General features: G+C 58.8%; 2 protein-coding genes across 9 annotated transcripts; both read left to right on the top strand.

The window, feature by feature from the left end:
• GBGT1 (globoside alpha-1,3-N-acetylgalactosaminyltransferase 1) lies at positions 2,915-11,403 on the top strand. 5 transcript variants are annotated; one of them, XM_018056058.1, is made up of 7 exons: positions 2,915-3,066; positions 4,236-4,335; positions 4,917-4,982; positions 8,208-8,255; positions 8,339-8,374; positions 9,088-9,222; positions 10,122-11,403. In XM_018056058.1, exons 2-7 carry the CDS (start codon positions 4,250-4,252, stop codon positions 10,807-10,809), a joined length of 1,059 nt encoding a protein of 352 aa, XP_017911547.1. In that variant the 5' UTR covers positions 2,915-3,066; positions 4,236-4,249; the 3' UTR covers positions 10,810-11,403. The 5 variants fall into 5 exon arrangements, with proteins under 5 accessions (XP_017911547.1, XP_017911549.1, XP_017911545.1 ...); XM_018056060.1 differs by having other exon boundaries at positions 4,147-4,335; positions 10,125-11,403; XM_018056056.1 differs by having other exon boundaries at positions 4,147-4,335.
• RALGDS (ral guanine nucleotide dissociation stimulator) lies at positions 24,447-66,159 on the top strand. Of its 4 annotated transcripts, none has more exons than XM_018056055.1 (18): positions 24,447-24,529; positions 51,988-52,098; positions 53,318-53,511; positions 54,291-54,389; positions 55,220-55,413; positions 55,686-55,984; positions 56,983-57,198; positions 57,418-57,521; positions 57,966-58,050; positions 59,262-59,330; positions 59,741-59,827; positions 60,254-60,286; positions 60,624-60,745; positions 60,934-61,029; positions 61,297-61,498; positions 61,643-61,885; positions 63,052-63,166; positions 65,138-66,159. In XM_018056055.1, the coding sequence occupies exons 1-18, from the start codon at positions 24,491-24,493 to the stop codon at positions 65,311-65,313; spliced, it is 2,484 nt and encodes an 827-aa protein (XP_017911544.1). In that variant the 5' UTR covers positions 24,447-24,490; the 3' UTR covers positions 65,314-66,159. The 4 variants fall into 4 exon arrangements, with proteins under 4 accessions (XP_017911544.1, XP_017911540.1, XP_017911543.1 ...); XM_018056051.1 differs by lacking the exon at positions 24,447-24,529 and adding an exon at positions 42,024-42,246; XM_018056054.1 differs by lacking the exon at positions 24,447-24,529 and adding an exon at positions 42,025-42,246 and having other exon boundaries at positions 54,330-54,389.

Genomic DNA, 68,086 nt, shown 5'->3' with positions numbered 1-68,086 from the left:
CTCATCCTCTGTCGTCCCCTTCTCCTGCCTTCAATCTTTCCCAAGATCAGGGTCATATTCAAGCCACTTGAGATATTATAATGAGCTGTATACTGAGACTTAAGATCAAGTGTGAGTTGAGTCTGCCATCATAGACCTAATTGATTCTAATCAATTTAGGTCGTGTCCTCAAACTATGTCATCCTTTCAAAGGTTGTGCCCTGTCCACTTCCTGTCTCACTATAACCTCTCTGAGCCACAGCTGTTATTTTGTCTCTGATGCTGTTTCTCGGCATAGATATCCCTTAACTTATGTTAGTCGCTCAGTCGTGTCTGACTCTTTGCAACCCCATGGACTGCAGCACGCCAGGCTTCCCTGTCCATCACCAACTCCCAAAGCTTGTTCAAATTCATCTCCATTGAGTCAGTGATGCCATCCAACCACCTCATCCTCTGTCGTCCCCTTTTCCTTCCACCTTCAATCTTTCCCAGCATCAGGGTCTTTTCCAATGAGTCAGTTCTTAGAATCAGGTGGACAAAGTTTTGGAGCTTCAGCTTCAGCATCAGTCCTTCCAATGAATATTCAAGACTGATTTCCTTTACGATTGACTGATCTCCTTGCAGTCCAAGGGACTCTCAAGAGTCTTCTCCAACACCACAGTTCAAAGGCAACAATTCTTCAGTGCTCAGCCTTCTTTATGGTCCAACTCTTTTGGCAAACTGACGTCTCTGCTTTTTAATACACTGTCGAGATTTGTCACCGCTTTTGTTCCAAGGTCTTTTAATTTCATGGCTGCAGTCACCATCTGCAGTCATTTTGGAGCCCAAGAAAATAAAATCTGTCACTGTTTCCATTTTTTCCCATCTATTTGCCATGAAGTGATAGCACTGGACGCCATGATCTTCCCTTTTTGAATATTGCATTTTAAGCCAGCCTTTCCACTCTCCTCTTTCATCCTGCTCAAGAGGCTCTTTAGTTCCTCTTCACTGTTTGCCACTAGAGTAGTATCATCTGCATATCTTGAGGCTGTTATTTTTCCCTAAAATCTTGATTCCAGCTCATGCTTCATCCAGCCCAGTATTTCTCATGATGTACTCTGCATATAAGTTAAATAAGCAGGGTGAATACACAGCCTTGACGTACTCCCTTCTCAGTTTTGAACCAGTCTGTTGTTCCATGTTCTAACTGTTGCTTCTTGACTTGCATACAGGTTTCTCAGGAGATAGGTAAGGTAGTCTGGTATTCCCATCTCTTCAAGAATTTTCCAGTCTGTTGTGATCCACACAGTCAAAGGCTTTAGCATAGTCAATGAAGCAGAAGTAGATGTTTTTCTGGAATTCCCTTGCTTTCTCTCTGATCCAGTGGATATTGGCAATTTGATCTCTGGTTCCTCTGCCTTTTCTAAATCCAGCTTGTACGTCTGGAAATTCTCAGTTCACTTACTGCTAAAGCCTTCCTTGCAGGATTTTGAACACTACCTTGTTAGCTTGTGAAATGTGCGCAATTGTATGGTAGTTTGAACATTTTTGGGGATTGGAATCAAAACTGTCCTTTTCTAGTCCGGTGGCCACTGCCGAGTTTTCCACATTTGCTGGCATACTGAATGCAGCAGTTTAACAGCAGCATCTAAAAGATGCATCTAAAAGATCCTAAAAGGATCTGAAATAGCTCAGTTGGAATTCCATCACCTCCACTAGCTTTGTCTGTCATAATGTTTCCAAAGGCGAACTTGACTTCACACTCCAGGATGTCTGGCTCTAAGTGAGTGACCACCATAGTGGTTATCCAGGTCATTAAAACTTTTTTTGTATAGTTCTTCTGTGTATTCTTGCCACGCCTTTTTAATCTCTTCCGCTTCTGCTAGGTCCTTACAGTTTCTGCCATTCATCATGCCTATCCTTGCCTGAAATGTTCCTTTGGTATCTCCAATTTTCTTGAAGAGAGCTCTAGTCTTTCCCATTCTATTGTTTTCCTCTATTTCTTTGCATTGTTTACTTAAGAAGGCTTTCGTATCTCTCTTTGCTATTCTCTTGAACTCTACATTCAGTTGGGTATATCTTTCCCTTTCTCCCTTGCCTTTCGCTAGAAAAGACATACCCAGCTGAATATAGAGGGGTACATTCCCTCCTTTTCTTCTTTTCTCAGTTATTTGTACAGCCACCTCAGACAAACCACATTGTCTTCTTGCATTTCTTTTTCTTTGCGATGGTTTTGGTCACCACCTGCTGCAGTGTTAGAACCTCTGTCCACAGTTGTTCAGGCACTCTGTCTACCAGATCTAATCCCTTGAATCTGTTCATCACTGGCCCTTGTTACGGCTCCCTTCTTTACAAACAGGGTGCCTTCCTTTCTGTCCCTCTGAATGCCCCCTCCCTCACCACCCCTCTGCCTTTGAGGTCCACTATCTCTGCCCTTGGCCTACCCTTGGAGATATCTAAGACAGTCCTCCTGGGGCTCCTGGACTCCCTAGGATGAACTAGGGTCAGTACAACCTCTGGAGGAAAGCATGGCTAATTCCGCTCAGAGAGGAGGTAGCGGCTCCGAGAGATTCCGAGAGCTGCTCACGGTCTCCAGGCCAGCATGCCAAGCTCAGGGCTCCTAAGCAAGAGTGATGATCCCAAGCCAGAAAGTAAGGACGACGTCCTTCTGGATTTCCCTTCCAGTGACTGTTTCAACGCTCTTCTAAAAACAATAAAGTTTTCTCCCCAAATCGGATCCCTGACTTCTCAAGCGCGCACCGGCCCCCCCATCTCGGAGTTCCCTGACCCACGCTCCTCTCACCTAAGATGGGTCTTCCGCCTTGGAGGCGTGGCCCACGTGGCACAGAGTGTAGAGCCCCCGGGGGACCTCTAGGGGACGGGGGCTGCAGCTGGTGGGCGGGTCGAGGCCGGGTGGGAGGAGCATCGGCCGGTGGGCGGGGCCCGAGGCTCCTTTCCCCGCCCCACTCGAGCAGGCCGGGGCCCGCCCGCCGGCTGCGTCCGGCTCCGCCAACCGCGCTACCTGAGGCGCCCCGGCCAGCCGCGTCCCTGATTTCCGGGCCCAGCTGCGCCCCTCCGTTCGTCCCCACCTCGGTCCGGCCTCAAGGGGTGAGTCTGCAGGCGGCAAGGACAGTCGCGCTCCGTCCGCCGCGCCACGGGTCTGGCTGGGGCCCGCAGTGGCCGGCGGAAGTGGAGGCGCTCGCGTGCGGGCCCCGGACTCCGGGGTGCAAGTCACCGGCTGGGGCGGCCGGAGTGCGGGCCGGGCTCTGCGTCGGCGGCGCGGCCCACGATCTAGCGGAGCCGACGCGTCAGGTGGAGCCTTTGGAGGAACCAGCGCCCCAAGCCCGGGTGGGGAAGCCGAGGTCCGCAGAGGGAGCGAGAGCGCCAGCGAGCTTGCCAGAGGCCACGGCGTGAGCGGGACCAAAGCCCCGAAGCTCCTGCCTGGGGATCTCGCTCTGACCTCGGGAGGACGCAGGGGGGTCCCGCGCTCCCTATGGCCCGGGCTGGGCCTAGCGCTTTCACAGCCCTCCCCTCGTGTCCCGAGCGGCGCGTACTGCGTCTTGTTCCCCGCACCAATCCCCGCCCCGCCTATAGCTGAGGAGGACCACCACCCCCGCCCCCACCACCAGGCTGTGAAGGACTCGGGAGGAGAGTGCCTTGCCCAAGGTTGGCGCCGAGCAGGTGAGAGGTGAAACGTGCTCCCAGGAGAGCTCTGCCTCCCGGAGGAACGCTCGCCTGCCTCCCCTGGCCCCCACCCCCGGCCAGGGAGATCGCCGCCCCCCATCTCTGCCCAGCAACCCTCTTCCGCAGGCCGTGTATGCCCCCGCAGTGCCGGCTTCGGGCTGGATTTCCCCCAGAATCCTTCTCCATGTGCTCTGGCCCTAGTCGCTAGGAAGCCCGGCTCATGGTGGAAGGTTTCAGGAGGGAGACCTGCGAGGCAAGGCAGAGGGGGCGGCCAGTCGCCTTTCCGGCCCAGTGCCTGTCCTAAGGCACAGCAGCAGGCTTTGGCTGAATCCTGAGCCTCTGTCCCCTGGAACTGCCAGATCTGGGCCTGGGGTCCAGCTGGACAGGGCAACGCCTGGACTCCACGTTCCCCTTGATGGTGGTGCCCAGGGGAGGGCAGAGCAGCAAAACAAAAAAAAAGAAGGGGAGGTCAGTGTCCTGTGGATAAGGAGCATCCCTTTGCAGGTGTTCCCCCACCCCGGAGACCCAGACTCTGAGCCTGACACCGCTGAGAGAGGTGGGCCGATTCACCAAGACCCACTTGGTCTCTGCAGGTGCCCAGGCTCAGATGCCACCCCCAGCGATGCACTGCCCGAGACTGGCCCTGGGCCTGGGATTCTGCCTGCTGCTGGGCATTGCCCTCTGCTCTCTGTGGTGAGCATGCCCCTTGCAGCCCTCTGTCCCTACCCCAGACTCCTTCCTCTCTCAGCATCTCAACCCCCAAACCTGGACCCCTTCCCAGGATTTCCAGGTCCCACCCTCCTCTCTAGGCACACCTGTCCCTCCCCCTAGCCTCAGTACGACTGAACCAGCCTGGCTTATGGGTTTTCCTTTGCCCTCACCTCCCGGCCTCTACACTTAACTCTCGCCTCTGCCTGGGCTATTTTCTAGCCGTGTTAATGAGGAACTCCTGTTCATGCTCCAGAATTCACCTCGTGTGTCCTTTCCGCAAAGCTCTGGGGGTTCCCCCACCCCACCAGTTCCTTGTGGGACTGGTGTCAAGAATATTCCTGCCCCAGGAATGAATGGCTGCATAGCTGTGTAATGACTCACTGCAGAAGGCCAGGAGGCTTTGTCCTCTGAGGTCAGCCAGACCCAAGGACTGATAGATGGAGGGCGGGGGGGGCGGGGGGGGGGGTGCACCACTAAGGACCTGCATTTCCACTAACATGCACCAACGTGACTTCTCAGCCTCAGCTTAAAAATCCAAGTCAACACATGTATTTCCTTCCCAGGGTGTATGTCGAGAACTGGCTGCTGGTCTCCTACATCCCTTATTATCTCCCCTGCCCAGAGATCTTGTAAGTATGGGGCAGGCAGAATTAGAGGCCCCTGGAATAGGGAAGATGGGAAGGCTTTTCAGGTCACTTTGTAGGTTCTTAGGTCCTAAACTCATGATTCTGAGCCATGAATGGGGAAGTTCCCTGTTTCTGTCTTCAGGTATCTTTGCAGTGCCCTCTCCACGGTGTGACTTTGAGCGTGTTGCATAGCTCAGAGCCTCACTTGGCGTATCTGTAAAACGGGATGATAGAGCTTGGGGTGTGATGATGCCTGTAAATATCCTGGTGCTGCACCTGGTAGGAGGTGCTCAGGAAAGAATGGTTTTAGGACTTGACCTTTTTGCTCAGTGTTGTGCTCTCTGTGAATTCGAAGGACAAATGCACACGTGGCCAGTCTCCCTCAGATAACAGATCTGACATTTGGACAGTTCAGAGTGACAGTTCAGTTCAGATGATTTGGGACAGTCTCAAGGTGGTGTTTGGTCCCGTGGTCTTCTGGTTTTCCTGACACCGAAAGGAAAGTTTAAAATCTGGATCATAGACTGCTAATGAACAGTAAGGTGTGTTTCACTATTATAAACAGAATGTGGTAAATTAGGCAGGACAACAGAAAAGGCAAAAGAAAACAAAACCCCTCCTGTGTCCAGTGGCCTGAATCACACTCTGACTCCATTGTCAGCTTGCTGATTGCTGCACTCTCTATTCAGATGGTTATGGAAGCAGAAAGTACGCTTGCTGTTGAAAGTAGTTGTGACCAGAATGTTTTTGCAGTTCTTATCTTATTTCCCCAGAATTGGCTTCAATTTTCAGCATCTGGTCACCGTCATTTTACTCCACCCAAGGGCTGGGCCCTAATTCTTAAACCGTCTCCTTTTTCCACCAGCAACTGTGGGGCGTTTAGGTTGTTTGTGGTTTACCAGCTTCTAAGTTAGTTCGTAATGAGCAACTCTGGATATAAAGTTTTCTTCGTCTTTTTTTTTAAATTAATTTATTTGCCTGTGCTGGTTCTTAGTGGCAGCACACAGGATCTCCCATCTTTGGCTCAGCGTGCACGATCTTTGGTTGTGGGTGGCACATAGGATCTAGCTCCCTGACCAGGGACTGAATCCCAGGTCCCTGCTTTGGGAGCATGGAGTATAAGCCGCTGGGCCACTCGGGAAGTCCCAGCTTTTTACATCTTAGAAATCCTTTTATTTGGTACGTTCCTGGGCCAAAGGATATGGCCAGGGTCTTCATCCATCTCATCAGGCTGCTCTCCAGGCTGCCTGTTTAGTCGCTTCAGCTGCGTCTGACTCTTCGTGCCCCCGTGGACTGCAGCCTGCCAGGCTCCTCTGCCTATGGGATTTCCCAGGCAAGAATACTAGAGTGGGTTGCCATTTCCTTCTCCAGGGGATCTTCCTGACCCTGAGTCAGAGTGATTCAGGCCAATAGGACACGAGGGTTTTTGTTTGGACCCAGGGATCCAACCTGCATCTCTTGCGTCTCCTGCGTTGGCAGGCGGGTTCTTTACCACTAACACGACCTGACACCACCTGGAAGCTCTCCAGGGGGACCATGGCAAACACACAGATACACCTCCCCACCCTCCCCCACCCCCAGCAGCTGCAGTGCACCTGGGGCTGCAAGTATTAGGTGTCATGAAGAACAAAAACCAAACCACCTTGCTGATTTGAGAGATGGGAAATGTGCTGTGGTTTGAATTTCACTTCTTTGAGAGTTTTTAAACAATTATTTGCAGTCTATCTTCAGGTTCTGAGTTTTTTAAACAGGTTACAGGTGGAGGTTTTTTGTTAGTTTTAAATGGTCACACCTTCCTCTCTGTTCATTTGGATTTCTTCTTTCAATGTTATTACCTTCAGAGGTCTGGAAACGTGAAGTTCCTTTTTTTATTTTGGCTCTGGCTCATCTGTGCTTTGGTGTTCTTATGTCTAACTCTTTAATGTGGCCAGAGCGGAGCGTGTCGGGGCTGGTGAGGCGAAGGGAGACACCATTGGCCAGGGAAGTGTGGGACGAGGGCCCCTTTCCTCTTCTCATTTCTGACCAACTTCTCAGAGTCCCGTCACTTTCTGAGCAGGACCTGAAATGTGCTTGTTTGTGTGAAACTAAGGCAGAGGACCAAATTGATGGGTCAACTTTAAAAAATATATCTTCCAGAGTATAGGCTAATCACTATAGGACAAATACTGTAGGGTTTCATTTATAAGAGGTCTCTAGTATAGAGAAATGGAACTTCGTGATGGTTCAGTGGTTGAGACTTCATACTCCCAATGCAGGGGGCACAGGTTCGATTCCAAGTCGGGGAACTAAGATCCTGCATGCCACATGGTGTGGCCAAAATGAATAGAGATCTTATTGAAAAAAAAAAAAAGATTTTTTTTACAGAGACGGAAGTAAGCATAATAGTTACCAAGGGTTGGGAGAAGGGATGGAGAGGCAGTATCTCAGGGAGACAGTTTCAGTTTGGGGACAATGAACAAGTTCTAGAGATGGGTGGAGGTGATGTTTGCACAGCAACAAGAGTCTACCTAATACCCTGGAACTCTATGCTTTCAAATGGTTAAGGTGTTAAATCTTAGTCTTGTATATCTTACCACACACACAAAGCGTTGACGGAAAGCACCAGGACAGCTCCAGGAAGCTTAAGCCAGCCCACCATGGGTGATAGAATGAACGGCAGGCACCCTCCTCAGGTGGTCTGAGCCTCACAGGCAACCTCAGGCCTCTGCTGGAACCGGCTCTGACTGGCTCCCTGGGTCAGAGCAGCAGGCCTTTCCCGTCTCCAGGCCTCACTTCCGCCCTGCAGAGTGACCCTGTTATTGTCCCCACTTTAAGGGAGAGGGGACAAAACCCCAAGGAGTGGGATGTCCAGCCCTGGGTCTCTCCATCTGGAGGGGCCTCACCTGCAGCCTCGTCTGTCTGAGCTCCCGGGCTAGAAAGAGGCAGAACCGGGCTCACTTTGCAGCTTCTCAAATCTTCTCCACTGTGCCCAGGCTCTTCCAGAGCCAAAAAAGACGGTGGGGACAAATGGCACCGGGTTGAATCACCGCCCTGCCACACGGGGACCCTGGGTGGATGGCCTCTGTAGGAGCCCAGCCCCCGGAGAGCGGGCAGAGCCATGGAGGAGGGGCCAGGGAGCCTGGGGGAGGGGGTGCCCGGCCCATGGGGGTGTTTTGTCCCCGCTTCATCCATCCCTGCTGAGCATCTCTACTAATGACACCGATGGCCCTGTCTCACCTCTCCCACCAGCAACATGAAGCTTCAGTACAAGGAGGAGCCGTCCCAGCCTGTGGCACAGTAAGCAGCCTGTCCTTTCGCCCTCTGTGGCCCCAGGGCAGGGGGCTGCCATCCCTTTAACCACTCGCCCTTCTTGGTTGCAGGTCACAGTACCCTCAGCCCAAGCTGCTGGAGCAAAAGTAGGTGTTGATTAGGGCCTGGGTGCAGGATAGAGAGATTCGAGGGGGTGGGGGTCGGGGGCAAAGCCCTGATTTAGAAGCTGGGGTGCTGGAGGGGTCAGCGACCTCGGGGTCCGGGCACTCGGGGGCCTGGGCTCCAGTCCAGCTCTGTCACCAGCTCTGTAATCTTGGGTGGGTAACCCAACACTTCTGAGCTGCTTCTGTACAGGTGGATGGTTAGTGATACCCACTCGACAGGGCAGAGGACCAGATGAAATGAGGTTGGCAAAATGCAGAGCCGCGATTCCTGGGCAGCCCCAGTGGCTAGGACTCTGTGCTTTCACTGCCAAGGACCCTGACTCGCTCCCTGGTCAGGGAACTAAGATCCTGCAAGCCAGGCGACGCAGCCAAAATCAAACAAACCAAAACCAGTGCAGAGCACCGTGCCCTCAGTGCTCGGTCCGTTATTAATGACGAGAATGATAACCCCCATCTCCGAGGCCCGTAGCAGACCCCAGAAATGCCAGGCTCCTCTAGACACTGGACGTGCGGTAACTCCTGGTCCTCTTGCTCTCGCTGGGAAGGAGCTATTGTCATCCCCACTTGAGGATACGGTGGCCCAGAGACAGGGATGAAGCTGCCCAGGGTCACACAGCGTGGGAGGCAGGACCAAGATGAGACGGAGGCTTTCCCCAGGGGAGGGTCTCAGCCCCCTCGGCCTCCTCTTCTGCCAGGCCCACAGAGCTACTGACACTCACACCCTGGCTGGCACCCATCGTCTCCGAGGGAACCTTTAACGCCGAGCTTCTGCATCACATCTACCAGCCACTGAACCTGACCATCGGGCTTACGGCGTTTGCCGTGGGAAAGTGAGTAGGTGGCTGGGCTGGGGGTAGGGGTGGGAGTGGGGTCTGGGGAGAGACAGGACCCTGCCCAGGCACCAGGGAGGCTGTGCCAGGTGGGAAGCGACAGAGCAGAGTGTGATGGTGGGAGAGGGCTTCCTGGAGGAAGGAGGTGGTCTGGGCCTGGCATGCAAGCAGGGAGGGGAGGCAGCCCAGTGAGGGAGCACCAGGAGCCTTTGTCAGGAGACGCCTTGCTGCCTCACCCCGTCTGTTTCCCCTGAACCGTCCAGGCAGGTGTAAAGGAATGGCAAGCCCCCAGAAATGGAGGGTCCACGGTCAGGCCACAGGCAGGTCAAGAGAGAGCTGGCCCTGCCCTGGGGACCCTCTCTCCTCCGCCCCTAGGCCTGCCTGCTCTCTGGACGCCCCCTGTTTTCCCCCCTCCTCCCTTACCCACCTGGCCTTTCCTTTCTGGGACTCCTGAGAGAGGGACCCCTGAGAGAGGGACCCCAATGCAGGGGTGGCCAATGACTAAAGCTGATAGATGGCCCACCTGGAGTCACGGGGCTCCCTCTCCCCCAGACCAGTCAGCACCCAGCACCACTCACTTCCCCTTGATGGGCAGCCACTTTCTCGGCTACTTTTTTCTCTCTGAGCCTCAGTGTCCTTGTCTGTAAAGCGGGGAGTTTGTGAGGCCAGGAGGTAATCCCTTAGAACATTACCTGGCACTTGTAAGTGCTCAGAAAAAGTCAGGGCGTGCAGCCTGTGAATATCATCAAGATATCATTAGGACGGTCCCTAGAGGTTGGTACTGTGATCAAGGGAAGTTGACACATGAGGGGCAGACCAGGTATGACTTCTTGAGACGGGAAGCTGGGTGGGCGGGGTGCGCCCTGCGGAGGCCGTGGTACATGACGGGTCCTCTCCAGCAGGTACACCCACTTCGTCCAGCACTTCCTGGAGTCGGCCGAGCGGTTCTTCATGCAGGGCTACCGCGTGCACTACTACATTTTCACTCACGACCCCCAGGCCATTCCTCGGGTCCCACTGGGCCCCGGCCGCCACCTCAGCGTCATCCCAGTCCCTGGGCCCTCCCAGTGGGAGGAGGCCTCCATGCGCCGGATGGAGGCCATCAGCGTGCACATTGCCACGAGGGCGCACCGGGAGGTGGACTACCTCTTCTGCCTGGATGTGGACATGGCATTCCGGAACCCGTGGGGCCCCGAGACCTTGGGGGACCTTGTGGCTGCCATCCACCCGGGCTACTTCACCGTCCCCCGCCACCAGTTCCCCTACGAACGCCGGCCTGTCTCCACCGCCTTCGTGGCAGACGGCGAGGGGGACTTCTACTATGGCGGGGCAGTCTTCGGAGGGCGGGTGGCCAGGGTGTACGAGTTCACCAGGGGCTGCCACATGGGCATCCTGGCAGACAAGGCCAACGGCATCATGGCAGCCTGGCAGGAGGAGAGCCACCTGAACCGCCGCTTCCTCTCGCACAAGCCCTCCAAGGTGCTGTCCCCTGAGTACCTCTGGGATGACAGGAAGCCCCAGCCCCCCAGCCTGAAGCTGATCCGCTTCTCCACCCTGAACAAGGACACTGCCTGGCTGCGGAGCTGACAGCAGAGGCGGGGCTGCCGTGGACGGGGGAACCCCAGCGAGCACCCAGCTCACCAGAGCCTCCGGGCACCAGGGCCTCACTCCTCAAGCCTTAGGTGGGACCAGCCCTGTGCCTTCTAACCTCCGCCTCTGCTGGTGGAATCCAGCGGGAAGACGGGCCTGGAAAGGCCTCTGTCCACTGTGAAGAGTGGTGTCCACGTGGAGGAGAATGCAAAGATCACACTGTCCGAGGCCCAAGAAGGGGAGGCCAGAGGTGGAAGAAGATGGGGCCTCTGCCAGCCTACGAGCCTTCAGGGCAGCCCCACCGAGCGCCCCAAATCCCCTCTCTGCCACCGGCCCATTCGTTGCCTGCTGCCCTTGAAGCTGCGCTTTCTAACACTCATAGGAAAGGCATCCCCACCCCCCTTTTCTCTGGCTGCAGGGGCCCCTGCTGTGTCCCCGCCAGTTCTTCACTCAGGACCCAGAGGAAGCCTTCTAGGCCCTCTGGTTTCCTGTCCTTGCCTCACTCAAGATGGACGGTCCCCGGCACCAAGCACCTCTTCTGTAAGAGGGTTTGGGCAGCGTTTAATAAAAGTAGCGTGTGCTAGGCCCTAACCGGGCTTTCTTCACCTGCATCTCTGAGCATCCGGGCTGCCAGGCCCCTAGGGATATAGGCAGCCTGGATTGCAAGTACAGTCAGCGTGGGTGGGAGGGTAGGGTACAGGTTTCTAGAAAGCCTGGGCTGCTGCTGGCCACTGCAACAGGCAGGGTTTCATCCCAGTTCTCCTGGGAGATGGGTGAAGTGAAAACATCACCGGCTATGCAGCTCTCCTGAGTCAGGGGGAGCAGAGCCCCTGCCCCCCAGCTGGATGTCCTTTGGGCTCTTGGTCCCTAAGTGCAGAGCACGTGTGTCTGATGCTTCTGCTATCAACCTCAGCCTGGGGGACTCCTGGTGGACGCGGGGCACTAGGCCACAAGGCAGGCCTAGGAATAGAGGGGCTTCAGAGCCCTGTGGTGGTTGCATCTGCCTGGTGAGACAGAAGCGGTGGGCAGGGGGGCGGGGGGCCCAATATGCACTCCCCTGGGGGCAGCAGCATCCTTGCCACATAAGGTAGGGGGCAGGGGGTATGGTCTGTGGCCAAGTCATGAGGAGCAGGAACCCACCCACCTGGGTGCCTTGGGCAAAGCTGGGGCCAGCCCGAAGCTACTCTTCTGCAGCCGGCGCTTGGCTGGCAAGCCGGGACAGACCGCAGGCGCACGGACAGGCTGAGCGACCACGTGGGGAGATAGCCTGAGCCGGAGATGACGAGTCAGAAAGGCCCCGGGGTGCTCCCCGGGCAGAGGGCCCGTGTGTCCTCACCTTCCCAGGGTGCCCAGCCCTGCCCTGGGGAGTGTATGAAGCTGGCATTGTTGAAGGGGCAGGCCCTGCCTTCACCAAGCTTCTGTGCTGGAGCAGGGAGAAGGCCCTTGATGTGGAGATCAGAGGAGGAGGAGGTGGCCCTGAGCCTGGGCAGCATCGCAGGAGAGAAATGAACCCTTGCTCACTCCAGCCCAGCTCTGGGTCCAGCTGATGGGCCCTTCTCAGCCTCGGCCCAAGCCCCCAGGCACTATGGCTAGCCCAGACCACATCCCAGGCATGGCCCTCAGACACAGTTGAGTGAATGACTACCCAACTCCTAGACCTAAAACAGGGTCCAGGCTCCTTTCCCAGAGAGCTGAGGGCTTGGGGCCAGAGCTGCTCTGTGGGTGGGAAGAAGTACAGGGCCTGGCAGGAGTGGGAGGGGTGGCGGGAGACAGGCCTGACCCAGCAGAGAGAGGGGGAGTACAGAAATAGAAATCAACAGAATCACAAATGCAAAATGTCTGCGGTGTCCCCTGCAATGGAGCCCCTGAAACGTAAGCTTCCTGTCCCCTCATGACCAACTACCTCCTCCCCACGCCTTACAGTCCAACATCACTGCTCTGCCACAGGGCCAGGACCAGCATACCTTCGCTCATGCTGCCTACTGGTCAGGCCTCCCTGCCCAATCACCTGGCCCAATTCCAGGAATATATTCATGACATCACCTCCTCCAGGAAGCCTGCCTTGATTTGCTCCCCCTTCCAGAGTGAGTGCCTTTTGGTGTTCCCATAAATCCTCATCCCTATGTCATCAGTTACAATGTTCTGTCCACCTCCAACACTTTCCCAGTTCGTAAACCCCAAGAGGATACAGGTGGTGGTCAACCAGGTTTACCCCAGTACCTGAAACCCAGGAGGCATTTTTGAATGTTTGTTGAATGACTGCAAGAACGTGAGGCAGCTGAGAGAAATCGGGTTTTAGTCTGTCCTGGCACACATCGGGGGAGAAGGCGATGGCACCCCACTCCAGTACTCTTGCCTGGAAAATCCCATGGACGGAGGAGCCTGGTGGGCTGCAGTCCATGGGGTCTCGAAGAGTCGGACACGACTGAGTGACTTCCCTTTCACTTTTTACTTTCATGCATTGGAGAAGGAAATGGCAACCCACTCCAGTATTCTTGCCTGGAGAATCCCAGGGACGGAGGAGCCTGGTGGGCTGCCGTCTATGGGGTCACACAGAGTCGGACATGACTGAAGTGACTTAGCAGTAGCAGCAGCACACGTGGAATGCTCAGCAGGCCACTCCACCACCCTGAGGCCTGAGGTGATGATCAAATGGGACTATGGCTGGGAGCCCTCTGGGCACTACCTTCTGGGCAGGCACTTGGAGAAGAAGCCGGGCAATATGCCCAGCCCTGGGAAGAGGCAGACAACCACCACAGCCCCCTCTGTGCACAGGAGGAGCAGGCCCCATCCCTGGTGGCATTGCAGCGGTGCATGCTTGAGTGGTGGGGTGAATAACACTCTTGCTAAGCTCCTCCCGGCTGAGTGCTGCGGCTCTGACAAAATCACCGAGACCGTGTGAACTGCGGCTGCAGCCTGCGATGACCCCCACCAACCTGCGGTGACCCGCGACTTCTTACCCTGCACTCAGAGCCCTGTGCAGGCTGGTCCAGACACCCTCCCCACGGAGCACCCCTCACCTCCCCCACCCAGCCTCCCTGCAGCCGTGCTCCCTCAGGGAGCCCCCCCACCATGCCCTCCCCCTCACAGCCCCCTGCCTGCAGTGCCTCTCCCCACAGCCCCCCCATCCAGCATGGACTCACCTCCAAGGCCGGGCTGAGAGGCCACCTCCGCAGGCTCCTGTGAAAGCACAGCCGTTGGGATCAGAACGACCTGGGCTCGAACCCACGGTGGAGCCACCTCACGGTCCTGTGCTAGGCCAGCTCGTGTGGTGACTCTTAGGCCTCAGTCTCCTCCACTGAAAATGGGGTCAATAACTTTGCCCTAACTCAATGAAACCAAGCCATGCCCGCGGGGCAACCCAAGACGGGCGGGTCACAGTGGAGAGGTCTGACAGAATGTGGTCCACTGGAGAAGGGAATGGCAAACCAGTATTCTTGCCTTGAGAACCCCATGAACAGTACGAAAAGGCAAAATGATAGGATACTGAAGGAACTCCCCAGGTCGGTAGGTGCCCAATACGCTACTAGAGATCAGTGGAGAAATAACTCCAGAAAGAATGAAGAGATGGAGCCAAAGCAAAAACAATACCCAGCTGTGGATGTGACTGGTGATAGAAGCAAGGTCCGATGCTGTAAAGAGCAATATTGCATAGGAACCTGGAATGTCAGGTCCATGAATCAAGGGAAATTGGAAGTGGTCAAACGAGATGGTAAGGGTGAACGTCGACATTCTAGGAATCAGCGAACTAAAATGGACTGGCATGGGTGAATTTAACTCAGATGACCAGTACATCTACTACTGCAGGCAGGAATCCCTCAGAAGAAATGGAGTAGCCATCATGGTCAACAAAAGAGTCCAAAATGCAGTACTTGGATGCAATCTCAGAAACTACAGAATGATCTCTGTTCGTTTCCGAGGCAAACCATTCAATATCACGGTAATCCAAGTCTATGCCCCAACCAGTAACCCTGAAGAAGCTGAAGTTGAACGGTTCTATGAGACCTACAAGACCTTTTAGAACTAACACCCAAAAGAGATGTCTTTTTCATGATAGGGGACTGGCATGCAAAAGTAGGAAGTCAAGAAACACCTGGAGTAACAGGCAAATTTGGCCTTGGAACGCAGAATGAAGCAGGGCAAAGACTAATAGAGTTTTGCCAAGAAAATGCACTGGTCATAGCAAACACCCTCTTCCAACAACACAAGAGAAGACTCTACACATGAACTTCACCAGATGGTCAACACAAAATCAGATTGATTATATTCTTTGCAGCCAAAGATGGAGAAGCTCTATACAGTCAACAAAAACAAGACCAGGAGCTGACTGTGGCTCAGATCATGAACTCCTTATTGCCAAATTCAGACTTGAATTGAAGAAAGTAGGGAAAACTGCTAGACCATTCAGGTATGATCTAAATCAAATCCCTTATGATTCTAAAGTGGAAGTGAGAAATAGATTTAAGGGCCTAGATCTGATAGATAGAGTGCCTGATGAACTATGGACGGAGGTTCGTGACATTGTACAGGAGACAGGGATCAAGACCATCCCCATGGAAAAGAAATGCAAAAAAGCAAAATGGCTGTCTGGGGAGGCCTTACAAATAGCTGTGAAAAGAAGAGAGGCGAAAAGCAAAGGAGGAAAGGAAAGATATAAGCATCTCAATGCAGAGTTCCAAAGAATAGCAAGAAGAGATAAGAAAGCCTTCCTCAGCAATCAATGCAAAGAAATAGAGGAAAACAACAGAATGGGAAAAAGCCTCTTGATGAAAGTGAAAGAGGAGAGTGAAAAAGTTGGCTTAAAGCTCAACATTCAGAAAATGAAGATCATGGCATCCGGTCCCATCACTTCATGGGAAATAGATGGGGAAACAGTGGAAACAGTGTCAGACTTTATTTTGGGGGGCTCCAAAATCACTGCAGAAAATTAAAAGATGCTTACTCCTTGGAAGAAAAGTTATGACCAACTTAGATAGCATATTCAAAAGCAGAGGCATTACTTTGCCGACTAAGGTCCGTCTAGTCAAGGCTATGGTTTTTCCAGTGGTCATGTATGGATGTGAGAGCTGGACTGTGAAGAAGGCTGAGCACCGAAGAATTGGTGCTTTTGAACTGTGGTGTTAGAGAAGACTCTTGAGAGTCCCTTGGACTGCAAGGAGATCCAACCAGTCCATTCTGAAGGAGATCAGCCCTGGGATTTCTTTGGAAGGAATGATGCTGAAGCTGAAACTCCAGTACTTTAGCCACCTCATGAGAAGAGTTGACTCATTGGAAAAGACTGATGCTGGGAGGGATTGGGGGCAGGAGAAGGGGATGACAGAGGATGAGATGGCTGGATGGCATCACTGACTTGATGGACGTGAGTCTGAGTGAACTCCGGGAGTTGGTGATTGACAGAGAGGCCTGGCATGCTGCGATTCATGGGGTCGCAGAGTCGGATACGACTGAGCGACTGAACTGAACTGGACTGAACTCTGCCCTTGGGAAGGTGGGCTGGGGATTAAAGCAAGGAGAGGAAGACACCCAGAGGATTTGGGCGCAGGACGTGGCCTGACTGGGAGGGCCCAACCCAGGACAAGGCCTCTCTGATGGTCAGCGCCATGGGCTGAGCAAAGGTGAGGGGCAGTGATTCTGAGTCATCTGTTCACAGCTGGCCTTGCTCACTTACAGCTGAGTGACCTTGAGAGCTGAGGTCACTGTTCATAAATTAAAAGGGGCAAAATCCCTGAGCACCCAGGGGTATCCTTAGTCACACTAACGCCCCCTGACAGGCTTTCAGCCCAGGTGGGCCGCCCCCCTCCTCCCTGGGCTCCAGCCCCCCATTCGCCAACCAGGGCTGCAGCTGGAGAAAGGCTGGACCTCCTGTCTGGAAGTCCAGGAGACAGGGAGTCGGGGTGGGGGGAGCGTGATCTCCTTTTCCTACTCCTCCTCCAGGACTGCTGTCCCAGCCGTGTATCGAGCTGGCCCGGACACGAGGTGCAGGACAGAAGGATGCTGCTAAGTCACTTCAGTCGTGTCCGACTCTGTGCGACCCCATAGACGGCAGCCCACCAGGCTCCCCTGTCCCTGGGATTCTCCAGGCAAGAACACTGGAGTGGGTTGCCATTTCCTTCTCCAATGCATGAAAGTGAAAAATGAAAGGGAAGTCGCTCAGTCGTGTCCGACTCTTCTTGACCCCATGGACTGCAGCCCACCAGGCTCCTCCGTCCATGGGATTTTCCAGGCAAGAGTACTGGAGTGGGGTGCCATTTCCTTCTCCAATGCATGAAAGTGAAAAATGAAAGGGAAGTCGCTCAGTCGTGTCCGACTCTTCTTGACCCCATGGACTGCAGCCCACCAGGCTCCTCCGTCCATGGGATTTTCCAGGCAAGAGTACTGGAGTGGGGTGCCATCGCCTCCTCCGGGGACAGAAGGAAGGGGGTGCACAATCCGTGACTCCCACATCTCCAGGCCTACACGACCACCGGCCCAGCACCCACGCCCGGTGGGGTTAGGGGTGGCCCGAAGCGCTAGGGGGCACAGGAGGAATGCAGCAAGCGGCGGGGGCTGGGGGACGCGCCGGGTTCACACCGCGCGGTCAGCCCTCGGGGCGCGGCGCGCGAGCCCGCGGCCAGGCGGGGCTCCGGTGCACGCGCCGCCCGCGGGCCCGCGCAGGCCCTGGCTGTGCGCGCGCGCGCGCGGCCGCAGGCTCGCGGCCCGCCTGCCTCCGCTGGTGTCCACCCCCACGGTCCTCCCGCTGGAGGGAGGCCGCTGCGCGCGGCGGGGCCCGCCCCTCACACCTGCGGCGGGCGCGGGGCGGGACGAGCGGAGGCGGGGCCGCGGCGGGGCCCGCCCACCCGGCCGGAGCCCGGGAGCCGGGGCGCAACCGAGCGGTGCGGCCCGAGCGGCCGGTGGCGCGGCGCGGGCGCAGACAATGGGAGCGGCGCGGGCGCCGGCGCCGGCGGAGCCCTGGGCCCGGCGGGGACGGGAGGCCGCGCCATGAGCCCCGCAGCCGGGCGCCCCCCTGCGCCGCGCGCGGGCCGAGGCGAGCGGCCTCTGCTAGCCCGGGGCCCCACCCTGGGGCCGGCGATGTGCTGCCGGGGCTGAGAATGATGGTAGATTGCCAGGTGAGTGCCCCGCCCGGCCGCGATCGCCCTTCCAGTCGTCGCGGGTGGAGGGAGGACCGTCTGCCCCCCTACGCCGACTACCCCGCCCACACCGGACCCAGCCGGGAAGGAGAGTCCACGCAGAGCGCGCGCTTACGCAGTTCCATGTCCAGCCCCTCCTGGTACGATTGGGAAACTGAGGCCAGGAGAGGTACAGGGGCTGGCCTGGGGCCCACGCGGAGTCGCGTGGTGGGGGGGGGGGCAGACTCCAGAAGAGAAGGAAAGGTTCCAGCCTCCTAGTTCAGAGCTCAGCCACTCCCATGGAGTTTCCTTGGGGAAGGAGAGCCCCTGACGTCCTGGGGGGACCCTTGTCCATCCCCTCCCCCTCCCACGAGGGGCCCTGTCCTCTCGGCCTCCTGACATGCCCACAGACACACACAGTGACCTCACAGGTGGAGACCGTGGCATACATTCAGGGGAGCAGTGGACACGGAGATGACAAGGGGGGAAGAAGAAAGCTGTAGGAAGCAGCTCCACCAGGGGTCAGGACCATCCGGTCTCCTGGCAACAGGCTCAGGGCCCCAGGCTGAAGGACAGAGATGCCAGGGGCAGGTGGGCAGGTTCCTGGGAGTCGACCTGGGCAGGGAGCATCCCCAGAGCAGCCTGGAGATGACAGTTTCTGGGGTCCTGCATCCACTGCTCTGGGCACCTGGAGCCACGATGAGGTTCGCCCCTAGTGGAGAGGGAGCTACAGGAGAGAAGTCCTCGGTTTACTCCGCTGTAATTTAGGGTGCATGGCTGGGGTGATCGCGAGGGTTCTACAGCTTGTAGAAGAGTCTGTTGGCCTTGGTTCTCCATCCATGACCCACTGTGCTCCGAGTCCTTGGAAAATACTGTCTGTTCCCTTCAGGTCCTTCTGAACACGTGGCAGCCTGGAGGGCTGGGGACCTGGGTGGTGCAGAAGGAGGCAAAGCCCTGGATCACTCTTCCAGGGGCAAAGTGCCATCTCTGTTGGTACCTGGGGTTCCTTATTTGGAAGGGGGTGGAGTTAGTTACCCCCGGCTGGAATGAGGAGGCCTCCGGAGGGAGCTGGGCACCAGGACAGTGGAGGGAAACAGGGAGACAAGGGCAGCTTCTGAGGTCCTGCACAACACCCCTGGAGCCAGCCGGTCCGGCTCCTTTGCCCTGTGAGGGAGAGAGAGCCGCTGCCTTGACTACACCCAAACAAAGGTGTGTGTTTTGTTTTCTGGCTTTTCCCTGTCTGGGGCTGCAGTGCTGGGGCTGATCACGAGGGGGCGGGCTGTGCCCACAGTGCTCAGTGGTGGCGACTGGAGCAGGGAAGGGACCCCGGGGAGTCCAGCTGCCTCCCACCCAACAGGCAGCTTTTATTACTAGACTCCACGTCCGCAATATGAGCAGCCCAGAGGCAGGAGGGGGCTCTGAGATCCTCTGTCGATTCAGTGACTGTGCCCCGGGCATTCACCCAGGAGCTTACGGCTCAGAGGGCAGATGGACAAAAAGCAGGAAAGTGAATCCATGGGCGAGAGAACAGCATGTGCTCCTGGGAAATGAGTCAGGGTCCCAGAAGGAGGGTCAAGAACCCCTGTGGGGGGTGGTGTCTAAAAGGCCACCATGGTGACACTGATGCCTTGACCAGAAGGACAAGAGGCGCCAGCCTTGCGCACTCTGCGAGGAGTCTGGAAGAAGGTCAGAGATGCAGAGACTTGGAGACAGAAGACATGCTGGCCGGAGAGGAAGTGAGACGGGGGCCAGCGTGGCTGAGAGCTGTGGGCAGAGGGCAGAGAGGAGGGCAGGGCGAGAGGTGGAAGGGTATCCTGCGGTCTGTGCCATGTGACAGAATCCCCCTCCCTGGGCGCTTACAGGGATACACATCGACCATCTCACGATGTCTGGGACCAGGGGGCTGGGCTGGGGTCTCAGCCAGGGTGGGTCTGTCTGTGAAACCATTCATGGGTTATTGGTGGGATTCACCGAGGCAGTGGATGTGCAGAGAGGTATTCATTCTGGAAGGAGATGCCCTGTGTTCAGGGATGATTTGAGGAGGGGAATGTGATGCTGTATGTGAGGGTGATGCCTGGGTCTGGCATCTGTTGAGTGCCCTGGCTGCACTTGGCCGGGGTAGCCGAGAGATGGCTTGGCCCCAGGAGCCAGGTGTATTCGTTTACTGTGGCTGCGGTAACAAAGTACCATAAACCGTGTGGTTCAAAACAACAGAGATTTATAGTCTCTTGGTTCAGGAAGCCAGAAGTCCAAAATCAAGGTGTCGGCAGCACCAGGCCCTCTGAAGCCTCTAGAAGGGGGATCCTTCCTCGCCTCTGCCAGCCTCTGGTGGTTGTTGGCAATCCTTAATGTTCCTCGCCTTGTAAGCACACCCCTCCAAAGCCCGCTTCTGTCCTCACTTGGCGTCCTCGGTGTGTTTGTGTCCAGTCTTCAGTCTTGTCTTCTTATAAGGACACTGGCCATTTGATTAGGGCTCAGCCCACTCCTGAATGACCTCATTTTGATCACATCTGCAAAGGCCCTATTTCCAGAGAGAGACAAATATCATATATCACTTATATGTGAAATCTTAGAAAAGAAATGGTACAAATGAACTTATTTACAAAACACAAACAGAATCACCAATGTAGAAGACAAACTTACGGTTACCAAGGGTGGAGGCGGCAGGAGGGATAAATTGGGAGACTAGGGTTGACATATACACACAACCATACATAAGGTAGGTTATTAATAAGAACCCACTGCATAGCGCAGGGACCTCCACTCAGTACTCTGTAATGGCCTGTACAGGAAAAGAATCTAAAAAAGAGTGAATGTATGTATATGTGTGCTAAGTCCCTTCAGTCATGTCTGATGCTTTGTGACGCCAGGGACTACATAGCCCACCAGGCTCCTCTGTCCATGGGGTCCTCCAGGCAAGAAGACTGGAGTGGGTTGCCATGCCCTCCCCAGGGGATCTTCCTGACCCAGGGACCAAACCGCAGTCTCCTGCGTTGCAGGCGGATTCTTTACCACGGAGCCGCTGGGGAAGCCTGAATATGTGTATATGTATCAATATAAATTGTCACTTTGCTGTACAGTAAGTAGAAACTAACACAAAATTGTAAATCAACTATACTCCAATAAAAAAAATTTTTTTTTAAGTGCTTCTAAAAAATCCTATTTCTACATCAGGTCTTATTCACAGGTGCATGAGGTTAGGACTCCAACTTATATGTTGTGGGAACACAGGACAAGGGCACTGGAGTGATCCTACCCCCGAAGGCCAGGTTCCCACATGTCCGCAGGGCTGGGGGAGCGTTTGGGTCTGATCAGGTCTCTAGGATGTGGCCCCCGGCACAGGGCTGTGGGGTGTGAGTGGAGCCTGGGGGTGCCCAGTCAGGGACAGCCCAGCTCCCCGGCTTGGGGGCGTCCTGGCACAGCACCAGCAGGTGGCACCGTGCCCTGCTGGTGGCCACCCTCAGTGGCCACACGACAGAGACAAAGGTCTCACCTTGTAGTTGCGAGGAGACGACACGCTCAAAATTGTAAACAGACCAGGCCCGCAGTCATTTCAGGGGTGACGCACGGTGGAGGAAACCAAACAGGGCGGGGCCGCAGGGGAGTGACTGGGTGGCGACCTGGATGGGCAGCCAGTGAGCCCGGCCGGGGTCAGACCCACGTGGGTTGTCAGTTCTGCATTTTTCCTGCTTTACCTGAAAGCCGAGCCGGCTGTTCTCAGCTGCTCGCAGGGGCCCCTGCGGCTATGATTACCCTGGCGGTTTCCAGACAGTTCTCCCATTACTGCAGGGCCAGGGACCGTGTGTCCCAGATGTGGGGGGGGCGGGGGGAGAGGGACCCTGAAGGCAACCACGGAGATGGATGGGCATGCAGGTGGCGGCTGGAGAAGCCCCTTCCCCAGAGACCCTGCCCAAAGAAGAGGCGATGCTGCGTCGATTTTCCTGATGCCCACCTGGGGGGGTTCTGCCCCGTTGTACAAAGCTGAGCATTCTCCCTTTGGAGCTGCGAAGCAGGGGCTCTGGGCTCCCCGAGGGAGAGTGGGCATCGCCGGGCATCAGTGAGATGCAGCAAAGTGCCCCGCGTGGCCCTGGCCTGGGAAATGGAAGCCATCTCTTACTGCGGCTCTCAGATGCATCTGAATCTCACGAGGCCGGGGCCAACAGCCCTTGGCGGTGGGTCACTGACTGGTTCACACAGCAGATCCTTATCCATGGAGGCTCAGAGCTGAGCAATTGGCCTGCACGGAGCACCTTGGCTCCCATCCAAGGGGATAAGACCCTGTAGAGGAAGAACGCAGGGACAGGGGACAGGGCAAGTGATAAATCCATGGGGAAGGCGCTGGGCCGGGAGCCTGGGGACCTGGCTCTGCTGGCCACTCTGCCGTCAGGGGCACACTAGCCATGAGGCCAACCCTCCATGGAGTGACCCCACACCTCCATCCGTCGCAGGGCGTGTGCCTGCTAACGACAGCCAGCCCGTGGCACTTTCCCTCTGCCCACGCTTTGGCCACAATGTCTCGTTCTATCTGCAGGATGGCTCGTCTGCCATAGCCACTGATGGTTGGGGAAACTGAGGCCCTGGAAGTCCAAGGGGGCTCCCACAGCCAGCTAGTGGCAGGGCTGGTAGGGGCACGTCTCTGCGTGCAGACAAGCCTGGGAGGGGCTGGGCGTGGGTGCTGGGGCCAAATTCCTTCCAATTACAGTGGGCTCCCAACGGTCAGGGCAGGGCCGGCCCCAAGGTGGTGGTTAACAGCCAGAGCAGAGACATAAACAGAGCTAATGAACCCCTTTCGCCCTCTCCCCGCTATAATGAAGGCCTTGGACTCTGTGCTCTGCATTTTCTCAGGATTCTGGGTTTTTGAACCTCAAAGAATCTTCTCCTAGGGTCATGGCTGGGAGGTCTCCCTGGGCAGGGGGCGAATGAGGTTTGGGGAACTTGATGAATCCTCCTGGGGCAGCCAAGCCAGGGAGAGGGAGGTGGAGATAAGAGGGCATCCCCCTAAAAATGATAAGCCCCGGGAGAAAGAGTTCCCATGGCAACCTGGAGCAGTCGCTTGGCAACTGCAGGTCCCCAAAATACTTGCCTGCAGGAAGGCTCAGGGCCGGGGCTTTCCCATGGCCTGTGTGTGCACCTTAGCTACTCTTTGTGGCTGACCCACACCACCCTCTACTTCCACCCAGCAGCTTCACCCTCTGAGCTTTCTTGAGGGAAGCCCTAGCCTTCTCCACTCCCCATCACCCCAGCCTGCCAGCCAGCCATCTGGCATCAGGCCTGGCCCCCAGCAACGTCCATTTCCTGGAGACCTGCGTGACAGCTGATGGTAGCAGAATGTCATAAAATGCAGGGTCAGAGGGCACAGTGGATGGAGCCAGGCATCAGCCAGAGCTGGGGAGAGCACGGCGCCTTATGCTTTGTACCCCTTGCAACCTGAAACCATGAGCAAGCTAGCCTGGAGCAGGATGGCCAGGCAGGCTGTGGATGGAGGGGGGCAGTAGGTGGAGCCTCTGGAATAGGGGATTTCGGTTCTGGGCCAGTTTTGAGACTGGCTGTGTGACCCTGGCATGCCCCTTCTTGCTAGCCTCAGTTTCCCCATCTGTAGCCCCATCTACCCTTGTATCTCTGTGTTCACCATTCAGTGCGTCAATTGTGCCACTTATGGGGCCCTGGGGTGGGAGGGTGAGGGGCCAGGACCAGGCCAGCCACCGTTTCTTCTTCCTCTGCCCACCTGCATCCATCTCCATGCTCAAGGGGAGGCAGGCGGCCTTGTGGGGAAGGCCACTGGCTTTGGAGATGGACACCTGTGTCTGTACCCCAGCTCAGGGCTTAGCCTCGAGTGGCCTGGAACCGGCACTAACCCCTGGTGTGAGGACACGGGGGTGCCGTGGGGAGGGAAGACAATCCGGCCCTGTGGGCCTCCCATGGGACGCTTTACTTTGTAAGAGCTGATCCTATGTCCAACGGAGCCAAGCCCATGGATAAGGGCCGTGTCTGGCCAGGATGGAGCCCCTGACCCCAGGACAGAAGGCCGTGTTGGAATGGAGGGAGCCTGGTTGGGGCCAGGCCACCCAGGGGTTGGATTTGGGAGCTGGGCAGGGTGTGAGCCGCTCAGACATTCTCTGGGGAGGGCAGTGAGGGATGGGACTGCTGGTGACCGCCCCCCACCCCCATACACACAGGGGTTTCTGGGTGCCCGCAGGGAGCCAGCATCCTAGTCTGAGCAGGTCCATGCACTCTCTAAGTGACCTCTAGCCGTCACCATCTGTGCCCCCCTGGCCGCATCTGTCAAAGGCAGAGGGGGCGTGCCCACCGCCGGAGTTGGGGGAGGCTCCGGTGGTACCCGGTAATGTGCTGGGCGTGCGGGCTATGCGCGGGGTAGGGGGTCCTGACCGTCCTGGCCTTGACTGCCCAGCCCCACCCCCGGCCCTGTGGAGCGCCGCGGGAGGAGGGGGCGGGGCGAGGGCGGCGCAGACAATGGCCCGGGTCCCGGGGCGCCGGCGGCTGTGCCCGGAGCGGGGCGCGGGGGCGCGGCCGGCCTGGCGGCGAGAGCGGGCGGCGCTCCTCTGCCCGGGTTCATGCTGGTGGTCCCGCCGCCGGGCGCGCGGGCGGATGAGGTGAGCCACGGCCCAGCGGGCGGCCCGGGAGGAGGGGCAGGAGGGAACCACAGGGGACGCTGCCCACCTCCTGGGTTTTGCCCCCGGGCGGGAGCGCCGTTTACCGGATTGAAGCCGCTGGGCTCTCCTACTCACCCTGCCCCACTGCCCCCTCAGGGTAAGAGGCGGAGGGTCCCACCCCGGGGTCTGGGGGCACCCCAGATCCTCCCCCACTTTCTGGCTTGGGGATCCAGAACCGGTTGGCTTGGAGAAGGCACCGGGCCTCTTCTGGTACCACCAGTCAGTCCAGATGTGCCCACCTGACTGTTCGGAGCTGGGATGGGGAGGGGCAGTCCTCTGGCTAGTGAGTGGCCCTGAGCCCAAGAACTACCCCCCCCAACCCCCGCCATCCACCTCCTCCCCTCTTGGGAGTCTCCCCTGATCACCGGTCTTGTCCCAGGAGGCCCTTTCCCAGTAACTGTCCAGCTCAGAACTGGGAGAGTGAGAATGTGGTGGAGGGGAGGGGCAGAGGACGCTCTTTAAGCCCCAGGGCTGCCTGCGCCTGACTCCATTCCAGAGAGATTCTTGCTGGGGTCCACTCCCATCTGTCTGGGCTGTGGCAAAGGGTGGGGGAGCCCAGCCCGGACCATCCCCCTCGCCATCTATCAGGGAGGCCCTGACTCCCCCGGGCATTGGGAGGTGAGGCTGTCTAGAGGTCAGAAGGGAGAGAGAAGTCTGGGTTGGGGAAACTCAGGCCCTGGAAGGCTGCCTTCCCTGAGCAACGTCCCCAGGCAGGCGGGCTTCTAGGAACCTCCAGGCCCCTGTTTCCCGGAAAACCTGGCTGACCCGCTGCTCCAACTCCCCTGACCGGCCCTGCCTCCCATCTCCGCTCCCAGCTGCGTTCTCTGGAAAGCATTTTAGGGACAGGTTGGCAGACGGGGCCTTGCCCTTCTGCTTTTACCATCCCTCATGCGCCTCTCCTGCCTTGCTGCGTCCTCCAAGAGGAGGCAAGAACCAGGGAGACTGGCTAGGGTTTGCAGCATCCAGGCAGGTGGGTCCCTGCACTCTTAGGTGTCTTGGCAGTCTCACCTTGTGGACTCCTGGAGGTCAGAGTGTGTGAAGCCTCTGGCCCAGGCACAAGCAAGCCCCATACAGGCGCCGTGCATGTACGTGTTCACTCACTTCCGTCGAGTTCGACTCTTTGCGAACTTGGGGACTGTAGCCCACCAACTCCTCTGTCCATGGGATTCCCCAGGCAAGAATACTGGAGTGGGTTGCCATTTCTTCATCCAGGAGATCTTCCCAACCCAGGGATCGAACCCGCATCTCTTATGTCTCCTGCATTGGCAGGTGGGTTCTTTACCGCTAGCACCACCTGGGAAGCCCATAGGTGGCAGGAGATGTCTTTTCCCCTCCAGGAAGGCAGGTGGCCAGGTGGTCCATTGGCTGTGTGGACAAGCCATGACTGCCCTCGAGGAGCTGGAGGCAGGGCCCCAACTTGAATTCACCCCTGTGGGGAAACAGGGGGCCCGAGAAGTTGAGACAGTTGCCCAGGCCATATGGTGAGATGGCCTTCCTCCCTGAGGCTGGTGTTCCAGGCCTCTGACCTCCAGCACTCCACCACCCCACCCTATCATAAGGTATACTGACCAGGAGGTTGCCCTTTGATCTTCTAGTTACTGGGAGTTGAAGTTCAAGGGCGAGGCAGTCCACCTGGCCTGAGGTCCTGGCTGGCTCGGGAGCTGGCAGGTGGGCAGTGCCGGGTGTGGAAGGGCTGGACTGGCAGCAGATGATGGCAGTGCTCCAGGATTTCAAGAGCAGTTTCCTCCGCAGCCCATTGGGTCCAGGAAATCCCTGCACAGGGTCAGGCCTCCTTCCCCTCTCACTCACCCTGCCAGGAGTGGGCTTGGAGCGTCCCTGAGGAAGTGTGCTTTCCAGGCCTGGGGGCACAAGGTGGTGGCGTCTGCCAGTAGGGCGAGGGTCCTGGGCCTGGGTGTGCCGTCTTACACTTGTATACCTTGGGAGCCTCCCCGGCCTCTGAGTGAATATGTGACCATATGTCAACCCGGTGGTAGCTGAGCAAGCACATGTGTGAAAGGACATGTGCAGACACATGACAGGTGCCGGGGGAAGGGAGAGCGTGCATTGAGAAAGCGTGTGCACACGCATGCAGGCATCTTGCTTGTTCAAAGCACCAGGCCCGAGCCTTGGCCGTGAGGAGGCCTGAGTGTTCATGCCAGACCCCCCGGCCTCTCATCTTTAAACGGGCAGGCGAGCTTACCAGCTCACAGGGCTCTAAGGTGCTTGGCACACACCTGGCACATGCTGGTGTGCTCTCGCCCGGCAGTCGCACGGAGACCTGTCCAGCTCGTGGAGAGTCCCCCGGCAGGGGAGGCCACCTGGTGCCTTGATGCCCTCTCGCCAGTCCCAGGTATGAGCAGGCGGAGGTCGAGAGGGAAGGCCCTGGCGTCTTGCCTTCTGTGGGAGATACCAGGGAAGGAGCAAAGTCCAGGGCTGGGCAGAGGGACAGTGGGTGGCAGGAGGGTGGGACAGAGGCTGTGCAGCTCAGCCCCAGAACCTGGAAACCCAAGGCGTCTTCACCCTGCCACCCCCACAGCCGGCAGGAACTCCATTGCTGGAGAAGAAGTGTGGGGAAGAGGGCAACGGGCACCCCCCACCACCACCTGGCAGCCATCTGGAGCTCCAGGTCCTTTCCAGAGGCCGGGACAGCTTAAGAGGTCCCCTCTGAAAGGGCAGCCCTGGCCCCCCGCAGGCGGGCGGCGGGGTGGGTGGTGGCACCGGGCACGCAGTGTCCCTGGCACGGCGGGCAGCCTTCTCACCACAAGAGCCCGTTTGTCCTGCCTCCCCTGGCCCTGAAGCTCCCAAGTGACCAGGCTGAGCTGGGCACAGGGGCTTGACTGTGGGGCTCAGCTTCCTGCCCCACAGGCTTGGCTTCCCTTCGGGAAGGGGCTTCTTCATGGCCAGACCACTGTAAAGCAAACTCTTTGTAGCCGGTGAGCAGAGTTCCATTCCCCAAGAATCATTACTGAGCAGGGAATTCAGGAACGAGGAAAAAAATCTCCGGATTGAACCAGAGCTGAACTGACTGCCCACCTCCCCCAACTGATATCCCCAGGCAGGCGGGCTTCTGGGAACCTCCAGGCCCCTGTTTCCCGGAAAACCTGGCTGACCTGCTGCTCTGACTCCTCTGACCGGCCCTGCCTCCCATCTCCGCTCCCAGCTGTGTTCTCTGGAAAACATTTTAGTAACAGGTTGGCAGACAGGGACTTGCCCTTCTGCTTTACCGTCCATCATGTGCCTCTCCTGCCTTGCTGCCTCCTCCAGGAAGCTTTCCTGGTCATCTTCCCAGAACAAAGTAGGTGGCCCCAAACTGTTGAATATTTTCAAGTCCTGGAACTTGGAAGCTGGAGGAGCCACCTGGACCAGGGAGTGTTTGTTGAGAGCCCACAGTGTGCCAGGGGACCGTTCTAGGCATCGATATGTCAGGGGAACAGACTCCCTGCTCTCAAGGAGCTCACTCCCATTCCAATTTTTAAGAGAGGAAAGAACTAAAAAATGCTCAGAACACCAGTATCTTTTGTGCTCCTGTGATGGTGTGTGCATGCGTGTGTGAGTGACATAGTCATCCATCTACCGATCGACTGGGCCAGGCATCATTCCAGCCACTTGGGCATGAGGGGCGAACGGGGCAGATTGAGCTAGAGCCCAACTGAGTTGGGGGACACAAACCAATCCCACAGTGGATGGTTCTTTTATTGACATTTTATTAATGTTACTTTCTTAGCTCCTCCTTATTCAGAGTTGCAGCTCTCCAGTCCCATCGTTGTTCAGTCACTAGGTTGTGTCCGACTCTGCAACCCCATGGACGTTAACCTTCAGGCTCCTCTGCCCATGGGATTCTCCAGGCAAGAATACTGGAGTGCGTTGCCATTCCCTTCTCCAGGGGATCTTCCCAAGCCCGGGATTAAACCCCAGTCTCCTGCATTGGCAGATGGGTTCTTTACCGTCTGAGCCACTAGCGAAGAGCCCCAGCTAGATCCTGCTGGGCACGAAGCCAGTGGGAGCGGCTGGGGCAAGGCCCGGATTCTCAGATTCTTGGCTTCTTGGCAACCTGTGTGACTCAGTGGGCCAGCGGATGGGCAGCCGGAGCAGGGGAGCCCTGCGGGGCGGGTGAATCAGTAATCAGAGCAGCCGACCTTGGGGTTACTGTCCCGCCTGGGGCGGGGCCAAGCATCAGCTGCCAAAATAAGCACCGCCCCCTCTGCGGTCCTGGTGGCTCAGCTGGTAAAGAATCCGCCTGCAATACAGGAAACGGGAGACCCCGGTTCAATTCCTGGGTCAGGAAGATCCGCTGAAGGGATAGGCTGCTCACTCCAATATTCTGGCCTGGAGAATCCCATGGACTGTGTAGTTCATGGAGTCCCAGAGTCGGACTGAGCGACTTTCACTTTCCTCTGCCTTTCTTCCTAGGGCTCTGCCGTTCTGACAGGCCCTTACTTCTCCCCAGCCTGGAAGAGGGGACAGAGCCTCCCCGTTAAGGCATGTGACCTTTCATACAAGTCACTCTGAGGCTCTGGCCCCTGATGGTCCTCCTCTAAAGAGGAACCCGTGCCGGTGGAAATAAGAGCAGAATCATCCTCAGCTCTTAGAAAAAGCTGGGAGCAGTTTGGGAACACCAGCCTCAAAAGCCAGCCTGCTGTGTGGCTTTGGGTGAGTCTGCAGCTGTCTCTGAGCTTCTGGCCCCAAGCTGCTCACCTGCAAACCTGCCTCATACATTGTGACTGTTAAACGATACCCACACTGGCACATCAGTGAACAGCAGAGATGAGGGGGAGATGGGGTGGACCCCTGACTCCGGCTTAGAAGTTGGATGTGGGGGAGGCAGAGAAGGACATGAAGCTGGACGTCATACAAGGGACCAGCCATCCTCCCTGCTGACAGGGACCCAGCAGCGCCAAGCTGGACTTGTGCTGCCAGGAACAAATCCACTTTAACCCAGAACTGAACAGAGGAAAGCAGGCTGCCCTGGGGACCTGACAGGCCCAGGCATAGCCCTGGGCATGGCACTGACCCACTGTGTAGTCTCAGGCAACTTGTTTGCCTTCTCTGGGCCTCAACTGTCTCAGTTTTACAACAGAGTACAATTACAGTGGCTTCATCTGTTTCACAAACGCTGAGTGCAAAGGTGCTTTGTCCCACTGAGGAGCACCAGGGACAGGGCCAAGCTGGGTTCTGGGGTTTGGGCTGGGACTGGGGGGACGTCAGTAGCTGCTTCTGCCTGCAAGGCTTCTAAATGTGGGCGTTTGCCTTGGAGGGAACCCCCACCCCGGACCACAGCCCCTTTCCCGGTTTGGGGGGCTGAGTCAGTGGCGTGCATGTCTGCAGCGTCACCCCTACCTTGCAGAGCCAGGCCGGTGGTGACTGCCTGTTGAGTGACTTGATGATGTGCCTCGGGTTCCCAGAAACGAGAGGGAGGAGAACCGGGGCTGCCCCCAACCCCCAGCAGGACCCGGAGTCAAGTCAGGAGCCTGCAGGAAAGAGGAGTGAAAACCTGGCCCTGGGCCTCTGCTGGCTGCTTCCTGGACAGGATGTTGTGCTGAGCAAACAGCCTGAAGAGGAGTCACCACTCTGGCTCTGAGTCACAGCGCCTAGCGACAGCCCAGCAGTGTTTATAAACAGTGCGTTTCACACCGGGGCCTGCACCCCGCCCCCACCCCTGCCCTGAGCCTGGCGGGGATGCCCAGATGCAGGAGCCAGCAGGACCCTCTCCCTCCACCCTGGAATCCCTGCGCCCCCACAAGAGCAGAATTCAGCGCTCACGTCTGTGCGTACACGCGTGTCCACCCATGGGGTTTTGTCTGTCTGAGCTCCGTGTGTGGCTGGCCACGTGCCTTATTCTGGGGCCACCTGCATCGTGGGCAGAGCGCTAACGGCAAGTCACGTGCCCATGGTGTCCTGGGACAAGTGTGGGAGGCAGGTTAGCATCTCAGGGCTGGTGTGAATGTCCCCCGAAGCCGCGCCCACCCGGAGCTCCATGCACTGTAGGGGCACGGGGATGGAGGTGGAGAAAAGTGTTGGGCGGGCGGCCGGTGTTGCAAGTGGAGCACCCCTAACCGTCCCAGCCCCAGAGCCCTGGCCCTCCATGTCCGGTCTCCGTTCCAGGCTGTGACAGTGATGGGATGGGCCATGTGGTGACACAAGGCCGGCGGGGAACAAAGGCGCCTCTGCCGTCCTGCGACGCGGGTGGGAGGCGGGGTGGGCGGGCCCCGCCCCACGCCCCGCCCTGCACCAGGCCCCGCCTCTTCGGGGCTCCGGCCTTTCTTGCCTGCAGCTGGTCCTGTCCTGCCCCCTAGCCTGTGACTCAGGCCCTCGGCCTTCCGAGCGGCTCGGGGCCCACTGCTCTGCGGCAGCCCTGCCTGGGCCTGGCCTAGCTCGCAGAGGAATGGCCTAAATGGCTCCGAGGCCAGGTTGACCTGTGCAGAAGGTTGGGGTCATTGGAGAAGAGCGCTCAGGAGCCATGGGCGGTAGACGTGCCAATTGGCACGGAGCTTGATACCAGGGAAAACGCTCAATAAATGCCTGTCGAATCTAAGGCATGAACACACAGGCACACCTCACTGGGCAACCTGTTCCCTGTTGGTTCCTGTAACCCCACCCTCGCTTCCTCAAGGGCCTCTGGACGCTCTCCCCCTCACCCCCAAATGTGTCCACACAATTGGAAAGGCTTGTTGTTCCCCACACTGCCCACTGATCCCTGCCACGGGCACTGGGCCCGGGTCTCCTTTTTCACCCACTGTTCCAAAGGCTGGGGAGAGCTCACTGGTCCACGTCCAGGGCAGGCAAACCACATCAAGGGATGCCCAAGGTCATACGACCAGTCAACTGGCAACATGGCAGAGAGAGGCCAAGGGTGGGGTCCTCCCAGGGCCCCGCCCCCCACCCAGGGCTGTCCCCCACCTCACCCAGGTCCTGCTGGGGCCTGCCCGGGGCTTCTCCCCAACAAGACTGAGCACTCAGGGGAGCCCTGCTGTGCCAGCCTGTCCTCAGGAAGGTAGATCAGACCATGTCTGCCAGCCCTCTTGGCCTCACCTCTGTGGGACCAGGGCTGCCTTGCGGTGCCCAGTGCTTGCTTGCTGCTTTTAGGCAAACGTTTCCAAGTTATCCCCTGGGACCCGGTCGTAGGGCTGCATGCTGAGCACCCAACAGGCCTCAGAGTGTCCTCTGGAGCTTGCTCTTGGAGGCAGAGCCAGGCCGTGGCACCCCCGGTGCAGGGCTAATCTCCGCCAACATCCACGGAGTGTGTGTTGAGTGCCAGGCCCCGGGGCAGGCGCATGACCATGGGAAACGACCAGAGTGTCACCCAGAAACCAGGCCTGTGCTGAGTTCTTGTCGAATCCGGCAGTGTCCTTGTGCTCATTTGACAGATGAGGAAACCAAGGCCGCTAAGTCGCTGGCCCAGAGTCCCAGAGCTGCTAACAGAGAGCCCAGTCACCTCTGCTGTTTCTCAAAGGTCCAGATTAAGTGTCTGTGAGCAGAAGGGCCAAGGTGGCTGGGGAGAAGGAGCAGGGGGCCCAAGGGAGCTTGGGGCTGACTCAGAGGAGTCTGGAGGTGGGGACAGCGAGGACTCTGAATTCTTTTGTGGGTTGGACAGAAGCCTTTGGAGGAGTTTTAGTGTGGGAGACACGTACTGGGTGCAGGCATGAGGAAGGGTGTCGGTGGGGGGCAGGAAGGCTGCAGCCTCAGGGCCTACCTGGAACCCCCTGCCCCTCAGCCCACCCACCTCCAGATGCCCACCCACATCCCCTAGAGCAGGGGTCCCCAGCCTCCGGGCTGTGGACTAGCACCTCCTGTCAGATCAGCGGCGGCCTCAGGTTAGAAATAAAGTGCACAGTAAATGTAACATGCTTGAATCATCCCCAAACCATACCCCTCACCCCCAGTCCGTGGACAAACTGTCTTCCATGAAATCGGTCCCTTGTACCAAAAAGTTGGGGACCTCTGCCCTAGAGAACCCCCGCTGCAGAGCTCCCCCGTCCAGAGCGTCCTTCCATGAAGGAAATTCTCCTGCTCCAACGGTGTGGTTGGGGTATGTGAAACTGTAATTTGAAAACCTCTGTATACCACACCCCCTCCCATAACGGATCAGAAACAGTGAGGCTCAGAGAGAAGAGGAACGTGCCTGTCCCAGAGGAAAGCAGTGTCAGATGGGGGCAGGAACTAGGTCTCGGTTCCCCGGCTCTGAGCGGCTTCCTCTGCTGGGTCCCCTGCGCCCCCAAAGCCACCGGAAGAGGATGTGAAATGCTAGCTAGCTTGGAGAGGCAGGGCTTGGCGCCAGGCAGGCAGTCTGGGCCCCTGCCTCTCCTCCAGGAACTGGGGGCCTGATGTGCCTGTGGGCTGGCTCCGGAGCCCCGGTCCACCCCCCTCTCCTCTCGGCCCCCGCGATCCTGTGTGCCCAGCCGGCCGCCCACCAGGGCCCGAGAAGGGTAAGGAGGCAGCCCAGCCTTTGGGCCACACTGGTATCTTTAGCTGTGGGGATCTGGGCTCTGAACGCTGAGGCAGGGAAGGTACATATGTGGGCTCTGCAGAGGTGTGCACAGACACAGGACCCGGACTCTCCCTGTGACATCTTGGGCAAGTCCCTGCTCCCTGCGGCCTCAGTTTTTCCATTTGTCAAATGGGTATGTTGGACTCAACTCATCGGTTTCAGTGTCTGGTCTGTGGCAAAATGAGAGAAATGGAGACAAGGTCATGAGTTTGCCTAAAGCCAAATATATCCATTTAGTGACTGCCTGTTCTTTTTTGATCATATGCCCTCTTAGTTACTTTTGGGGGCTCTTTTCTGAAATGATGATAATGATGATGGTGACAGTTTTTTGGTTTTTTTTTAACTACCCTACTTGGCAAAATAAACAGTTGCTAACCCTAGGTTGGTCCCGGCCATTTAAAATTAAATCCCATGTCTAGGTGGCAGACGTGGAGGAGTTCTGAGGGTTGAGTGATGGGGAAGGCTTCCAAAATGAGACAGTGGCTTAAGAGGAAACAGAGGGGTTCAGGCAGGTCTCCTGTGCCCCACAGCACCCAGCTGGACTCACTCCTGGCTGGTGGCTGCACTGGCTGAGCTGTCTTGATCTCTGTGACTTGTCCCTGGGTGGTGATTTTTTTCTCCCAAGCAGGGGGAGTGAGGACAGGGCCTCAGGGTGTTGGGGACACAGCTGGGCCCTCCCCGCAAGACAGCAGATCTGAGCTGGAACTACTGGCCGGGCTTGGGACAGTCCACCCGCCCTTGGCTGGCCCTCAGCCTGGTAGGAGCAGGAATTCCTGGCCCTGCTTGTCACAGGAGCAGGTATGACAGCCACGCGGGTAACGCCAGGCCTAGGTACTCGGGAGCCTAACTCCACTGGGGCCAGCGGACGGGCAGGCAGACTGGCAGAGGGCCTCCCCGGGAGCCCATCCCAGGCCCACCTGCCTCCCTGTGATGGCCCGGCAAGCCAGGCCCGCCGAGCCCAGGGGCAGGAAGGGCTGGGTGTTCCTCGCCTGTGTCTCTGTGGTGACTGCCAGGAGGTGGGCCATCGCCCGCCACGCTGCCCTCCAGAGCCCCACATCTTGGCCGAAGACACCTCTGCCGGCACCCGCCACTGAGGTGAGTTTCCAGGGCGACAGGTGCTTCTAGGTTGTGGCCGGCGCCCTCGACTTCCTCCCCTCCCATCAGAACTGGTTGAAGGAGTTTGGCTGGAAATTGCCTGGAGAGGCTCCATCTCCCAATATGGATGTGAGTGAAGCGGCTGGGTGGGGGGCGGGCTGGGGAGGAGGCTTGCTTGCCACTGGTACCCGTGTATGCCCGCCCGGCTGGCCGCCTGGCCCCCTGCTCCCGCCTGGGCGGGGCGGCGTGGCTGGGGACTGTCTTCGCGGCCCCTGTTCGAGTGATCCTTCTCAGATCACAAAGCTCCTGTGTGCTGTTTTATCTCTGCTCCCCTGAGAGCCAAGTGGTGGTGGTATTGCTATTCTTGCTATTATCTCCATCCTCCTGATGGAGAAGCTGAGGCTCTGGGAGAGGGAACTGAAGCTAGGAAGGTGCAGAGCAGGGACCCGAATACAGACCTGGGCTCTGCATTTTAAGAGAGTTTCCCAAACCTGCAGGCCCCCTCCTCCGCCCTGGGTGCAGCAGTCTGCCGGTCAGTGTGGGCTTTTCAAGGGACGAGACCCTGCCTCTCTGATCTCTCTCTGTTCTCATGTGTTGGGCTCAGTTGCAAGTCTCAGTGGCCGTTTCCTCCTGTTTATGTCCTCTCCTTTTCCCTGCCACCCCATGCGGCATGCAGGATCTTAGTTCCCCGACCAGGGGTCAAACCCGTGCCCCCTGCATTGGGATCCAGGAGTCTTAACCACGGGAGTCCCTCCCCCTTCTGTTTCTCTTCCTCCCTCCCCTCCTGCACCCCCACCTTGCGCCCAGCACCTGTTGAACAGGTGGCCTTTAGGGGTGTTGGGCCCTGAGTGCTCTGGGAGTGGAGGACAGTTAGCAGAGTGGTCCTTGGTCTTACTCTGTAAGACCCTGGACGTCATGTATGCTCATCTTGAGTGCCCCCCACCCCCAGCATCCTGAAAGTCAGAGTCGGGGGGCCGTACCCACCCCTCTCCAGGGGAGGATGGGGAGCCAACTCATGGCTGGTCCAGAATGCTGGAATCCAAGTCCTGGGCCGTTGCCACAGATCCGGGCATTGACTCATCTTGTCCTGCTCACGCTGGGACAGCAAGGCCCTGTGAGGTCAGAGATTTGGGGTAATGATGTCAAACCCCTCCACCCCGGATGGTCTCCTGGTTGTTTGGAAGCTTCATGTCCTGCCTCCTGACCATCTCTGAGCTTGGCCTCCAGCCCCTGGGGACTCCTTGTTGCCCCGAGGAGGAGGCCGTCCCTGGAAGTTCCCAGGAACCAGAGGCGGAGGAGGTGGCCCGCTGTGCCAACAGCTCCCACACTCAGCCCAGGTGCATCACCTCCTGCCAAGGTGTGTGCTCACCTGCCCACAGAGGGCCACCCCAGGACCCAGGCAGCCAGGAATGGTGACATCAGGTCAGGGAAACGATTAAGGAGCCTGGCCAGGCCACGCCCCATCCGTGAACTCCCCAGATTCTAAATATAGATCAGAAAAGACAGACCAGGTGACCTCCACCCACTCAGTGAGAGATGAAAGGTTTTCCAGCAAGGCCTGACCTGAGTCTGGGTCAGTTCAGTTCAGTCGCACAGTCATGTCTGACTCTCTGTGACGCCATGGACTGCAGCACACCAGGCCTCCCTGTCCATCACCAACTCCCGAAGCTTGCTCAAACTGAGCCTGGGTCCCTGACTCCTGTCCCTCACTGGGTCACCAGCTCCCTCGGCACCGTGACCGAAGTTGGAGGAGGTGATGGCCAAGACCCTTGTCACCTGGATGTGGCCTTTAGCCAGTTCTTGCTCTGAGCCACCAGGTACCTGGAGTGGCACCCGAGGCCCAAACCCCATTCCCTGGGACCTTGTGCCAAGCAAAGGGGTGGATTAAAAGTGGGAAGCTTGGGCCAGGCAGAGAGAGGATGGCTTGAAGCTCTGGGGACTGCAGCCTTTCTGTGTGAGCCTCCCTGGGCATCGTGAGAGAGGACCCCAGAGATACCAGCTGAGCTCGCACCAAGCAGTTGGTCTTCTGTCTGAAGGCAGAGGTTGGGGGGGTGGGGGGGGTGCGAGCTTTAAAGGGTCAAGACCACTCTGGCTGCTGTATGTCTGGGCACCAGTGATTGGATAATAGCAGGAAGGGAAAGGGGTCCCAGAGGTTTGGCCTGAGCACACCTTTCTCTTAAAGTGAAGGTGGCTACTGAGGGGCCTGTGAGCCAGGGAGTGATGGGAGGCCCAGTGGGGTCTGGGGCAAACCCATGGGCACAAGGCCCGGCTGCAAAGGACAAGTGTCCGTCAGCTCCCAGCCAGCCTCCTGTCACATGGGGACACAGACCCAGTGTGGCTGGATTGTCCCAAGTTACGGGAGCAGCCAGAAATGGGGACTTTTATATGAAGTCACCTGACCTTTTACTGTTGGCTCAAAAATTGAAAAACACTTTGCATGCCAACCAAAACACATGTGGGCTAGGTTTGGCCTGGTTCTCTTCCTGGCTGTCAGCTCAAAACCTGTCTTTTAGGCTTCCTGTGCGGGGAGCATCCTGATTACAGGAGCGGTCTGTACAGCGATGTTATCCAGGGCTCCTTGTGATCTCCAGGGAGGGACGGGTGCACCCCCCCTCCCCAGGGAAAGGTTGGAAACCTGGGACGGCTAGGATGGGATGAGCTGTGAGCAGGAGCAGGAAAGCAGGGAGCGACCCCCATTCATATAACCCTGCATTTTATACACAGCTTCGTGTCTCCCTCCCAGCAGACCCTCCAAGGGCCTAGGTCAGCAGAGCTTCGATTTCAGACTGACCTGAGGTCACGAGCCCCATCTGAGCCTCGTGATTCCGATTCTGCCCACTGCATCGGGCCATTGTGTTGTCTGGATGCTCTGAGAGCCACAGGCACGTGGGAAGTGGTGAAGCAGGTGGGGGTCACTGCGGTGGGCTCCAGGTCTGGGGATTGCTGCCCTCCCTTCAGGGCTGATGGAGCCTCAGCAGCATTAGAGGATGAAACGAAACAAACTGTGTCCTTTTTCTTTCTTAACGTCTGTTATGAAAAATTCCCTAGAACACAAAAGTGGAGAAAATGGCGTAAAGACACGCAGCTCTCCTCATCCCCCTGCGGGGCCGCTCTTGCTGCTTCTCTGTGGACCCTCTTTCCCCACCACGGACCACGTTGACCAGACCTCAGGCACACGGCTCCGGCCGTCAATGCTTCAATAGGTTACTCTAATAGTAAGCAAAATCCCATGATCACATCCAAAAAACGATGTCAGCTATCATCAGAGAGCCAGTTGCTGTTTACTCACTCAGTCGTGTCCGACTCTTTGCGACCCCGTGGACAGCAGCGTGCCAGGCTTCCCTGTCCTTCACTATCTCCCAGAGTTTGCTCAAACAGATACCCAGTAGTGTTCAAATCATCCCAGTTGTTCCTTAGGTTGTTTTTGGGTGTGTGTGTGTGTTTTGTTTTTTTAAACAGTTGCCCTGTTCGAATCCCAGCCCAGAATCCACATGTTGCATTTGGTTGCATGTCACACGTTTATTTTAATCTACATTTTCCCCCTTGCGTTTCCCCCTGAAATGTATTTGTTGAAGGAACTGGGTGGTCTGTCCTGCGAAGATTCCCAGAGTCTGGAATTTGCGGGGTGCGTCCTCGTGTGTGTTTAACGTGTTCTTCTGCGCCCTGTCATTCCCCCAGTGGTCTCTGCGCGCAGAGGCCTGGCTGGATTCAGCTTAGGTTTTCAGCAAGAGCACTTTCCTGGGTGGCTCTGTGGTCTTCCCTGCGGTACCTGCAGTGCCGGTTCCCTCTCTTTAGGGCTGCCCTGCCCTTGGGAAGATGTCTCCCTGGAAGCTTTGAGGGAACATCATGAGACAAGGTGCTTGAGGGCTGGGGAGAGGGCCTTGCACGTGCGAGGTGCCCGGTGATTCTCAGTGCCTGGTTTGGTTTGGTTTTTAAAATATTTATTTATTTGGCCACATTGGTCTTAGTTGTGGCAGGTCTGCGATCAGGGATCGAACCTGTGCCCCCTGCATCGGGAGCACAGAGTTTTAGAGTTTTAGCCACTGGACCACCAGGGAAGTCCCTTCTCAGCCCCCATTAAGGCGCTTTGCCTGTGCTGTCCCTTTGCTAAACGGGAGAAAGCTGTGCCTTGGAAATACGGTGACTTGAGCGGGGCAGGGTGGTTGGGGGTGGGCATTGGCCAGAAGGGAGGGCCACACAGTAAGAAAGGAGTGGAGTTGGGCTGCAAACCCAGGCATTTCAGTGCTGGGTTCTGTACTACACTGCACCCCTGGGAACTAGGAGTGTGTGTGTGTGTGTGTGTGTGTGTGTGTGTGTGTGCAGGCAGCTGGAGCAGTGAGCAAGCTTCTCAGGACCCAGGAGGAGACCCCCAAAGCAGGGGCAAACAGGCAGGGAGGGGGACAGATGCTAATCAGACAGACACCAACCAGAGGAAACCACCCCCCTGCCCGGAGCAGATGACATTTGGGCAGCTGGATGGGAGGCAGCCCCGCCAGCTGTGCTGCTGTGCGTGTGGTGATGGAGCACCCTGTCCTCGCCTCTCCACTCGGCTTGGGCCCCCTACCCCAGTCCCCTTGACCTTCAGGGTCAGAGAGGTGGTGAGCCTGGTGCACTCAGAAGGCACTCGGCCTCTGTGGGCCTCTTTCCCAGCTGGAAAGTGGGCAGAAGCTTGCTTGCCAGGCCCCTCCCTGGGAGAGAAGAGATAAAAGGAACCCAGAAGAGATAAAGTGAGTGAAGTCAGGTGCTTAGTTCCCCAGGCTCTGAGACACTGACTCAGAGAGAAGCTTCTAGCCCGAGGCAGTGTCCGGCCTAGAGGTCACCCCTCACTTCTCTTGGAGAGCCTCATTCCTCTCTGAACAGACATGTCCTACCCGTCTCACCCTCCCCTGGGGCTTCCTAGACAGCCTTCTTGGGATCTCTGCTCCAAGCCAAATCCTGCTTTAAAAACAAAATCAGCAAACAAACAAAACCCAGTGTTTATTATTATGTATGTGTGATTACTAAAATATTTTAGAAAAATTAGCAAATTCTGAGACTTAAGAAATGTGTAGCACTGCCCAGAGATAACCACCATTACTTTGGCAAAGTGGGTCCCTGTAGTCATACGCACACGTGTAATGTCAGCTTCTGAAAGCACGTGCTGTAGCCTGGGTTTCTGACTTGCGGGCTTCCCTGGTGGCTCAGACGGTAAAGAGTCTGCCTGCAGTGTGGGAGACCCCGGTTCAATCCCTGGGTCAGGAAGGTCCCCTGGAGAAGGAAATGGCAACCTATTGCAGTATCCTTGCCTGGAAAATCCCATGGACGGAGGAGCCTGGCAGGCTATAGTCCATGGGGTCACAAAGAGACTGAGCGACTTCACTTTCACTTTCATAGCTGAGCATCTCCCTCTGGGCGACGGTGAAGGACAAGGAAGCCTGGCGTGCTGCAGTCCATGAGGTTGCAAAGAGTCGGACACGGCTGAGCAACTGGACAGCAACTCCCTGTGTGACGGTCCTCCTGTGGTGGGTCATGGCACACGGGGTCTTGTCAGTGAGCCTGCACAGAGTGAGTTCCTTTGAAAGTGCAAGTGTTAGTTTCTAAGTCATGTTGCGACCTCATGGACTGTAGCCCACTGGGCTCCTCTGTCCCTGAAATTCTCCAGGTAAGAATACTGGAGTGGGTTGCCGTTCCCTTCTCCAGGGGATCCTCCCAACCCAGGAATCAATGTCTCCTACGACTCCGGCAATGCAGGAGGATTCTTTACTGTCTGAGGCCCTGTGGCCTGTAATTCCTTTGGCAGAACAGTATACATCCAGAGCAGTACATGGAAATCCACATCCCCACTCTGAATGCTTTCTTAAGGTTACTTCCTAAGAGTGAGGTTGTCATATCTAAGGGCATGAGTGTTTTCTAAAATTTTATTTTATTGAAGCAGAGTTGATTTACAATGTTATCTTAACTTCTCAAGTGTACAGCAAAGGGATTCGGTTATGCATATATGCATACTTTTTCATGGCATGAAGGTTTTTAATGCCTATAATAGAAGTCCTCAGGCTGTCTTCCGTGGGTCTTTGTCAAAGCCTTCCTTGTGCCTGAGGGAGGACCATGCACCTGCTGCAGATGTGCGCTGCACATCTGGTGGGCACACAGGTCAGAGGGAGCGGGTGGGGCCCGCTGTCCATGGATACCTGTGCGGGGCTCAGGGTGGGTGAGCCATATATGCTTATGGGCTGAGCAGTCCGGACCCACCCCCTCGTTTTGCAGATGGGAAACTGAGGCCCAGGGGTACGGAACCAGTTCTGGAGAGGTGGGTGGCATTGCCAGGGCTGCTGACAGCGACCGCCAACCGCTGAGAGGGCTGAGAGCTGAGGCCAGGCGGGGCAGGCCTGGGCAGTGTGTTGGTGTGAGGGAGGAACGTTCTCACTGGTTTCTAGAAAGAGCAGCTGAGGCTCCCCAGCCAGCCCTCAGCATCCTCAAGGGCAGGCTACCTGGAGACCCCGAGTACTCAAGCTTCCAGGGGTCCTAGCCAGCCAGGCTAGTGGCAGGTGCGTGGCTGGCCTGAGTCCCTCGTGACCCTTCACTCTTGAATGTGGACCCCCAAGCTGGTCATGCTGAGTGTGGACTCTTCCCCCTTACTCCCCTGACTGCCCCTCCTCCATCTCCTTTCTGCTGGTACCTCTTCCAGGTAGCCTTACAGCTGAGATAGCCCCGGCAGAGGCCCTTCCCCCAGCACCAGACCCTGACCCGTCAGTTCACTTCAGTTGCTCAGCTGTGTCCGACTCTTTGCGACCCCATGGACTGCAGCACGCCAGGCCTCTCTGTCCATCATCAACTCCTGGAGTTTACTCAAACTCATGTCCATTGCTTCGGTGATGTCATCCAACCATCTCATCCTCTGTCGGCCCCTTCTTCTTCCGCCTTCAACCTCTCCCAGCATCAGGGCCTTTTCACGTGAGTCAGTTCTTACAATCAGGTGGCGAAAGTATTGGAGTTTCAGCTTCAACATCAGTCCTTCCAATGAATGTTCAGGACTGATTTCCTTTAGGATGGACTGATTGGATCTCCTTGATGTCCAAGGGACTCTCAAGGGTCTTCTGTAACATCACAGTGCAAAATAATTCTTTGGTGCTCAGCTTTCTTTATGGTCCAACTCTCACATCCATACATGACTACTGGAAAAACCATAGCTTTGACTAGACGGACCTTTGTTGGCAAAGTAATGTCTCTGCTTTTTAATATGCTGTCTAGGTTGGTCATAATCCTGACCCTCAGGACGGCCAAATACAGGGGTGCAGGGAGGACCCGGTCCTGACTCCAGGACTCAGGAGCACATAGCCAGGTACAGGCACCTGGCTGAGAGTGTGCCATACAGCGATTATCAGCTGTGATCTTCCTGAAGAACCCGAAGCTCAGAGAAGTTAAGCAATTTGTCTTAGGTCACAGAGCTAGTGAGGGGCTTAACTGGAGTCTGTCGCAGAGGGACACCCACTGCTTGGCCGCATGTCAACGCGTACCCCCACACACCTATACAACCCGTGCACAGCGCCCGCGCCCGCCACACACACACACACACACACACGCACACACACACACACGCACACACACGTGCTCTTCCCTAAGACACAGCCAGCAACACGCGGCGGGGACGCGCGCGCGCACACGCCCCTCTAGCGTCTCCAGCCCCGCCCCTCCGACGTCTCCAGCCCCGCCCCTCAACGCCGCAGGCCACGCCCCCGGAGGCCAGCCACGCCCCCGGCCTGACCTCCGCGGGGCCGGCTGGCGCGCTCAGAGCGCAGGCAGCGCCGAGCCGCGCGGCCTGCCGCCGCCGCCCCCGCTGCGCGCCGGGCCGGCCCCGCGCCCGCGCCGCCCCGGGTCCCGCGGCCCGGCCGGCCGCCCGCGCCACTTCAAGCCGCCCATGGTGCAGCGCATGTGGGCCGAGGCGGCCGGGCCTGCGGGCGGCGCCGAGTCGCTGTTTCCGGGCTCCAGGCGGAGCCGCAGCCTGTGGGACGCCGTGCGCCTGGAGGTGGGCGGCCCCGACAGCTGCCCGGTGGTGCTGCACAGCTTCACGCAGCTCGACCCTGACCTGCCGCGCCTGGAGGTGGGTGAGCCTCGCCGGCCCGGCGCTCGGCCGAGCGAGGAGTGGGTGGGGACGCAGCGCGCTTAGCGGATCGCCCACCACGAGTGGCGGTGGCGATGGTGGTGGTGGTCACCACCCCCCAGCCCAGGAGTTGCGCGGGGGGAGAGTCCTTCCGCAGAAACTCCCGTCCTTGCGCCCACTCCCAGGGCAGCCAGGTGGGCGTAGGGGCGGCCGCCCGGCGGGCAAAACCATTTCGGGACCAGATCCGGCCCTGGGACCCTTCTCTCCGTCCCAGTTCCTGCCCGCTCCGCTGCCCCTGCAACCCGGCGGACCTGTTCCCGCGGGCGGTCTCGTCTGTTCTGAGTCTGCCTTTCCCGGCCGCAGGGCTGGGCCGTACTTCATCCCTGTGGCCAGCTAGGGGGCCTGCTTAGGCGGTTTGGCTTCGAAACGCAGGTGGTGCACTAGTGATTAGGGCGGAGGCCTCCGGGAATCCTCAGGGGTGGCCGGGACCACAGTGGCCTTCCAGGCAGCCCCCTTGGAGGGCAGAAGTGGACTCTGATGTTCAGAGCTGGTCAAAAGGGTGGGGGGAGGGGGAGGGAGACAGGCCCCCAACCTGTGGGCCAGGTGTCCAGGCGGGGAGGATGGGGCAAGGGCCTCTCAGATGGAGGGGTGACTCCCTTCTGCTTGATTAGAAAATGCGCTTCCACCCTGAATTTGTGAAGGTCAGGTAGGATTCAGCAGGGGGGTGTGCCTCTCGGGACCTCAGTGAGGGCTGGACTCCTGTTTCTGGTGCAGTGTTGGGAGGAGGGGGCCAGTGGGTCATGGGGAGCAGTGCCCTCTCCCTCCTCCCACCTGACTGTGCACCTGACTCTGACCCCCTGCCTGGGGCCAAGGTAGCAGAATCCGGGGCTGGGGCGTAAACGGAGGGAGGCTGTTCCTGGGTCAGAGGGCTCAGTGGAGGTCCTGATCCCCCATGCTGGTATCCCCCACGTCATTACTTTAGGCCCCGGTGAGCTGTAATTGCCAGCCTGAGTCTTGGGCCTCTCTCTGTGTGACCCCAGTGCCTAGACAGGGTCTGGATGCGTAGTTATGGGAGGATAAAGCGGATCTTGTCCAGTGTGGGAGAGTGGGGAGGGAGCTTTTGGTGGGAGGACGGCAGGCCTGGGAGACCCTTTATTGGTGAGCTTGGCGGGTGGAAGGGCCAGGCCTCTTCCCCGACCCTCATCCACCCACAGCTCTGGTCTTCATTGGCAGCTGGACTGAGACCCCTGGGAGGGTGGGGGCGGGAGCCCTGACACCAGCCCAGCGCTCATCTGACTTTCATTATGTCTGGCAGCTCCTCCGGCTTTGTGTGCTGGAGGGTCCGGCCGGCGCACTCACAGGGGCAGGCCGCCAGGCTGCTTCTCCTCCCTCCCTCCCTCCCCCATCCATCTGTATCCCCAAGGAACCGAGGGAGAGTACAGATCTGAGGCCTGCCCCTGCCCGGGGGTCTGCCTGCCTTTGCCCCCTCTCGCCTCTCCCTTCTGGCCCCAGCACTGGCCTCCAGGCCGCGGCTGCTGTTTAGATATCAAAGGGGAAGCTTCTGGCTAGTGCAGGAAAGCCAGGGTCCTGGCAGGAGAGAAGGCCACTGCCGGAAACCAAACACAATGACCATTTACCGTGAGCTAGGGGAGGGCGTGGGGAGTCCCTGTCCCTCCTGCCAACACCGCCCCCCTCCACCCCCAGCAGCTAATTTCCTGGTTGCGGTGGCCTGCCAGAGCTGAGGCAGCCGCCTGTGGTCCCTGTCCTGTCTGGAAACCACGAGGCAGTTTCTGTTTCCTCCCCAGGCCCCCTTTTCCTACTAGGCCTCCGCCCCGTCCTTCCCTCTCGAGGCTGCCAGATGTCCTCGCACATCTGGGTATCTGCTCGTCATCATGATTCAGAGCCAAGCCAGTGCTGACCCAGCTCAGCCGGCACGGTTCCGTGCTTCGTGGAGGTCCCTGGGCTCGCGCCCCCGTCTCCATGCGGGCCACCAACTCAGCCAGGCGGGGATGGGTCCCAGAGTCCAGAGCACCTACTGACTGCAGACATGACTCCCTCATTTGAGCTCACTTTGACCAGCTCTCTTGACTACGTGCCAGGCTCAGAAGGCTTCCCTCGTGGCTCAGGCGGTAACGAATCTGCCCACAGTGCGGGAGACCCGGTTCGATCCCTGGGTTGGGTAGATCCCCTGGAGAAGGGAATGGCAACCCACTCCAGTATTTTTGCCTGGAGAATCTCATGGACAGAGGAGCCTGGCGGGCTATAGTCCGTGGGATCAGAAAGAGTTGGACTGAGTGATTAACTCTGGAGCTCAGAGAAGTAGAGTCCTTGAAAATACATGCAACCAGCGAGAGTGCAGCCCAGATTTGAACCTGGGCCGTGTTCTTTCCTGGGCGCCGTTGTGTGCAAGAGCCCACGGGGATTGGAGAAGGACGGTTCTGAGTTCATGGGGAGATCATTACAAGTGTCTCTGGAGGCCGGGGGAGCCGTGGAGGGGCGAGAACCAGGCCCAGGCAGCTCAGAAGCCCCCATGGTCAGTGAAGGGCAGGGGTGCTTAGAGACCAGAGGTAGGTGAAAGTGCTTTGGGCCAGAAGACGTGGAGGAGAGCTTCACGGAAGAAATAAGCCCACAGCTGGACCCTGAGAGTTTAAATAACATCTCATATGAGGCTGCACTTGGTGGGAGGCTCTGCACTGAGCAGTGTGCACGCATGGTGTCTGTTTGGGATCACGATCACCCGCCGTCCATTTAACAGATGGAACAACCAAGGCACTAAGTTGCACAGACTTGCCAGTAAGTGGCAGGGGCAGGATTCTGACCCTAGGCACTAAGCCTGGAAGCCGTGAGCTCAGCGTGGGCGTGGAATGAAAGGAGGAGGGCTTCAGAGATGTGAGGGGGAAACCTGTCTCCCTCCAGCCTCCCCGCCTCCTTCCCCATTGTCTGTTCTCTGGATTTCAGGGTGTGCAGGGTTCTAGTCTAACCCCCAGGGCTCATTAGCCTCAGGCCAAGAGGCATGATCTGAAAGGGGTGTGTGTGTATGTTTGTGTGTGTGTGCAAAAGCCTGTGTACCATCCTCTTCCAAGCAGGCTTCCTGGTAGGCTCCAAGGGGACAGCCTCAGATAGCTGCAGAGCCTGTCAAGTTCAAGAGGGGGACTGACCGGCTGCCACCTGCTGGGCCCCCCACTTCCCATCTTGCTTTCCTCCTTAGGAGAAGAGGCAGGAGGGGGCCAGTCTGGCTGGTACTGTGTCTTTGTCTTTGTTCCTTATCTGGGGGAGGGACTTCACCACTGGTCTGGTCGTTTCCCGGAGGCTCCAGGATGGCCCTGGAGCAGGAGTGAGTGGTGGGGATCAGCACTGGGAGGAGTCAGCCCCGTGCCCAGTCTGGAAGTTAGCCGTTTGCAGCAGTTAGCTGTTTGCAGGCCCCGTCTTCACTGCTGGTGAGGAGCTTTTGGAGGGGGACTTAGCACGGGCCACCCACAGCCCTCAAGCGGCCAGTGGGGCAGTTTCAGGAGGGTGCACCCAGGCAGTCGAGGACCGACTGCCCGGATGGTCCCCATGCATGGCACCATGCTGCCCAGCCTCCCAGACGTAGAAGCGCTGTGTTATTGGACCTGTGGTTTCAGCGAAGTCACTGTCCCCAAACGTGTGCTGCAGAGGTGGGGGTTGAAACCTGCAGCCCGGTGTAGGAGGGGGTCTCTAAGTGGTCCCAGTCTCCATCTGTTGGCCAGCCTGCGGCGGGGGTAGGGTATGGTGCTAGGGGAGCCGGGCAGGGGTGCCCGGCAGGGTGTGGGGTTTGAGGAGCTCTTGGGAGCAGGTGTGGCCCAACATTTTCTTTGATCCCCCCCTCCCCTGGGAAGCCTCATATGCTGGCACAGCCAGCTCTGTGGTCTCACCTGGAGCCATGATGTTGGCCTTTTGACCCGGGGGGCAGCGCCACGTAGGCTGGACCAGACTTGGGCTCTGAAGGGAGGAGAGCTGGGCTGGAAGCCTGGCTCAGCCTCTCACAGCCCTCGACCTGCTCACGTTCCCTGAACCTTGGTTTTCTTGTCTGTAAAGTGGGTTTGATGCCCCATCCTCTGCTTAGGGTTCTGGCGAGGCCTGAACAAGACAGGCAGCCTGACAAAGCGGTCCCCACCAGTGTCTGGCGCCGTGTCAGGGCCGGCCAGGCAGGCCTGCCACCACTGTGTTGTCTGACAAGGTGCCAGGGGAGTGCCTGTGCCCAGGGTTCTGGGAGGATGTTGGCCAGCCTGGTCAGCGTGGTGCTTCCAGGCCAGGTTCTTGCAGCGGAGCTTGGACCGTGGCTGCCTTGGCCATCCCACGATAGGGGCCCCGACCAGACCCATCTCAGTGGAGAGGTGGGGGTCTGAGGGTGCTGGGCCCTGGTGCACCCCCTGCACCTGCTGTGTGATCTGAAGAGGCCTGTCCCATCTCTGGTCTCCCTCCAGCATCTGTCTGAGCAGGGGCTGGACTCCACGTGGACCCTGTGACTGGCTGTGGCAGCTACGGTCCAGGTGGAGCACGGAGGCCTGGGGGCGACTTCACGGGACACCAGGGGCCCAGGCCAGGGTTCAGTCCTGCCCTGGCTGCCTCTTCCTGGCTCCTGACGGAGATCACCTCCCACCCACAAGTGAGGTGTCAGGAGGATTACGTGTGACAGGTGTGCGAGGGGCGTGGCACCCAGGAGATGCCCACACGTGCTGGATGCTGTGGGCCATGGTGGTGTTGTCAGCCAGCTCTGCCTGGCACTTCCCCTGCCCCAGACAGGTGCCCCTCCCCTCCGCTGCCACCAGCCAGGCCCCCTTGCAGGCCTGGTCCCTGGAGGCCTGACAGTCTGGAGCCGGTCCTGAGTGGGCAAGGCCAGCCTGGAGTCTGGTCCCTCCTCCCCCGGAAGCAGCGAAGCTCAAGCTGGCCAGGAAGGTTCTTGGGAAGATGGGTCAGCCTCTGTGGGGCTCAGCCCAAGCCGGTCCCCAAATGCCAGTTTCTGGGGTCACTAAGCTCCCTGGTTGCCCTGCTACCCAGGCACCTCATGTGGTTCCCCCAATCAAGGCCTCCTCCGGGGTGTGGTTCCTGGGGACCGGGAGTGTGGCCCACCTCTATCCAGCACTGACCGTCCACCCTCAGCAGGGTTCTATGCGGGCCCAGGGCCCAGGCCACCCATCTGAGGTGGGGGCAGGCTGGAGGGCAAGGCCCTGTTGCACACCGGGAGGGTGGCGGACACTTGGCATTTTCGTTCTCCCTGCCTCGTTGGGCACACATTCTGAGAGATGAACCAGGTCCCTTGACCGTCTCCCCTGGGCCTCAGCCTCCACCTGTGTAAAATGGGTGTGCGGCTTGGTCTTCAAACCCAGGAGCCTGTGTTTGGGAAGGCAGAGCAGCTGCCTCTGATGCTGATCGCTCTTGTGTTTTTCAACAAAAGGCACTCCAACAAAAGGCTGAGAGGTCAGAAAGCCGCAGGCCTGGTTCCCTCTTCCTGGCACTTTTAGAATGGCCCACCGTCCCTTGCACCTGCCCTCCCCCAGGTTCCCGGGGCATCTGGCAATTCTCCCATTCCCGCCCCGTGTCCCGCGTTAACTCGCCAATAACAGTGTCCTCACGCCCCGTTCCTGGGCGCTTTGTATGCCTGGCGCCCAGCTGGTCCTTCCTCACACTTGTCCCTTCTCGTGACCTGCCCGCCTCATCCTGTTTGAGTGCTGCTGCCCTTGGCCCCTCTATCAGACAGGCTCACTGAGGCTGGGGGGCTGCAGGACTCAGCCAAGCTGGGAGCAGAGCCCAGCAGGAGAAACAGCACCCCGGGGCCCGGTGGGCGCTGGAGAGGGGCCCTGTGTGCCCAGGGCTGCAGGTGCTGAGGGCCTCAGGGGACCTCTGTGGCTCAATGGCCCTCAGCAGGGTGCCATGAGGCCCCTGAGCAGTAAGCTTGTGCATGTGGGGCCCACCACCACGCCCCTCACCCAGCCTGACCTGAGCGAGACCAGGTTTCTCCATGTGCAGCCCCTGCCCCCCGGGGGTTGGGGGGACAGGGAGACTGTGGTGTGGGTTCAAGCCTTCCTTCTCCACCTGCCTCCCCCCCTCGGCCAGGTCCCCTGGGGCAGGGAGCATCCTGCAGCCAGAGGCATCCATGGATCTGGAGGCCCTGCGTGGCTCTGGTGTAGTCTCCACCAGAAATGAACAGGTGAACGGGAGTGCAGGGGTCCCCAGGGTGGGAGAATGGCCACCTCCACGTGTGCAGGCATGAGCGCCTTCCTGCAGGAGACGGCTGGGAAAGGCCCAGTGGGTCCCGGCGGGTCTAGCCTGAAATACAGGTGGAATCAGCTCCTGGCTGATTCCTGTTTTTTTCTGCCTTGAGGGGCTCAGGGCTCGGCCTGCAGTCAGCTGGGGACACAGCACCTTGCTACCCATCACCCTGAGAAGGCTGATCAGGTGGTGCCCTAACATACACCACCCCAGCCGTTTCCTTGTCACTGAGCCTCTGGGCTGTGCTCTGAGGGACGGAGTCAGGGGGTGCTGTGGGGCACCCTGGTGCCCATCCTGCCGGCCTCTGCTCACCAGGGCCTGGCAGTATCTCACTACCCTCCCTCCAGACCCAGGTGGTAGAAGACTGGGCAGCTGCCAGCTGGGTCCCGAGGGGCCCCGGGGACACGTCTGTGGGTGCCTGCTTGGGGCAGGATGGGAGGCGCTGTCCTCTGAGGACACGGCCGCCCTCGTGGAGTTGTTTTCCGCTGCTTCCCAGGTGGCTCAGCGGTAAACAATCTGCTTGCAGTGCAGAGAGGCAGGTTCAGTCCTTAGGTTGGGAAAATCCCCTGGAGAGGGCAGTGGCAACCACTCCAGTATTCTTGCCTGGGAAAGTCCACAGACAGAGGAGCCCGGCGGGCTACAGTCTACAGGGTCACAAAGAGTTAGACACGACTGAGCGACGAACACTTTCAGTTTTTTTCAAGAGCTCTGGGCAACTCTATGGACACCTCCCCTCAGGGCATCTGCTGTTTGCTTGCCCACTCCCTCCCCCTGCGGCCCCGAGCCCAAGCCAGAGCATGGTGGGGGCGGATGGGGGGGCTTGGCACTGCCCACATGGGCTCCCAGTTCCCACGCCTGCTATCAGCCTGGGTCACATGCTGGGACCAGGGCCCTGCCCTTCCTGCCCCAGAGCGTCCCATGGGCAAACGCTGTTGGCCACACTCCTTCTCTGGCCCTGGAAGAGCAGTGGGAGCGGGCAGCCGATGCCCCGCTCCACCGCTTTGTGCCCAGCTCCCCCCACCCCCCAACCCTGCAGCTCTCTTGGGAACCCGCTCCGCTGTTGTCTCTTGATAGTTGGTTTAAATGGCGCCTGCTTTCTGCGCTGCTTGGACGATCTGGTGTTTTTTTTTTTTTTTCTTGTTGCTGCTGCTGTGAAGGGCCGGTGTGGCAGTGAGGGGGACAGGGCGGGTGGGCTCCGCGGGGCTGGTGCAGCTCCCCATCTGTGCAACGGGGGGAGAGGGGGTGATCCCCCACCCCCGGCCCCGCCTTCCTGGTGGGTAGCCTGTGCGGCTCTCAGCGTCCTGCCCCGCCCCCCACCCGGCTGGCGGGAGGGGGCCCCTAGGGTGGGGGCAGGGCTGGAGGATTACATGAATCCCGGGCAGGGCCGGCCAGCTGCTCGGCTGCCGCGAAGCCCGTGGCTCACTCACTGCGGAGCCGCTATTTAGACCGGCCTGGGGAACGGCGAGGCCTCCCTGGGGGTCAGCCTGGCCAGGGGGTGCTTCTGTCCAGCAGTCCCTGCTGGAGCTCCACTTGGAGCCGGGTGGGCACCCTCAGTGTTCAAGTCCAGTGCCCTCTGGCAGGCACATCTGACGACTGCTGGCGATTTACATGCTCAGGACACTGTCTGGCTCCCGGCTGGACCAGAAGCGGCTGGAATCCCCGGGGGAGGAACAGGCCTTTCCAGGGTTGGTGGCAGCCTTTGTGGGAGGCAGTCCCGGACCCCCCCCCCGCCCCCCTCGAGAGCCCCAGAGGAGACGCAGAGGTGGGTGGACAGGGCCCTGGCCTGGCAGGTGGATGGCAGGCCCCTGACGTCACCCAGCACCGTGGCCTCCTCTAGGCGGGGGAGGGATGTGTGAGGCCGGGGAGGACACTAAGCGTCTGTCTGGGGTTTGTTTTCTGCTTCAGGACGGAGGATTTCTCCTCCGGATGGCAACACTGGACCTCCTCCAGCGTGGGCTGTGGGGGTGTGTGGAGTGGGAGGGGGTGCTCGGGCTGAGGGAACCTCCGCCTGTGGATTCCCCGCTGACTTCCCAGAAATGCCTGGCTCTCTCTCCGGAGGAAGCAAAGGGCCGGGAGCCCCAGCGTGTTGCCCTGGCTTTCCCGTTGGTGCGATGCCCGGAGTGGGAGGGCGGCCTCAGGTCAGAGGAAGTGGATTTCCGGAGGATGGCTTTCCAGGCCTCCCAGAACCCTCCCAGAGCCCTGGAGGTAGGAGGTGAGAGGCCCAGCCACCCGCCCACCTCCGCCCTAAGCCCAGGGGGCACTGATGTCTGGGGGTACAGGACCCTGGGCACCTGGTTCCTTCCCGGGGCCCCAGCCGAGGCAGCGAGCTTTAGAGAAGGGCTGTTGGCGGGGCCCAGGCTGAGTCAGCGCTTTCACTGGGCCTTCTCTGAGCTCTACACCCACCCCCAGCGGGGGCAGTGACCTGAGATCCCAGCTACCGGCGTTGACCTTGTGACTGATGGCCCCGTGTCAGCGAGCACCTCCCTGCACCTCCCTAAACTCAAGAGTTCTGTCTCTGCTCCTAGCCCCTGCCCCGCTCTCCACCCTGCCCCACTTCAAGCTCACCTCATCCCAGGTCAGGAGCAGTGGGAGAGGAGATGGCGTGGACTCCAGGTCAGCAGTGACCAAGGCCTCGATCAGGCCTTGGTGAAGCCCCCCCCACAAAGCCTGTCTGCCCCGTGGGAGGGGTGGCCACCTTTTAAAACAAGGGCCTCTCTGCCCGGGGTCCAGGAGCTGCCAGATGGCCCCACCCCCACTCCTGGCCTAGGGCAAGTCCTGTGGTTTGCGGTTCTGTGGAAGTCCGGGCACTAGCCCGGATGCCAGCAGCGTCACCCTTCTCATGCTGTGCCCATACAGATGGCAGTCAGGGAACTGGGAACTCCTTGGTTGCCCAAGAGGCACGAGGCCATGAATGAGCAGAAGGGGAAGGAGGTGCCTCGGTTTGTGGCCATTGAGGACGCCCGCACCTGCCGCAGAGCCAGGGCGCTGACTCCAGGGTGGGGGTCAGCTGTGGAGGGGGGCCCCCGGGGAGGGACCAGAGCCCCCAGGGGCAGTTGACCGAATCAGGGCCTTGGTTCCCCAGTCTGCCATTTAGTTGCCCATGGCAGTGTGCCCGTGGATGGGCGGTCCCTCCCATCTCCCTCCGCTGCGGTGTACTCACCTGTGAAATGACCAGGAACCGTTCTCGTCTTGGTGCGGGGGGGCACCCAGGGCCAGAGCAGGCTGCGGTTGGAACCTTGGTGGGTGCATCTTGTCCACAGTCGCCATGGCTGGCAGAGTGAGGATGCGGGGGCTGGGGGCAGTGCCAACAGCCCCGAGGGCAGTCCCCAGCCCCCCCTCTGTTATCCTGTTCCATTCTGGACGGGAGGTCCCTGTGGCCACCCCCCTTTGCCTCATCCGGGAACAGAAGGTGGCATGCGGGTGTCCTGCCCCCTACCCCCCACCTCCACCATCGCCACACAGCCAGGCAGGCTGACACCCCTGCCCGGCGGCTGGGCACTGTCTTTGCAGAGCTCCACGCAGGAGATTGGCGAGGAGCTGGTCAACGGGGTCATCTACTCCATTTCCCTGCGCAAGATCCAAGTGCACCACGGTGCCAGCAAGGGCCAGCGCTGGCTCGGGGTGAGTGCGGGAGGGCCTGGGGTCCTGGGGCCTCCCACAGGGATCTGGGCCCCAACCCTGCCCCCCACAGCCCAGTCCACAGTTCACTGCTCTCTTATTTGTCTGAAACATCAAAAAGACACTTTCATACTCTTTCCCTTCATGTTAGGCTGGGATTGTAGGGTAAGGAAGTTAGAGAAGGCAAAGTTCGGAAAAAGAACAAGACCGGCAATTTATAGGAGTGGCTCGCCTTTAACAAGGCGAGAAGGGGCAGCAGTCAGTTTAGTGAGCTGCTGCACTAACCCAAGAAAAGAGTAAGTAAGTACAGGCATATATGTGGAAATCTACTGTCTAAAGGGGGCCTGTTCTCCAGAGTTGTTACCCTGCAGGGATTATGCATTTTGCCCCAGTTTTTTCTTTTTGTCTTTTTCTATTGCGGATAATTGGTAGGTGTCCACCTTTATTGATTTGTTTTATTGTTTGGCCACACTGCGCGGCAGGCTTGCGGGATCTTAGGTCCCCAATCGGGTGGCTTGGTTCTGCGCCCCCTGCGTTGGAAGCGTGGAGTCTTAACCACTGGACCGCTAGGGAAGGCCCTGCCCAGCACTATCACGGGTGGCCGTCAGCCTGACCGCCCTTCCACACCTCTCCAAGCTTACATCATTTGACTTAATAGGGCTTAAAAAAAAAAAAAAAAAACCCAAAGGGCTCAGGCTACTGTACGTGGTTCTCTGCAGTCACTGTGATGGAGCCCAGCCCCACAACCCCTCCAGGTCGGAGCAGGGGCCTGATGGACGCACAGCCTTTCAGAAGGGAGGCCGGTTGCCACCGCGACTCAGGCTTTCACTGTCCGGGACCTGGGCTGAATTCCTTTCTGCGTCCGTTTCCCCAATGCTGCCCTGACAGCCTCTGTGTCCAGACGTACTGTTCTGGTAGCCAGGGGATGAGCTTCTTGTTTTCTCACCCCTAGAATGAGTCTGTTTTGCCAGAGCTCATGGGGATGATACTCCTCATATTGACCACTACTCAGCTAATAAAATGACCTCAAGGAGTTGTTTTTCATCATCCCCACCTCCAGTGTGAGCTGAGACCCTCGTTCCGTTTGGGGCACTCACATTCCCATCTCTGGCCAGAGGCCACCGAGCACTTGGGACCTCCTCTGAGCTCCAGCACCCTGCCTGCCTGCCCCTTGGGCCACAGTGCTGCAGCTGACCATCCCTTCCCCTTTGTCTCGCCCCAGTGTGAAAATGAGTCGGCCCTGAACCTCTACGAGACCTGCAAGGTGCGCACCGTGAAGGCGGGCACGCTGGAGAAGCTGGTGGAGCACCTGGTGCCCGCCTTCCAGGGCAGCGACCTCTCCTACGTCACCATCTTCCTGTGCACCTACCGAGCCTTCACCACCACCCAGCAGGTCCTGGACCTGCTGTTCAAGAGGTGAGCGCCCCGATCCTCCCTGCCCACCCACTGGCTGTGTGTCTTGGGAGCGTCGCCTTGCCTCTCTGAGCCTCAGTCTGCTCCTGTGAAAGCAGGCTGCAGGAGGCCTAACCTCACAGCATTGGCAGGACCGTCAGATTAGCAGCCTTATGCCCAGCCCTGTGGAAAGGGCTGCTGAGGGTTGGTGTGGTTTTAATTAAGGTGTTCCTCCACCGTGAAGGGGCTTCCCTGGTGGCTCAGACAGTAGAGAATCTGCCTGCAATGTGGGAGACCCAGTTCAGTCCCTGGGTCAAGAAGATCCCCTGGAAAAGGCAGTGGCTACCCACTCCAGTATTCTTGCCTGGAGAACCCCATGGACAGAGGAGCCTGGCGAGCTCTAGTCCATGGGGTTTCAGAGAGTTAGACACGACTGAGTGACTAATGCTTTCACACTTTCCCCCCATGAAGAAGCTCTCTGCCTCCAGCCTTTGGGCGGAGTCATCTTCTCATTTGTAAAGGAAGTTCAGGAGCCTATCTTGGGGTCCCCTCCTATCTTGGGGTCCCCTCTGGATTAGCCAGAGCAGGGATCGCTGGAGGCTGGCAGAAGGCCCCAGGCCACTCAGGTGTCTGTAAAGTGCTGGTTGGGGTTCATTCATCCAGCAAATCTGTATGAAGCACCTACTGTGTGCAGGCACTTTTCTGGGCTTTTGGCTTAATTCAGGGAAGGGAGCAGATAGAATCCTGCCCTCCCGGGCTTCCATGCGAGTCAGGGGGTCAGCCAGTAACGCTGGACGTCATAGCAGGTACGGTAGATGTGACGCCCTCACGGCCTCCTCTAGATACGGGTGCATCCTTCCTTACTCCAGCGAGGACGGCGGACCCCAGGACCAACTCAGAAAGTGAGTGCACCTCAGGTCTGGTGGGAGGGTCTCCCGTCTACAGGTTGGGGTCCAGCGGGGGCTGAGGCTGGGGAGGCCTGGGCAGAACCCTGGCTCCCCCACATCTTGTGATTCCCGCTGGAAGGTCGAGGTCTGGGCGCTTCTGCAGGATGAAGGGGGTCGGAGGGCTTTGGCTGGGGTCCCGGGTCCCCAGGGAGCAGAGGGGAGGCAGGGGGCTCAGAGCTGTGTCCTGAGAGCAAGTTCAGGTGTAGGAGGCTCATGATGGCTGGGCAGGGTGCTTTGCTTGTCCCCTCCTCCCTCCCGTGTTTATGCAGCACCTACTGTGTGCAGCACGGCCAGGCCAAACCAATAAAGAGAGCCTGGCCTCCTGCAGCTCCCTTTGGAGGGAGGTTCAGAGTGGGGGCGGGGGCCCAGAGTTGGGGTGGGGGCCAAGAGTGGGGGTACCCAGAGTGGGGGCAGGTGTTCAGAGTGGGGTGGGGGCCCAAGAGTGGGGTGGGGGGTTCAGAGTGGGGTAGGGAGCCAAGAGTGGGGTGGGGAGCCAAGAGTGGGGGCGGGGGCCAAGAGTGGGGTGGGGGCCCAGAGTTGGGGGGGACCCAGAGTGGGGGTGGGAGCAGACAGGAGAGAGTCGGGCTCTCCCAGGAAGGGAGAGGTGGTCACCGTGGACAGAGGGCTCCCTCCAGCTGTGACTGCCAGCCCCCCTGCTGACCAGGCCTTGGCGTCCAGATGGGTGGGGCGAGCCCAGAAGCCCGGCCCCCCAGGGGGTGCCAGGGGAGGGTCGAGAGGAAGGGAAGGCCAGGCCCTGACTCTGCTGCCCGCCTGCCTGCCCCCAGTGCTATCTCCTCTATCCTGGGCACCTGGCTGGACCAGTATTCGGAGGACTTCTGTCAGCCCCCCGACTTCCCCTGCCTCAGGCAGCTGGTGGCCTACGTGCAGCTCAACATGCCTGGCTCCGACCTGGAGCGCCGGGCCCACCTCCTCCTGGCCCAGCTGGAGCACGCGGACCTCGGCGAGGCAGAGCCGGAGGGTGAGGAGGTTGGGGTGGGCGCTGGACTCAGGGGGGCCGCCCCCATGGCAGAGCCAGAGGGTGAGGAGGGCGGGGTGAGCGCTGGACTCAGGGGGGCGCCCCCAAGGCAGCTACTGGGCTGGGAGCAGAGACTGGCCTCCAAGTGCCTGCGTGGGGACCATCAGGGATGACGTCCTGTTGTGGGCTTTGGGACCAAGGCTTCTCTGGAAGGCAGGGGCGTGCTTTCTGTCTTGGAAGGGCAGGCGTGGCACTGACCTTTTCTCCTCTTGCAGCTCTGTCTCCAGCTCCAGTTCCAGCTCTGAAACCAGCTGCTGAGCCAGAGCCCACACTAGGCCCAGACCTCGAGCCCGCTCCAGCACTGGCCCCAGAGCCAGCCCCGACGCCAGCTCCAACGCCACCTCCAGAGCTCGAGCCAGCTCTCTCGCAAACTCTAGAGCTCGAGCCGGCTGCAGCCCCAGAGCCCCCCTGGCCTTTGCCCGTGGCTGCAGAGAACGGACTTGGGGAGGAGAAGCCCCACCTCCTGGCGTTCCCTCCTGACCTTGTGGCGGAGCAGTTCACGCTGATGGATGCGGTAGGCAACCTGTCTCGGCAAGGGTGGCCGTGGGCACCCCTTCCCTCTGGCCTCTGCCACCCAGACCCTCTGGGCCCCGTCCAGAGCAGCTGGTGGTGATTTAGTCACTAACTCATGTCCGACTCTTGTGACCTCTATGGACTGTAGCCCACCAGGCTCCTCTGTCCACGGGATTTTTCCAGGCAAGAATACTGGAGTGGGTTGCCATTTCCTTCTCCAGGGAATCTTCCCCACCCAGGAATTGAACCCGGGTCTTCTGCATTACAGGCAGATTCTTTACCGACTGAGCTATGAGGGAAGCCCAGAGCAGGCGTCCCGCCCCAAGTTCCAGTGCCACGGTTATAATTGTGTCACCTGGGCAAGTTTCCTCGCCCCAAGGCCTTGGTGGCCCTCCAGGCTATGGACCTGGGACCCTGCCCTCCTCATCCATTGACTGTGGATGACACTGGGTGGAACAGTCGGAAGTTGGGTGGGGTCTGGCCCCCTTGGGAGGGGACAGGAGGGCTTGCTGAGGTGCCACCAGCTCCACGGACCACCCCCCGCCCTGGGTCTGCTAAGCAGGCCTCGGGGGCTTCTGTGTTTATCAGGCGCCTGATGTGCATTAGAGACCAGGGCAGGCAGCAAAGGCCGCGGTTGTAGCGCCCAGGTGAAGGTGTGTCCGCACAGGGGACAGGCCCGAACCGCGACCTCGGGCTAAGATGCCGCTGGTCTGGGCAGGTGTGAGCCTCTTCTGGTGCTGCGATTCAGGATGGGCTGGTGACAAGGCCCAGCTAGCTCGCTCCTGCCAGTTTCATCCTGGGTCATTGATGTGCTGGACGCCCACAGTCAACAGGGAACAAAACCCTGAGACTTCACTCCCCAAGTCAGCTCCCCCCACCCCCCGCACCACCTCCCCAGCTTCCTGAGCTCCCAGCTCTGACCAGGGACCCTGGGGAGGTGGGGGGGGATACCCGGGGTGCGGCAGAGCCAGGTAACCCTCCCCCTGCCCCTCCCCCCAGGAGCTGTTCAAGAAGGTGGTCCCCTACCACTGCCTGGGCTCCATCTGGTCCCAGCGGGACAAGAAAGGGAAGGAGCACCTGGCCCCCACCGTCCGCGCCACCGTCACCCAGTTCAACAGCGTGGCCAACTGCGTCATCACCACCTGCCTCGGGGACCGGAGCGTGTCGGCCCGCCACCGGGCCAGGGTGGTGGAGCACTGGATCGAGGTGGCCAGGGTATGCATGCCCTCCAGGGCCCGGGGACCCACCCCTTTCCACCACGGGATTGAGTTCAGACCTTCCCCCTGGTGGGGGGCGGGTTGGCGTTACTCACGGGGCCCCAGGAGCGCCTCCCAAGGCATCAGTCTCTTCCGGGAGGGAGCTCCCCGCTGAGGGGGACCAAAGCTGGAGCAGGGAAGCTGGGTGCCCTTCATGGCCTGTCCCCTTGACCCCCAGGAGTGCCGAGTCCTCAAGAACTTCTCCTCCCTCTACGCAATCCTCTCTGCCCTGCAGAGCAACTCCATCCACCGGCTGAAGAAGACGTGGGAAGAGGTCTCCAGGTGGGCAGCCCTCTCCCCAGAGGGGCTCTGAGGGCCCTCCCGCAGGTTTGGGGGCCAGCCCGCAGTGAGCCTGGGACTTGCCAGAACATGCGGCCTCCTGTGGGTGGGTCCCCCAGGGCCCACTGGCCTTAGGCCTGCGGCTCTGCCTCCGGCCTTGGTTTCCTGCTCTGCCGGGTACTGGATTGAGCCTCACTGGAGGCTTTTCTGTGTTTATTTCACAGCCACACAATTCTGTCCGCTTAATATCAACACAGCACCCCATGCTCTAACGGTCACGGGGGGCCCGGGTGAGCCACAAGAGACCCTCCCCAGGCGCGAGGAGCCCTTAGCACCCAGTGGAACCCTGTTTGAAAACCACTGCTGCCCTGTCTCTGGGTCCTCAAATGTTTTTGCCCCCATGCCACTCCCAACACACACACCATTCCCCACTTTCTCCTCTGCCAGGGACAGTCTCCGCGTCTTTCAGAAGCTGTCGGAGATTTTCTCTGACGAGAACAACTACTCCCTAAGCAGAGAACTGCTCATCAAGGTAGAGAAGGGGGCACGGCCTGGGCTGGGCTGGGGGTACTGCCTTTCCCATTGGAAGTTTCTGGGAAAACTCCTCCTGGGATCTGTTTGGTCCATGGGCCGGTGGCGGGGCGGGGGCACTTTGGGGACAGGAGGCCCTGGAGGGGGTGGGGCAGGGCTGCTGCAGAGCTCTGGAGGGGTGAGGGGCGAGATTAGAGTCCCCTGGGTCCGCGCTGGTTCCCCCCACCCCCAGGCACTCAGCTGCGCCCCCCAGGGGTAGTTGGGATCCAGGCTGCGGGTCTCTTCCCTCCCCAGCCCAGCCTGTCCCCAGGAAGCCAGGCACTGCTGCCCCTCAGCCTGCACTGTCCCCCGAGGGCCAAGCCCCCTGCCTGCCCAGGGACCCTGCTTCAGGGGCTCCCAGCCCAGGGTCCCAGTGAGCTGGCCCAGGAGGTGGGCCTGGGGGCTGGCAGCGTGCAGCTGCCTGGGGCCTCATGCTGCCCCAGGGCAGACCCTGCCAATGCATCCTGGGGACACTTCCTGGATTCTCACCATGGGGCCTCTCTCGGCCATGACAAATACCCCAGATGGCTGGAGACAAGTGCAAGGGGTCTCTGCATTCACCGGGGCCCCTCCACAGAAGCTTCCACAGAAAAGGGGAAGCAAAGTGGCTGCCCCAGGTCCCCCTGTCAGAGGTGGCACCCAGAAGACCCCTCCGGAGCGGGTGAGGGCAGAGTTCTGTGCAGCAGACGTCCAGAGGGGCTCCAGGTGGCTGTGGAGCCTTTGGCACGGCGGACATCCCGCCTGAGCCAGGCCCCCCCAAGTCCCTGTCCCTCTCACCAAGGCCCACCTGAGCTCTGGGCCAGGACCTGGTCCCTGGAGGGTGGCAGCAGGGGGCAGGGGTGTGTGTGGCAGGATTCCTGCTCTCCTCTGAGTCCTTCCGAGATGACGGAGATGGGGTGGGCAGCACCGTGATGGGGGTGTGGCCCAAATCCTGGGAGACCCCGCGGAGGGGTGTAGTCCTCTTTCCAGATGAGGAGACAGGCTTGGGGAGGCCAGGCTGCCGGCCCAGGTTCCCACCCCCGTGAGGTCTGGGTCGGGTGCAGTTCTAGAAGCCTGGTGTGCTGGGGTCGCTGGAGCGTTTGCACCAGCGACCAAGGCCAAGGTCAGTCTGCTGGTGACGTAAGTGGGGGGACAGGGCAGGAGGCCTCACCGACGCTGTCCTCGGCCCTGCAGGAGGGGACATCCAAGTTTGCCACCCTGGAGATGAACCCCAAGCGAGCCCAGAGGCGCCCGAAAGAGGCGGTGAGTTTGCTTGAGGCTGAGGGTGGCGGGGGAAGCCCCTTGAGCTCCCCTCCTGGGGCTGCATTGCTGGACATGCCCATTAGCTAGACCCCCTCCGGGCCCTGGTGGTGTCCTGACAAGCTGGTGTCCCAGGGGACTGTAGCCGCCAGAGCAGGGACCTGGAAGAGCTGGGCTCAGTGGCGTTTGGTGGTGGGGATAGGGGTCAGGGGCCAGGAACTGTGTGATCGGGGGATTTGCCAAATATCAGCCTTGAAGGCGACTAGAGGGACTTTGGGGTCTATGGACCCTGGGAGGGGGGTTGGGGAAGATGACTAAAGGGGCCCAGGGTGCTCCAGGTGGGGGCCTGGATGGGGCTGGGGGAGAGGGGCCTTGGGCCTTACTCATCAGCACCCCCCCCCACCATGTCACAGGGTGTCATCCAGGGCACCGTCCCCTACCTGGGCACGTTCCTCACGGATCTAGTGATGCTGGACACGGCCATGAAGGACTATCTGTATGTGAGTGCGCCCAGGGGCTGGGCTGGGGGTCCTGGGCCCTGCACTCTCAGCAGAGGGCGTGCCTCGTCTCACGAGAGCCCCCAGCCGCCCCTGTGTCCGGGAGACACCTGCCTGTCTTAGCAATGGGTGACCAGAGCTTGGTGCCAGCAGGTGGGGCTCGGGGCTGCAAGGGGAGCAGGCTACAGCCCTCCCTCAGGCGGTGGCTGTGGGTAGAAAGAGGCTGGGTCCTCCTGCCCCGGGCCTCAGTCTCTCCAGCTGTCCCCAGACCCAGAGCCTCGGGCCACCGCCCTGATCCCACCCAGGTCCAGCTATGTGTTGCGCTGCCCCCTGGTGTTTGTTCTGGGTAGCGCAGCCTGAGCAGGGGAGAGGGGGTGGTCGTGGGCGAGGGGGACCCTTTCTGATGGACGCTGGCTGTCTGCTTTGCAGGGGAGACTGATCAACTTCGAGAAGAGGAGGAAGGTGAGTGGCCGCAACCTCATGGGAAAGGGGCAGGTGTTGGGGGGGTGGGGTAGGGAGGTCAGAGTCCCACCTGATTAGAAACCTGGCTCCACCATCCCCCTACCTGTTACATTTTGGAGGAGAGTTAGATACAGAAACGGTGGGGGAGCTTCTCCCACCAGAGGGTGGGACAGGAAGTTGAGTCAAGAACAACTTCGGGGAGGGGGCTGCTGTTTAACCCCAGCTCTGAGGACAAGGTGGGAAGAGGGGACCCAGAGGCTGTCCCAGGCCCGACCCCCCCAAGCCCACCCCACCCCGCCCCGGCCATCAGCATCCCATCCTTCCCTCTGGCCCCCAGGAATTCGAAGTGATCGCGCAGATCAAGCTGCTCCAGTCAGCCTGCAACAATTACAGCATCGCGCCTGAAGAACACTTCGGGGCCTGGTTCCGAGCCATGGAGAGGCTCAGCGAGGCTGAGAGGTGAGCGCAGGCAGGAGCTCGCGGGGCGTGGCGGGCACCCCCAAGAGCCTGTGGGCTGGGGTCCTGGTCAACCTTGGGCTCTGCCACGGGTGACGGTCGGGGCACTGGACTCCATCTGCCGGACAGGCTCAGGGTCAGAGCCGCGGGTGTGGCTTCTGGTAGGCTCATGGCCCTGCTCTGTCCTGTAGCTACACGTTGTCATGCGAGCTGGAGCCCCCCTCCGAGTCGGCCAGCAACACCCTCAAGGTCAAGAAGAACACGGCCATCGTCAAGCGCTGGAGCGAGTGAGTGCCCAGGTGGTGGGGGAAGGCTCCCTCGGGGTGAGGGAAGCTTCGAGGGGCGATCCAGACAGCTGGCGCTGGGATCGCAGCTCCTCCATTTACAGCCCTGGGACGGGGCCATCTGCCTCACTTCTCTCGGCCTCAGTTTTTGCCTCTGTGAAATGGGTTGATGCTAAATGATCCGTTGGAGGCTTGAGCCCATGGGGTGACTGCCTGAGCACCCGGCACAGAGGGTAGGGGACAGGATAGTAAGCTAGTCCTTCTGTGCAGCCGCCAGGCCCCCAGCGCAGAGCTCAGTACCAGCAGCAGCTGCCACTCCAAGTCCTGTGACCAACTCAGGTACGGCCCCTACCTCAGCAGTGGAGACATTGCTGATGCACTCAGCGTCCACTCGGCCGGCTCCTCCAGCTCCGACGTGGAGGAGATCAACATGAGTTTCGTCCCAGAGTCCCCCGACGGCCAGGAGAAGAAGGTGACCACCCCTCGCCCCAACACTTCCCCAACAGCCCTTCCCAGCCCTTGGTTCCCAAGGCCAAGGTCCCCTACTCCATGCCAGAAGCCCCTCCCACACTGGACGCTGGCCCGGGGCACCTGCTGACCGTGCCGTTGCCCACAGTTCTGGGAGTCAGCCTCCCAGTCATCCCCGGAGACCTCCGGCATCAGCTCAGCCTCCAGCAGCACGTCCTCCTCCTCGGCCTCCACCACGCCCGTGGCCAGCACACGTACCCACAGGCGCTCTGTGTCCGGGGTCTGCAGCTACGGCTCCTCGCTGCCCCTCTACAACCAGCAGGTGGGCGACTCCTGCATCATCCGGGTGAGCCTGGACGTGGACAACGGCAACATGTACAAGAGCATCCTGGTGAGCTGGCAGGCCGCCCGGGGCAGCAGACCCATTCTGACCGCCGTGGCCATCCCTGCCCTCTCCTGGAGCTGGCCTCCCAGTGGGGTGGGGAGGATGGAGGGTCAACCAGATGCAGGACTAAAGAGGCCAGTGCTGATCACCAATGCTGAGCAGTGCTGGGGGCAGTGGACCAGGGGTTTCAGCAGCAGTGGGGCAGGGCCTCTGTGGCAAAGGGTTTGAGTCGGGGAGGGGCATGTGCCTGGGGCTTGAGGGGAGCAGCAGGAGGCCCTGGGTTAGGAACCAGCATCGGGGGACAAGTCAGGGGGTCAGGGGAGTGTCAGGGACCTGCACCTGGGGGGAGGGATGTGGGAGGTGGGAGCCCCTGTAAGCTGGAGCAGAGGAGGACCAGCAGGGACCCCCTCATCTCCCTGGGGGATGGGCAGGGAGGCCAGTTAGGAGGCTGCTGGGGCTGTACCAGGCTGGTGCCGGCAGTCTCAGACACCGGATATAATTTGAAGTTCTGACATCTAGCCAGCGGGAGTCGCCCACAAACACTGTGTGTACTGGGGGGCGGTCACTGGGGGGGACTCCTCATTCTCCAGAATTCAGGCTGCTGATGAGCCATTTGCACACACCACCCCCACCACAACCCTCCTATCCACCCCCACTGGGTCAGGTGCCCCTTTTTAACACTGTCACCTGTGTGACCCTGTGTCCAAGGCCTGCCTGTGATCTGGCCCTCGGGATCAAGGCAGCAGGGGTCCACACTGCCCACCGCTACAGCCTGCAGGCCATGCAGGCCTGGCACGGAGGCGGCCACCGGGCATCCAGCCAGCTCCTCCTCTCCCCTCCAGGGCGGGACCAGATGCTGTCTGTACCCAGACCACATGGATACCATTGACCTGGGTGGGCGAGGTTGAGGGGAGCAGCCCCCCAGGGGCAGGCGGTTTCCCTAGATGGTGTGGCAGGAGGGGGCAGGCTTGAAGGAAATGGGGGGCAAGAGTGATTGGGAAAGACCCCTCGTCATCACATGGAGGCCTCCCCAGAGGAGCAGGAGAAGCTGGTGTGACCTGCACGGACCCGGCGCCTGGCCAGAGGCTGTGAGCCGTGCGCACTGCGCTGAGACAGCTCTGAGGGCCCAGCCCAGACCCCTGCCCTGATGGCCCGTCCCCTGCTCCGTCCAGGTGACCAGCCAAGACAAGGCTCCGGCTGTAATCCGCAAGGCCATGGACAAACACAACCTGGATGAGGACGAGCCCGAAGACTATGAGCTGGTGCAGGTTATTTCGGATGATCGAAGTAAGTCAGGGCCGGCCGGGTGGGTGTTGGAGTGGGGGAGAAGCCGGGGGCGGGGGGAGTCACCATGCCCCAGGCCTGCCACCCCAGAAGGTCCCACCAGGGTCAAAGTGGGTTTTGTACAGACACTGACCTGCCTAGGGTCTCCCTATGGCCCCTGCTGGCCACTGGGCCCTGTCTCATGCCCTTCCCTGCTCCTGAACAGTCAGTGGCAGACCCCGATCAGCGCTGGCATTGTTGAAGAAGGGTGAGAAAAGGCTTTTCTCCTGGGGCAGGCAGCCAGATGGCTGAGTCCACAGGCCGTCCGAAGAGGCACTTTCTGGCTGAGATGGAAAGTGTGTCCTTCAGAGAGAACCTTGCCAGCCAGGACCAGAGCCTCGACTCTGAAAGGCCACGTGCCCGTGACCCTGTGTGAGCCTGCTCTGGCTGCCGTAACAGGATACCACCGCGGTGGCTTCCGAGGCCCGGGTCAGGGTGCCAGCGTGGTCAGGTTCTGGTGAAGCCCCTCTTCTGGGTTCCTGGTGTCCCCACACAGTGGAAGGGGGTAGGGAGCTCTCTGGGGATCCCTTTTATAAGAGCAAACATCCCCTTCATGGGGCTCCACCCTCGTGACCTCATGGCCTCCCAAAGGCCCCACCTTCCAATCCCATCACCTTGGAAGCTGGAATTTCGGGGAATTTAGAGAGAACACAAGTTAGAGTTCGTAGCAGATACTGCACACAGAGACTACGGGGAAACAGCTCGGTATTCTAGAAAGGGGAGACGGGAAAAGACTGCAAGCGAGCACAGACTTGGAGCCAGACAGCGTCAGCTTGGAGACTTCCTTGGGAGGCAACTCACTAAAGTCCTTTGTGCCCGTGTTCCCATCCCGAAATAAAACAGGCGGTGAGCTAATCCATGTGTATGCGGGTTATATGCTCACGTATGTACGCGTGCCGTCAACACACCAGAACTGCAAATATTGTGGTCACTCTTACCATCTTTCCCATGAGCTGACCGCCCATGCACAGCCATTACCCAGACAGTTAGCAATGACCCCTACCGTCCCTAGAAAGTGTTATTAGTCGTTCAGTCGTGTCTGACTCTTTGTGACCCCGTGGACTGTAGCCTGCCAGGCTCCTCTGTCCGTGGTATTCTCCAGGCAAGAATGCTGGAGTGGGTAGCCTTTCCCTTCTCCAGGGGATCTTCCTGACCGAGGGATCGAATCTGGGTCTCCTGCCCTGGAGGTGGATTCTTTACCATCTCAGCCACAGTCCCTGGAAGTTATTTTCTAAATCCTCTTTCACCTCCTTGCACCATTTTAGGTGAGGTGAACAGGGTGGGTGGGACCCGCCCATTTTACAGAAAAGGAAGACTGAGGCCTAACCAGGTTAAGGACCAGAGTAAGAGCCACACCATGGAGCACACATTCCAGCCCAGAGCACACATTCCAGCCCAGCTGTGGGGAATAGCTGGCTCAAGGCAGAGGGGAGGGTGGGAAGCAGAGCCAAGAGCAGCTGCCTGCTGAGATCCTGGCGCCCAGGGGGTGTGGAAGCCTCCCTGCAACGCTGCTGTGGGCCAGGGGCAAACCCTGCCCTTCACAGAACCCCAGAGGCCTTGTCCTAAGTTGGGTGGGTTTCAAGGGAGGTGGTCTGGGTTCTGGAAAACTTACTCCACCTGGAGAATCCTGTTCATTGGAAGCAGCAGGGGACAGGACAGGACAACCCTTTGCCAACTGCAGGCTGGCTTTCTGGAGTCAGAGCCTGTTTTTAAACAAGAGTTGTTGGTTTCCATCGGTGCCTCAGTAAAACATCCCAGGCAGGTGTCATTAAGAGGGGTCCTTGGTGGCCCTGGAGTCGCACTGGGGCGCCTCATGTCTCTGGATCAGGCGTGCCCTCGGGCAGGGGTAATCAGAGCCCCTGATTGGGGCTCTCAAGTGGTGCGTGCTGTGGGGTTCCCGTAAGCCCAGCTGACCCTCTGCCCCTTCCTGACCAGAGCTGAAGATCCCTGACAACGCCAACGTGTTCTACGCCATGAACTCTACCGCCAACTATGACTTTGTCCTAAAGAAACGGACCTTCACCAAGGGGACAAAGGTCAGACATGGAGCCAGCTCGACCCTCCCCCGCATGAAGCAGAAGGGACTCAAGATTGCCAAGGGCATCTTCTGACTGGCCCTTAGCTGCCAGCCACAGAGCCGCCCTTTCCAGGGTCTGGCTAGCCAGGCAACTCAGCACTTACAGACTGGTGAGCCAGGCCAGGCGGACACCTCTGCCCAACCCGCCCAGCCCAGGCCACCCCCAGACTCCCCTCTCACCGCAGACCTCCCCCGCGGCCGGGATTGACGCCTCTGCCGACTGGCTGACCTGGCCTCCCGTGGACCACCCGCTGCCTTAGGTGCCTTCTGCTGTCTGGAGCCGGAGGACTAGCTGAACCTTTGCCAAGGAGTGCGGCCAGTGGGCACCGAGCCTTGCCTGCCGCCGGGCCCGGCCCCCCGCGCACCGCCCGTACACCCTCCCAGGTGTGGACCACTGCCTCCGTGCCCGCGGGCACCCCCAGGGCACCCACTGCTCACCGGGTCTCACCACTGCAGTTCTCTCCTCCCACCATTCTGGCCTTGTCTCAGGCTGCACCAAAGATTCCATCATCAGGGCCAACCGAAGGCGAGAGGGTCTCACCCACTGCCCACTCCAGCCCTCCGCCGGGAGACGGGAGAGAGAGGCCGCCTTCACGGACCAGGCTCTAACTGGTGAGCGAGGATGGTCTCGGCTGAGTCCCACTGGTGTCGGATCTCCTGACCATGCACGTGCTGCTCACCGCCGCATCCTGGGCTTAACGAGACCACACGAGACGGGGGTTAGTGGGAAAAGGAGGGATGGGGGGAGGGAGGGGGACTGAATATTTGTATAAAAGGCGAAAAAAGAAAATGTTTACCAGTTGGGGAGGGGCAATATTTATTTGTTGTAAATAGTAAATGCTAGACTTGAATCTTATATTAAAATCCTGTTTCTACTATAGCCTGAGAGTTGTGGTAAATTTGTTCTTTTCAGGGCCCGTGCTCATGTAAATGAGACACAGACTCTCACGTTCTGTGTTCAGGTAGGAAATCTGGCCAGGTTACTGGTCCATTTTGGGCAGGAAAAGCAAGAAGGGCCAGCCAGCCTTCTCAGGCTCTCTCTAGGAAACAGAGACGTTCACCTTTCACAGACCGTATATTCACTTCAATATCATTACACTGGGCCACACGCTGAGACAGCTGCTCAGAACCCCTGGTATTTGAATTTGGAAGTGCTTTCACATGGCATAGTGACAACCTATGAAATTCCAGTGTTTTAAAAAATAACATTTTGATGGCTCGGAAGGTTAAGAATCTGCCGGTAGTGCAGGAACCACAGGAGACGCAGGTTCAATCCCTAGGTTGGGAAGAGCCCTGGGCGTAGGAAATGACAACCCACTCCAGTATTCTCTGAAAAAGTCCTACGGACAGAGGAACCCGGAGGGCCACAGTCCACAGGGTTGAAAGAGTCAGACGCAGCTGGGCACGACAGAAAGTGATGGAGTGAGGGGCAGTCTCTCCATGGAAACAACGATTAAGCTGGGGGAAAGCTATCAGAATCAACAGTTTTGGGGCTGTTATCAGGCACAACACCCAGGAGAGTGCTTGAAGGAAGGCGATGCTGCTGAACCTCAGCTGTTATGGAACTCTGTGCCAGGTCACACATGCTGACCCCTGAGAAAAGGGGCCAGAAGAGGCAGTGACTACACACAGCAAGGAATACCGGTCTTGCAAGAACAGTTGGGGAAAGTGGCCGCAGAAATGGAAAACAGCAGCCCTCAGGCAACAACTGCAAATTCTGAGGAGGGGAAGAATCTGATTTCCAGAGCTGCCAAGTTATAACACTCAGCAACCAGTTCTCAACAGATCACAGACCATATCAAGAAACCAAAAGTAGGGCTTGTTCACAGGAAAAAAGGAATTTGACAGAAACTATACCTGAGGACTGGAAGAAACACAAGCTGGAATCAAGATTGCCGGGAGAAATATCAATAACCTCAGATATGCAGATGACACCACCCTTATGGCAGAAAGTGAAGAGGAACTAAAAAGCCTCTTGATGAAAGTGAAAGAGGAGAGTGAAAAAGTTGGCTTTAAAGCTCAACATTCAGAAAACAAAGATCATGGCATCTGGTCCCATCACTTCATGGGAAATAGATGGGGAAACAGTGGAAATAGTGTCAGACTTTTATTTTTGGGGGCTCCCAAATCACTGTAGATGGTGACTGCAGCCATGAAATTAAAAGACACTTACTCCTTGGAAGAGAAGTTATGACCAACCTAGATAGCATATTCAAAAGCAGAGACATTACTTTGCCAGCAAAGGTCTGTCTAGTCAAGGCTATGGTTTTTCCTGTGGTCATGTATGGATGTGAGAGTTGGACTGTGAAGAAGCCTGAGCGCCAAAGAACTGATGCTTTTGAACTGTGGTGTTAGAGAAGACTCTTGAGAGTCCCTTGGACTGCAGGGAGATCCAACCAGTCCATTCTGAAGGAGATCAGCCCTGGGATTTCTTTGGAAGGAATGATGCTAAAGCTGAAGCTCCAATACTTTGGCCACCTCATGCGAAGAGTTGACTCATTGGAAAAGACTCTGATGCTGGAAGGGATTGGGGGCAGGAGGAGAAGGGGCCGACAGAGGATGAGATGGCTGGATGGCATCACAGACTCGATGAACGTGAGTCTGAGTGAACTCCAGGAGTTGGTGATGGACAGGGAGGCCTGGCATGCTGCGATTCATGGGATGGCAAAGAGTCGGACATGACTGAGCGACTGAACTGAACTGATACCTGAGGAGGCTCAGATATTAAAATAATCACAGACATTGAGTGAACTTTCTTAAATATGCTCAGCTGAAAGAAACCATAGACAAGAAACTAAAGGTTATCA

Source organism: Capra hircus, chromosome 11 (assembly GCF_001704415.2).
Source record: "Capra hircus breed San Clemente chromosome 11, ASM170441v1, whole genome shotgun sequence".
Taxonomy (NCBI): domain Eukaryota; kingdom Metazoa; phylum Chordata; class Mammalia; order Artiodactyla; family Bovidae; genus Capra; species Capra hircus.
The sequence above is the reverse complement of the archived record's forward strand: the minus strand, read 5'-3'. Positions and strand labels throughout refer to the sequence as shown.

Excerpts from the sequence above, each read along its gene's own strand:
- GBGT1 (XM_018056058.1), top strand. The coding sequence starts at position 4,250 with ATGCCACCCCCAGCGATGCACTGCCCGAGACTGGCCCTGGGCCTGGGA. Across the intron at positions 8,375-9,087 it reads CCCAAGCTGCTGGAGCAAAA|GCCCACAGAGCTACTGACAC; the intron begins GTAGGTGTTGAT and ends CTCTTCTGCCAG. Across the intron at positions 9,223-10,121 it reads ACGGCGTTTGCCGTGGGAAA|CAGGTACACCCACTTCGTCC; the intron begins GTGAGTAGGTGG and ends GGTCCTCTCCAG.
- RALGDS (XM_018056051.1), top strand. The coding sequence starts at position 42,064 with ATGGTGCAGCGCATGTGGGCCGAGGCGGCCGGGCCTGCGGGCGGCGCC. Across the intron at positions 59,331-59,740 it reads AGAGGCGCCCGAAAGAGGCG|GGTGTCATCCAGGGCACCGT; the intron begins GTGAGTTTGCTT and ends ACCATGTCACAG. Across the intron at positions 61,499-61,642 it reads CCGACGGCCAGGAGAAGAAG|TTCTGGGAGTCAGCCTCCCA; the intron begins GTGACCACCCCT and ends CGTTGCCCACAG.